Source organism: Vespula vulgaris, chromosome 6, assembly GCF_905475345.1.
Source record: "Vespula vulgaris chromosome 6, iyVesVulg1.1, whole genome shotgun sequence".
Taxonomy (NCBI): Eukaryota; Metazoa; Arthropoda; class Insecta; order Hymenoptera; family Vespidae; genus Vespula; species Vespula vulgaris.
This window is the reverse complement of record NC_066591.1, coordinates 6,640,330-6,712,418: the sequence shown is the minus strand read 5'-3', so window position 1 is coordinate 6,712,418 and position 72,089 is coordinate 6,640,330. Positions and strand designations below refer to the sequence as shown.

The window sequence follows — 72,089 nt, the reverse complement described above, 5'->3', positions numbered from 1 at the left end:
TACATTATTGCGATTTGAAAGGCAAGATGGACCGCCATGATTATTTTGCGAGCGTACAAATTATTCATTCATTAGTAGCTTCCTCGCTGGCGGCGGCGTAGTAATCACTTTGAAGGATGCCATATACCATATTTGCCCCTATCTAGGAAATAAAGGAAGACAGTGGAGATAATACGATTGTGAACGAAATTATTTGATTAAAAGATACCTCCAGTGACTCAAAAAGAACTGGAAGGCTAACAGAACTTATTATTTATTTAGACTAATAGACACTTTTTTAACTTTATTAACTTTAATATTATTAATATTTATTTTGTTTGGATAAATGCTTGACCATGATACTTCGTGATTATTATTTAATAAAGAGCATAAAAATAAAGAGCAATTTTCGAGTATGAAATTTCTGTCACAAATTTAACCATTCGATAAACCAAAGAAAGAAAGAAACAAATAATAAAGAAAAGATAGATATATGTACATAGATATATGCATAATTACAAGTATATTCCTTCATTTAAATATTTAATATGCAATTCGCCTAATGTATAGTACCTTTGTGAAGCGGACATCTATAACCTCTATATTATCATAAACTAAAACTCGCGTAGCCATTGTAGTGCGTCCCATGGAATGAGGTGGATGACTAGTAGTTTACATCAAAGGATACATCAGCAGGCAGCTCGTCTCGTCTAATTTCCCAGCTGGATGACGACGAGCCGCTAGAAACGATGTATATATATATATATATATATATATATATATATATATATATATATGTGAAATCGAAATTGTCCTTTGGACCTTTAAAAGAGGACCTTATCACGCTTCGTTGAACGCTTTTTCCTTCTTTTTACTCGATCGTCGTCTTTTCGTAATCGAGACATCGTAGGTAAACATGCAGGTGCAAATGGAGCTTTAAAGGCAAAAGATGGGCTTGTTCGAGGATAGTGTGAGTAGGATGGAATGTAGTGATGAGAAGGAGAACGAGAAGGTTCGAACAGGAGGAAGCGGAGATGGAGGTGGAGGTGGAGATGGAAGTAGAGGATGGGAAAGCATAGAGAAACTACCTAACTATACTCGTATATGGCGTCGTAAAAGAGGATCGACAAGAGGAGGAGCACGAGATGGGCTAGCTAGTATCCTCGAGAAGCTTTTGCAAACCGAGTCGAACTTGTCGCTTGCGTTGTGCGCGGTGCTGATGGTGGGGAAACTGGTCGGTCGATGCGCTCGGTCGCTGCTGGAGCTGCAGGGGGCTGTTTTTGCGGGTGTGGCTTAACGCACCCCCTGTCGCCCCACTGACCCTCGCTTCCTTGCCCCAGGAACTACCAACCCTTCTCTCTCTCTCTCTCTCTCTTTCTCTCCCTCTCTATCTCTCTCTTTCTCTCCCTCTCTCTCTCTCTCTCTCTCTCTCTCTCTCTCTCTCCGACTCGCTTATACCACGTCGATCTCTCCTTTTCGCTCGCACTGCGTGTTTCTCTCTTATCCCCCTTCCAACCCCTTACCTATCTTCTTCTCTTCCTAAACTACCCCCTTCTATCACCCCACCACCGCACCTTCTCACCAACAGCCTTGTATAGCCCGAGGACGAGTATGAGCACGAAACTAACGTTGCTCGATCGTGTCTACGTGATCACCGGGGAGCTTACCTCTGAAAATGCGCTCGAAATGTTGAGATTAATCTAAATATCCTCCTAGCCACGATCGGTATATCCTCCAAGACTGCCTTGCTCGCGCTTCGAGCTGCTTTCGGCCGGGGATCTCGATCCCGGCCGAACTCGAGCTACGAGTACGTTATTATGGAGATATAATATCATGAAAATTGACGAGGTATAATGAAACCATTCGAACTTAACCGCCTGTATGTTTTTCAAAAGTACGCTTGTTTCACGCTCACTCGATTCTCTTAATTTTCGGACACAAAGTTTGTTTTCGATAAAACTTCCATCATGCTTGAATCGATCTTGCAAAATATTAAATACTTATCGTTTTGTTTTATTTCGTAATTACGAATTGTTAATTTTTTAAAGACTTAAGTAGACTTGTTACGATTACAAGTCTTTATAATTTCACATATTGATTTTAACTTCTTATCTATGTTAACGATCTTCAAAATGGCAGATTTGTAAAAACCCAAAGAAATATTTATTTTTTAAACGAAACAACAGAGTATTCCAATGTTGATCAGCAAACAATGACGTACCCATTCGGTATTCCATCCATCGTACTCTTCTTAATTCGATTGGACACGGATTAACGTGACATCCTCATCCTCATCGATTGTTGTACAAGCTGTGATAAAATGTGGTTTTAACGAATTTGTGAAATTCTTTTTTTCCATTAAATAATATTATCTATGATATGAATGCTTTACTCTAGAAACAATCGGTAAACAATCCTTTAATAAGGTTCTGTGTCACGATCGTGTCGATATCAAACCAATATACTATAATCGACATTTTTTATTTGTATTTAATGTTATATTCATTTGATGTGAATGAAAAATTATAGTTAATTCCATAATAGTGGTATTGGGAAGATATTTCTTACTTTTAATGAATAACATACTGATTAATTTTTTTACTCATAGAAACTACAAATCCATTTATTTTACGATTCGTCGTTATTATAATAACGAAGAGCCTCGATACTACATCGAAAATGATTACATTTATTATAATGAAGAGCTTTGATATTATTCATAAAATAATAATTGGAGCACATGCTCTCCAAGATGTTACTACCGAATCATATATTTATGTTTTAATCAAATTCAATCTTACAGAAAAACGTGCTTAATTACATTTCTCTTTTAAAATAAAAATTATTTTGTTTAAATTAATCGAGACAAATCACATTAACCACTTATCAAATAAAATATAGTAAATATAATATTCATTGGAATGTGTACAATATTTATTACTGAAGAACAATGACATCGTTTAGAAAGGGGAAGTCATTAATCATTCATTGACGTTGTACCGAGATCGAACAGACGCTATATGAACGCGTTAATGAGGCACCTTGATAAAACTTCTTAAAAGTAATTACGTATCAAGTAATTACGTTGAATTCGATTTGCGAATAAATACCAGAGGAGAAGCTATTGAATGTGTCGTGAAATATATATATAATATGTGTATGTGTTTATGTGTGACATATTCGTGCTCTTTGTGGGAAAGAAAAAGAAAAAAAAAATACATGAAGACTAGGAAATTAATCCATGGTAATTAATGTTACATTAACAAAGAAGTAAAAATACAATGCGAGTCTTTGAAAAAAAAAAAACCAATCGTATGAGCATCTAGATTCTAATAAATCGATTCGAAATCAAGTACTTGAAGTGGGATACAATATCTGAGGCAGATGGCATACAGAACGTAGATTGTGTCCGACGTATATAGAGATACATGTACGTAGAGGTTGTTTTCCTTTCAGCTCTGTTATCGACACGTTCGATTCGGGGTCTACGGTCCGGTTTGCTTACAAAAAAGTAAAGTGAGAGCCAGCGACATTGAAACAACGTGTTTCATATGATCGCACCGCGACGGGATACGACGTGTCGCGACGGCCAGGCCACGGCCGTTGCCCGACACGCTTTCGATTGTTGTGTTGCTGCTTTCCACCCCTTCCTCCTCATCTCCCCACCTTCCTACGCGTCACACTCATCCCACTTCGCCTACTTCTTCTTCCTTTTTTCTCCACCTTCTACCATAGCGAAACAGCTGTTACTTCGCCACCACCGCAACGACGACGGGGCGCAAACGCAAATTCGAATTCGTTCTTTTTCTTTATTTCTTTCTCTCTCTCTTTCTCTCCCTCTTTCACACACTCCCTCTCCCTCTCTCTTTACCTTCTTTCTTCATCGACGGTACACGTGCACCAGTTATAACATTTATTCTAGTTCGATTTTGATATAGATCGAGTATTTTAAAGGATAACTGAATTAATAATCTTTTTCTTTGTTTATATTATCCATATCAAAATTAATTATCATTTAACAACTGTTTACAATTACAAAAGTATTTTTAGTTCGTTCTGAGATAAGATATGTAGAATGATAATTATCAGATTTTCTGCGTATTTATTTTACAAATTTCTTAATTTTGACAATTTCTTATTGATAGGATCTTGATTTCTTGATAACTGATTATGATCAGTTCTCGAAGAAATAATCTAGCATTATATATACATATATATATATATATATATATATACATATATATATACACATTCGTTTCTTCATTAACACATATTTTGGATATAGATACTTATCTAATTAATCGATTATTTTCATGTTGTTTCATGACAAATTTTTCTTTCCTTTCCTTCCAATTAATTACTAATATGTAATAATCGACATCTATACAAAGATTAGATATAAGCAAAATGTAATCTGTACGATAATGCAGCAAGTATTAAATAGATTCTATTTGAAAGGTAACTTTCTTAATGATTCTGAAATGGACATTAAGACGAGCAGCTAGTATGCCGAATGTACTCTCGAAAAGATCGATTAACCACGTGACTGATTAGGAGCAAAAAGTGAGCGTAGCAGCACTCAGATGTGCAAACATAATTAAGGGATAGTCGTCGAGAAATAAAGAAAAAGGGGTCGATTGTTTGAGGACACACGATCTGCCTTGCGCTCGCCTTTAGAGTCTACGATAACCGAGTGGTCATTGCTAATGGCGTCGGTAAAAAGTGTTTACCCGCGTTTACAAAGAGTTCCTGAGCGCGCGAGGTCAGAACATGGCAAGTTAACTTGGTAAGCCCTCCGTCTACTCGATTAGATGCCCTGCAAGGACACATAAGACCGATAAAAAGTCTGTAAAAGGAAATGAAGGATTATAAAGGAATATCTTTTTCAAATATTCCAACTTCCTTTCCTAGAATGAATTTTACAATCTATACGAGCAGCTAAAGTTCATTAAAATTTTTATCGCTGAGAATAAACTTTTCCTTAAGTTACTGCCTTACGAAGATAAAATTAGATTCATTTAAACTGAAGACTTAATTACTATCCCGTTTGCTATTAAATAAAACTTCGTAAAGCTGTCATAATTTAGACATATTCCTTTGAATAGAAAACTTAATATACAAATCCATATTAACCGCGCCACCGCATAATGTGTTAAATTTGCCGTGAACGTTTATACATCTTTCGTCTCTCTCTCTCTCTCTCTCTCTCTCTCTCTCTGTCTGTCTGTCTGTCTGTCTGTCTCTTTCTCTCTCTCTCTCTCTTTCTCTTTCTCTCTCTCTTTCGCACGTACATATATACGCACGCGCATTTCTCTCTTTCTCGTCTTCTCCTATGCTCTCTGATATGAGAAGCCGGCTTTCCAAGCGCTTACAGATCGCGTCAATGGTCGAACAATCACTGGACTATTAGCAAACTATTACAATATCGATGGCAGTCGATGGGTCGATAGATACACGAGCCATCAGCTGTTGCGCTGATCGGATATCTCCGATAGGCCAGAGTTGCCTCTGCGGATACGCGCTACGAACGATCTCCAAATTGTCCCCCAGTCGATTGCCAATCTTGACTTCCCTTCGAATCTTCCCTTTCGGTTTTCGTTCTCAAAAAGAATATAAATGTGAATTATCAATTGTACTTTTTTGTTACGAATTTCTCATCGCATTAACATTTTTTTCTTGTAATCATTTAATATGATAATAATAATTGTTATTATTATTAATATTCTTACAAAATATCATGATTTGGTTGTGAGATACAGTATACATTTTACTGACAGAAAAAAATGTTCTATCGAGCTCAACAGTGTTTCCTTTGAAAACGTAGACGAAAATTCCGCTTACGCTTACCATGGAACAAAGCCGTGCGAAGCGAACATGAAAATTACTTGGATGTGTAATACAATATTTTGATATCGTATCTAGCAGAAATATTAGCAGCTTCCAATGGTATAATGGTCCCATCCTACATATATATTCGAGTTTTCGTAGCTTTTGCGGTATGTTTAAAACCCCCCAACTTGATAGCACCCAGAAATAGCTAGATTTTAGTAAAAGCTTCGTCCTGAAAGTTTTTCATTACACATATTGTTTAGTACCTCTTTTGTTCAGGACAATTTCATCGGGGAGCCGCTGTTTCTACGTTATATTGCCCAACAGTGCGATATCATCGAGTCGTACGATTTTTATTGTTCCCGGAGTCGACGGACTGTAAACCATCAGTGTTAGAGAAAGATATAGAAAAAGAGAACTAAGAGAAGAAAAAAGAATATGCTTGCATAAATGCAATCGCAATCTACTGGCTCCCCGATCGTGAAAGTAAATTTATCCATTAATTTATCCTAAAAGGAAAATATATATCCAATTAAAAAAGTTTAAGTATATATTTCGTTTAATAATCTCAATGACAAACCTGCCATTTTATAGGTACGTCCATACATAGTTACGTTTCACGCGTGATACATATACGTTATACCAACGTACGAATTATATATCTACTGTAGAACTGATTCCGTGTCTAATTCCATGCTACCCTTTGAACAAAAATCACAAGCTAGATATTATTCTTCACTAGCTGCCATATTCAAATAATTAAGCTCTCTCTCTCTCTCTCTCTCTTTCTCTCTCTCTCTCTCTCTCCTTCTCTCTCTTCAAACAAACGCGTCGAATTTGTTGCTTCATTTCATTTTTAAAACCCCACTTTCCATTAACAGATTGATTTTATATGTACGATTAATCGCTTGAATATTCTCTCGCGTGCTATCGATAATTCCAAAAGGTATAATCTTACAATTAATGGTAGTAAAAGACAGCGTAAAAGTTTTCTGGATATTTCATCAATTTTAACAAAATACAGAGTAATGAATTTTATATGGTACACTATAGAACGTATTCGTTGATTATAAATAAATTTCTATTCCCATATACTTCGTCTTCTAATTTTCATTTTCCACTTTCTTTAACTTTCATTCATTAACCTTTTATATTACTTTATTTTATTTTAGCTTACTTATAAGATCAGTTTACTTTAATCTATCCAAAGACATCTTACATATGAGATGCAAACGAAAGAAAAAATATTTAATGTCGTCGATCGAGCTTATTGTTCGTGAGTGAATAGTAGGCGGACTGAAAAATAGCAGAGGGAGAGACAACAAAAAAAAAAGAGAGAAGAAAAAACTGTCACGGGAGTACATAAATGTAACCCCGACCTAGGGGAACGTATATGGCGGGATGGAGTGGTAACATGGTGGGGGGTCGCGCCATTCAAAATCGATTCCGCAACGCTCGCCGTTGTGTGGTGCCTTCGATGAACGGGACACGAGTGAGTGGAAATATGAATGAAAAACGGCTCTGCGCGGTTCTTCGGGAAAAGCCCCGCCTGGAAAAAAAGGAGGCGAGCCACGCTGGCCGACCATCGATCGACCACGTGCTTCGACTTCTTCTCTTCAGCTTTACCGCCTTTTCTCGGATCTACTACCACCCCCAACCCCATCGTGTACTCGTAGTTGAACGTCGAGCCGAGTTGGACTTTCCTTTTTTATTGAAACTTTGCAGCACACATATAAGTTACACATCAGAAAAGTAGTTATTATTTCAAAAGAATTTATTGTAATTATTAATTAATGATTAGGATAGAATATGATTTAATAACTCGTACACACATCACTATTTGTATCACAATATGAAAACTGTTTGTTTGAATCGAAGGTATAGACTGTCGGTTGATAATATAAAAAATTGTTCCTTCCAATAATCCAACTCGTAATAAATCGATCGAGTCCGACTCATCAGTATTGAACTTTTCATGGTATGAGGGTAAAAGATTTTCAAAAGAAAAAAGCAGAAGTAATCGGCGTACTCGCGTAACGTCAGTGCGGCTAACTCGATTCCGAGGAACTATATTCGGGTAGAGAAGGAGGGATAGCATAGTAGCAGCAGTAGTAGGGGGTAAGTTCGAGCAACTAATTATAAATTTCCGTGGACCGCAATTAATTTTCCCTCGGAACGAAATTGCCGGTAAATTGACGGCTCTCGGGCTGCGAGTGTCCGAGTAGGTTAGTCCGTAGTAGTGTCACCAGCAAGAGCAGTAGCTATAGTAAAGGTAGTAGCGTTTGCTGAATATCGTAACCGTAGAAGTCGTCCTCGTCGTCGTTGTCGTCGTCGTCGACGGAAGCAGCGACTGATGGTGCCCAGACGACGTTTAGGGATCACGTCAGTGCCTTTGTACTCCGGGGGTTACTATCGAGTAAGGGAGAAGGGATGAAGCTCGGTGAACGAGCGAGTAGACGACGAGCGAGCTAGAACGATCTAGCGAGTGAGCGAGTGAGAGCGAGAGAAAGAGAGAGAGAGAGAGAGAGAGAGAGAGAGAGAGAGAGGACAGATAGGCGGATAGATAGAGGGAGCGAAAGGGAGAGAGTGCTTTTTGGTAGGTGGGCTACAAAGGCTGGAGGGTGGCCCGCGAGGGTGGACCTAAGCGAGGATAAAGGAGAAGGAGAAAGCACAAACCGCTATGGTGTGTGCTTTCTCTTCGCCCCTTTGGGAGGTAGGTCGGTGGACGATCAATAAGGAGCAACGATGGTGGGGGGTCTTACCAGGACCTCAGGCTCTATCCCTCTACGTCGTACTGCTTAGGGTGAGGCTCCGCAAGAAAGAACCGAGAAAGTATTCTGAAAGGGGTCGCCCACTGGCCGTGCGCGCGCCTTCGCCCTGTGTTCCCTCGGTCCGTGAACTTTATCTCCCCACCCTTCTATCCATCTCTTCTCTCTCTCTCTCTCTCTCTCTCTCTCTCTCTCTCTTTCTCTCTCTCCCTCCAACTATCCAATTCGCACATACAACACTAGCACGCCTCCATTCGATCCTACTCGTACCAGAGAATTCCAAGGTTCTCTTACACACATACACTCTTTCTCTCTCTGTCTCTCTCTTCCTCTCTTTCTCTTTCTCTTTCTCTTTCTACTGCGACCCTGAGAGCTCAGAAAATTCCAACAAAAAAAGGGCCGAGAGCGGTAAAAAGTTGTACGAGCAATTACTCTCTCGACCCTTTTGTCGATAAACACGATTTCTTTCGGAGTTTTCGTGCTCTCCACTCTCGGTTAAACGCCGATGCTCTTTTCCCTTTCGTATTTTTCGATCTTTCTCATCTTTCTTCTTCTTCTTCTTGTTATTTCACTTCAAGTAGAAAACAAACAATAAAACGTATTATAAAGTACCTTTTCTGAGATCGTTTATTTTTTCTTCTCGTAGGAAACATTATCGCTGGTATCGAAATAGACGAAATAGTTACTAATATCAAAACGTATTCAATCCATTTTATAGAAAATTTGGCAGCACAACATCGAGCGTAACGTCAACCGCAACGAAGTCCGCTGGAAAGGCATATCAAGGAATCAGTGTCAATTAACGACGATGAAAGCAAAGGTTCGAGGAGAGTATAGGTGGAGAAGATCCAGCATGAATATTCATCCGATTCGGAAAATTTAATAGATAGACCGAGACGGGGCTTGTCGCAGAGCATGTATGTTAGCGTTAGTTCGCTAGTCAGTCATTCTTGAAAGTAGGAAAAAGAAAGTGAAAAGATATAACCACAAACAAAGTCGTCGACGAGGACGATGACAACAACGACAAAAGGCTCTAATGTACACGTATGTGCACATGGATATAGTAGTAAGTAGAGGTGGTAGTAAGCCCGCGGAAGCGTCTAATCCATCGGGTGGGCATTGTTGTCAGACATATTGGGGTTTGTTCTTGAGGCGGTCCTAGCAGGGAGAGGGTTCACCCCCGAGCGGACAGGTGGATAGGTCGAAGAGGTGGTCAGAGGGGGTTGACGAGGGTGGTTAGCATTATTGATCTGTAAGACTGCCAAGCTACGAACTCTCTCTCTCTCTCTCTCTCTCTCTCTCTCTCTCTCCCTCTCTCTCTTTTCGATCTCCACATTCTCCATCAGCGCCTTCTCTCTTCGTAGGAACGTGTGTGCGTGTGAATACATTTGAAATGCGAGATGGAGAGAGAGCACGCGCGCGCATATTGTCACTCTCTCACTCTTCCTACTTGCTCCTCTTCTCTTTTGCCCCTCTCTATCCTACCGTCCGGTAAGCTTCGCATAGCTACTCCGGCCACCCTTAACGCTGGCTTAGGAAGGGACAAACCCCCGACCATTTCCTCTTTCAATCCCTCCTCTTCATTCTCCTCATCCTCTCTGACCGTCTCTGATGCCTTCTCTTCCTACTACACCTCTACTACCTTCTCCTGGAGCAACTCGGTTCAGCCGGATTCACGAGCAGCTAACCAACACGCAAGTCGCTTAAACTCACGCTCCAACCGAGTCTCTCTCTCTCTCTCTCTCTCTCTTATTGTGTGTTTGTATAACGACCGAAGACCTCACCGACAATGCACGTTCGCCATAACTTTCTCGGTGGCTCACCTCGACGAAGCTTCCTTCTACCTCACTTTTCTCTTCTTCTTCGCGAAGCGAGGATACCATTAGTTTTTTCTCTTTTTTCCCCACTTGTCCGCTCTTCTTTCCTGCGGCGTGAATGGAAGACGAGAGCCTGCTAGAGGATGAGTGCCGGAACCTCAAAAAGTTTCCCTTTTGTTCACCAGACAACAGAGGATGACTTGACTCTTACACCCCTCCGACAATTTTATATAATCTCATTATGTTATTTTCTCTTAATATAACGAGCATTGCTTTCTCCTTTGTTCGTCGGACCTTCCTAATCTATCAAGAAATGGATTAATTAACTTTCAATCGAATTTAATGCGTGTGTGTTTTTGTCCAAATTTGTTTATATCGTCGATCATTAAGCATCATCTCATGATTTGTAATTGATTGATTGAAATGAAAAAAAAAAAAGTAATCAATCACAATGTATTTGGAATTTTCAGAAACAGACTGCTTTCCATTCGTTTTACTTACTTTGTAGAACTTTGTTATACACCGTTAGATATAAAGCCACAAAGAAACCGAAAAAAAGAACGAAAGCTTAATTAACGAGTTCCCTTTTAATCTCCAATCTAGACTTTCACATTTCCTTAAAACCTTCTATTTGAGACGACGAAAGTTACGACGAAGGGGATGTAGAGCATTTCTATACCCTTTTCCCCTACCATCAGTTTCGATCTCCCCTCGGATGTAACACCATCCCTCTACTCCGTCTCTCTCTCTTTCGTCTTGCCCCCTTCTCTCCCGCATTTTTCTTACATTCCCCTTTCCCCATCTACGTCCTTTCCTCCATTCTCGTTCTCTCGACCTTCCACCCTTCCCTGGAGGGTAGAACATGCGTTGCTCGCACCACCCACGCAGAGAGAGAGAGTACGAACAAAGGCGTCCTAGCCGTACACACACCGTGAAACATAGTGCCTCATGTATGACGTGAGATTAAATTCTAACGGGCTACCTCCCTCTAAGGGTAGAGGCATTTTTCTTAGCTCGTCGGGGAAAGGACTGCGTACCTAAATTAATACTCCATCCCTCTCGTATCCTTGACTTCGTCGTAAAGAACGTTGGAAGGCACATATACGCACATAGATGTAGGTATACGCTAAAGGGCACACGTAATCGTGTATATACATGTGAATATGTATGCGTACCTTCGCCATAGTAGTCCGTACAGCCGTTTCAACCCCCACGGCGAATTTCTAACGGCCATTATTTAGCGCGCTTAGAACTAGCTGCCGTTGGGGTAATGGCGCCCTTCCGTCCGCCAACGTAACGTACATACGTTACGTTACGTAGCTCTGTATAAGCGAAGCATAAACCGGACGAATCGTCTAGCTCGGAAGGACGAGAACAGGATGACGAAGAAGGAGAACCTAACCGAATCCTCGGGTTGCTCGCTCGCGATGCCCGAACTCCCAGCAATCTGGGAATTCCTGTTAGTTCTTTGCCCGTAATGAGTCCCTCATCTCCCCTCCTCCATCGTTCTCTCCCTTTCGCGGCGAAATTACGGAAAAAGGACCTTCTGGACGGCGTGCCTGAAAAGCGAACTCGTCCGTTCTCCGACTTCCGCCATCGAACAAAGTTTCTCGCTCGAAGGACATAGTCAGACTATAGTTCCACGAGGGAATGCTCTTCGAATTAATAAGGGAATAGTTTCTACCTTTTCTAGTTTTCTTTCTTTCTATCTAAAATAGAATCATCTTTGAACATTATAACGAGCTTTTGTTCGAATGATATAATCGCTGTTGTCTCTACGTTCTAACGGATAACAAATAATATATATATATCATATATAATATATATCAGGGATAGTTAAAAATGATAAAATAGTGCGATGGAGGATATCGTTATTAGAGTTTGCCATTTAAACAGTACTTTAAGCGAATACACGCTTATTCGTCTTTACGTATACATCGATTCGTGTATAAGTTGAATATAAATAAACGAATGGACGAGTCATAGCGAAAATAGATAATATCGAATAATGCAGGAATAGTGCTTTCTAGAACGAGTGTACCGCCCCGGCGGACTTAGATTTAGGGGCTGCTAGTTGGAGGCAGTTCGCTGGGGAGAGGGGTGGCAAAGGAGGCAGAGGTGGAGGAGGAGTTGGTATGGTAGAGCTCGGTGGAGTTCAAGAGAGAGAGCCAGGGTGGTTAGGGTGGTTAGGAAAAGGGTGGAGATGGCGAGCTCGCGACGAAGAGGGAGAGTCGGTTGGTTCGCATTTACATAGCGGACCCAGCAGGACTAGATGACTAGGCGGTGGGGTATTAAGAGGGAGAAAAGGGGTGTTGGGTGGGTGGTGGCAATTCTGGCAACATGGCCGCGACCGAGCCGCGCGACGACGTACATACACGCACACGTTGAGAGGATAGGAAACGAGAGAGAAAGGGTTACCGCGAGTAAAGCGAGTAGATATATATATATATATACATACATACATACATACACCACACATACACACGCACACACGCACATATATATATAGAAAGACAGAGAGAAAGAGAGACAGAGAGAGAGGAATAGCTGGATTTCCTCGGGCACACTACCACCCTCTTGCCACCCTCCGAGCGTCGACCATATCCCCCGGAACCACCCTACCGGTCTGCTTAGACGCGATTCTCCGTGCAGGCTTTATTCGATTATTAAGGACCACTATTGGATTAAGCGCGATTCCGCGCACCTCCGCGACTGATTTCAAACTCCACCTACGCTCGACTTTACCACCCTCTCGGCCATCCTCGATTTCCCTCGATTTTCACCCCCTCCTACTTTGCCCTTATAAGCTTTCGAATATATGTCTTCGTCCGTGATGGTCTCACGAAAATCATCCCCTTCTCTTTGTGAACCGACCGTGATCGGTCTCGATATCCGCGCGTATAACTTTTCTCGACGGAAAACATTAAAAGGGGAGAAAAAGTAAGAAAGAGAGAGAAAAAGAGAAAGAGGCTTTGGAAAGGCAATTAGGTCCGTGATTAGCGGTGAAACGCGTGAAATCGGGCGTACGTAACGCTCCCTTTCTCCTTTCGTAGATTTCTCGCTTGAGAACTCGGATTAACGTAGAAAGGAAAAACGCCGCGGGAAATGCATACATGTGTTCGTGTGTGAGAGTTCTTTCTTTACCACGTGTGCGATGGTGCGAAGGAAAAGTGCTGGCTTATTTTTCCTCGCCTTTTCTCAGCTCGGCGAGGTTTTCAAGGAAATAGAAAAATCGTCTTTTTTCTGACAACAATGATGTTATTCTTTCGGATTGTTATCATAAATTATAATCCACGTGTTAAATTAATAAAATATATTGAAAGATACAATTCATTTTATAATTATTATCGAAGAACGGCTCTCTATTCATTTAAGACACTTCACTTTTTTATTGTTTTTCTTAGCTATAGAATAGCTGTTTCGTTAGCTGTAGAATTAGAACTTAAAAAGAAGAAATTACGTCGCACATATATATATAGCATATATGCACACCAAAAAACATAAAGATGTGGGGAATATTTCGTTATAATAAAATGTCACAGCTATTTCAATTATTTAGAGAAACTACGATATTCGTGCGTTTATCCGAATATTGAAGAAGACATGCCACAAAAAATAAATACGGTTTATATTGTCTAGTAATTTTTTAATAAAAGGCATCGATTGATCATCGCATGTTTTATCGCGGTTTTAAATGTTTTTCTTATTTCGCTTTCTTTTTTCCTTTATCTCATATCACGATTAAATCCCTAAAAATATTTTATAAAATTTAATGCATGGATATCTCTCTATCTTTCTCTCTCTACATAGACTGTTTACACATGTCTTTAACATGTTGTAATGTATGTGTTTATATTTAATAAAGTCGTAAAATATCTTGACTTTGAATATAATAATACAGCATGTACCAATTATTTACTCTTCTACAACTTCGACCTTCATGGGACAGAAAAAATTAAGTTGATTTCCTAGAAATACGTATTACTCAGAGATAACGATTCTCGCTTTCACTGGAACAAATGTACTGTTTATAAACACAGGAGAGCTACATAGGAGTTCTCATCGAAGTCTTTCAAAGTCGTTTCAACCTCTGATCGGATAAGATCGTGCGTTAATTCTCGTCGACGTAACTTTTAACAGCAGTAACTCATCCGATCAAAACCGTGAAACTTGGAGGCACGAAGCTTAGTCCTAATTTAAGGGTGGAAGTGAAAACCACCCCTGCCTGCGCTAATTTAAGGCCGGCACAGGCCGCTCATTTGTTTTAACCGCTCTCCCGCGGGAAAGTGAGAGGGAGTGAGAGTAAAGGTAAGAGAAAGAGAGAGAGAGAGAGAGAGAGTGTGAGAGAGAGAGGGTGTGAGAGAGAGAGAGAGAATGTATACGTGTTTCAAGCGTCAAGGGGGTGAGTCTAAGCGGGGAGGAAGAGGGTGGTCAAGCACGGAAGTGGATGGGATAGATGAAACGCGGTTTAGTTTAGTTGCAATTCGCACCAAAAGCACGAGCGAGAACTAGTGAGCAAACGGGTTTGCTCTACGTTTCAAAAACGCACCGAGGATGCACCGACGTCTCATCCATTTGATCACACCGCGGACGTTCTAGATTCCGCACAATTTTTTTGTTGTTGCGGTTTTCGTTACGCTAGTTAGCTACTCCGCTTGGGCAAAAAAAGTCCTGATTAATCGTCACCAACTCTTCGCATCACGACTCTCTACACTTTTTTATCGTAATAATGTTTCTCGATCTTTTTCGTAAACACGAAATTGGATATTTCGTCGTAAATTGATAACTTAGAGATTTGAAAATATGATCGATATCCTATTAATATATTTTCTAATGTATCAAATTAATGTACGAAGAAATAAAAGAGAGAGAGAGAGAGAGAGAAAGCGACATTTTCGAAAAATCTTGTATCTTCTTAACTCTCGTTTTTTTTATAGTCCGAGAACAATGTATCGCACTCTCCCACATCGGTTAAGAAAAAACTCACGGCGTAAAGAGAAAACCACGAGAATTGTGGGGAGGATGAGAGAGAAGAAAAGAGCGTCTCCATTCCGAATTTAAGCCTGACAGGTGGTTTCGAGGTTTATCGAATTCTTCGATTTCACCCCCACTTTTTATTTCAATTTTATTTTGTTCCCGCGTACCCAGCCGCCTTCGTTTTTCCGCTCATCGCGATCGCTTTTAAAGCTGCTTTCACCGTCGCACAACAGTGACGCTTTCCTCTTTTTCCGAGCTCCTTTTCCTTTTTCCTTTTCGCATCGGAGATACGTGGTAGTGTGCGCCTTTCTCACCTCATCCTCTTCATCCTCTCTTTCTTTTCTTTCTTTTTTATTCCTGCGAATCGCATGGACACTCTCACTCACGACGTAATAGAATTAACTTGCGATTTACCGATTATTAGCGGGATGCTGCCCGTCCATCGTCCTCTAAGAGCTTGTCATCATTCTTTTTTCTATTTTCTTTTTTTTTCATTTTATAGACACCAATACTGACGGCCGACCTTTATCGATTCGCCCTGAAGGTAACCTTCGTTATATGTGATCGTATATATAACGTTTAACGTCGTAGACAAAATTTCACGGATAATCGGATTCGTAGGTTGACGAGATTAGCAAGCAGACCAACTACACGTTGTTATGGAGTTTACATTACGGAACATATTTTCGATCGTAGTGAACAGAAGAAATACTAATTCTTTGAAAGCATAATTATTTTACAAATTTAGTGGCTCTTTGATATAATATAATATTAAACCTGATCATAACGCGATATCAATTTCAAAATATAAGACAAACAAATACATCGATAATATACCTATAATTTTAATAATAAATTAAATAAAAAAATCACAAAAATGATCTCAATCGACTTATCTTTTATTTTGTGCGTTCCAGGATGCGTATCAGTATGACGTAGCTGTAGTCTGGATGGTCAAAGGAAACGAGTAAATCTCGTGCTTTTCGCACGCTTTTATCAGAGAAGTCGTATCGTTTTGTCTGTTTAGCTCGCGGCACGACGAAGCGGACGCGAAAACGACCGCGACGGAACTGACGTTTCAAAAAATATATCAAAGCCGATGCCACTAGAAGATCCTTGCGATCTCATGAAACACGAACGAATCTGAATATCAAAGAGACCCAAACGGTAACGGATGGAAACTTGAATGACGGCTGGGGGTCTTTCGGTCCAGGTGGGGTCTACACCGGTCCTTCTGGTTCATCTTTTAGTTCCTTCCGAAAAACTGGACCACCACGATCATTCCCCTCTCTCTCTCTCTCTCTCTCTCTCTCTCTCTCTCTCTCTCTCCTCTCTTCTTTCTGTGGGCATTATCATGCATCAACGCGAAACACAGCATCCCTCCTGGTGGTCCAACGTTACTTCTTCACGCGAGAAACCCGTTTGCTTATATCGAAACGAGTCTTACCCCCCTCGTGGTGGTCCATCAAGAAACTTGTTTTGTCAAAAACATCCGTTCGAAAAATAATTCCGGTATCTTCTCTGCGGATTCGTTATAAAACCGTCTATTCAAACGAGTTCTCGCTTTGAGATCGTTAAATTCTGCATATTCGTTACGCATAGAAAATAAAACACGATACGAAGAAAAAGATTTTATTGTTATTTTTGATACATAGTTATTTATTGTCTTTTGATACATATTTTTAGCAAAATAAGAATATAAAAATTTCTGACAAATTCGATCTATCGTTCGTTTGTCTTAATTATTTTCTAAGGGAAGAAAATTATCGCATTACAGATATTTTTCGCAAACCGATATGTAAAAACACCAGGCGTGTTTGTTGTAAAACGCTAAAAAAGATACGATAGACGAGCCACAAGCTTATTGGATAGCGCGAGCTCGGCCACCGCAACTGGTTAATAAAGCTCGAGGAGAGCGTGCATCAACCATAAGACACAGAGAGAAAGAGAGCGAAAGAGAGAGGAAGAGGAATAGTGAGGAACGCTTAAGGGGAGGAACGTTAATGATGCCCGCATTCCCACGCATTTTAAGAGGGTCGAATATAAATGGTTCAAGTCTCTCGGCCTCCCTTTTTCACAAAATTCCTCTTTTCCGCCATTTCTCGAGCTCTTTCTATACGTGTATCTAACACAAGCAAAAGGCATATGTTACATCATGACACGTGTCGTTTTCGGTTCACAAAATGTTGGTCGAAGAAATAATAACGAATATAATAATAAGAAAGAAAAAGAAAGATGAATAAAATAACATTAATTTGATCTACTTCGTATTTTTACAGCATATTAAAGAATATTAGATATTGCTTCTCATTAAACTAAAGTCACAAAGAATAAGTATATTTAGATAAAATAACAATGAAACGCAAAGAAAAACATACAAGCAACCTTTTCTCGTATATAGTATACAAAGCTACAAAATTTGTTTCGCCAATATATATAAAAAAGAAGAAAACTTATATAATCAAAATAAACTTGCGATCGATACGCAGAGTCGTTCTCTTTCCTGCTATTCAATATGCTTCACACACGTCTAAGCCTTAAATATAATCTATATCTCGTAACAAGCAAGATCTTTCGCGTTCTCTGCGTCAATCTGAATTCGATGAGTATAACAGTGCAATGTTTCATCGGTTTCATTAGCACTCATGCGCGTGTGCTCTCGCGCACTCGAATACCTCGCGTTAACGCACGGTTCCATTCGCGATAATTATAAAAACGCAATTCGTACGCGTCTGAAAAACATGATGAATATTGTAAAGGATAATAACATTCTTTATGCAATAAAATCAGTGGTCGACGTACCCGATCCATTATTTTGTCGATTATTTTATGGACACACGCATGGTGACATGCAATCGTGAGTTTTTTGTTAGGTGCTAACAGTAAAGAGAAAATACATGTGCGAAACGCAAAACGCGACGCTATCCTTACTGATCGGTCGAAATTATCACCGAAACGAGGAAGCTTTATCCAACTCGCAAAATTTCGATATTAAAGGGAACGTAGACTATTATATTTTCATTACTGTCTATGCATTTTCGCTTATTAATTTCTTTTTATACATCCCTCTCTGTTCTTCTTTATATCTATAAGTATATATTATATATATATATATTTCTTTTGAATCTTTCATATATTATCTCGAAATACATTCATTCGATTTTAAAAGTCTCTTAGATATACATATTTGGAATTTGCATAGAATAATTGAAGACTGCACCGGATATTATAATGTATTGTAATTATATTGAAATGTGTGTAATCATACATATTTCATTCTTGCTTAGGGCTATTACCAAATGCGAATACATAATGTAAAGAGAGATTTCTTTGTAAAATATTTACGATAGTTCGTAGTTTTTTTACATCTTCGCAAGATCGTGAACATCGTCGATACTTCGATTTTAATCCTTTTTTTGTAATGATCATTTTTCTAAACGATTCTTCAAAAATAAAATCTCTATGTCACGAGACACGTGAACAAGAACACGACCAAAAAGAGTCCCACGCGTCTCAAACTTTTACCAACGAAAGTAATGATTTTAATTAAGGACTTCCATGATTATCTATCTACATCTTTATTACGGCGTATAATGAAATACGGACTGTTTCATAAATTTCTCTAGGATTAAAAATTACCGCGGTGGAACGAGAAAGCATGAAGAAGAACCGAGATATATTTACCGCAGCACGGCACGCCGGATTTCCTCTATTAATATCAAACTTTACCTGTTTAAGACTTTTTCTCTCTTGTTACATAGTATCACAAGATACATTTTCATTATTTTTTACATCTTGTATTTAACGTATGTATCCTTTTCCTTATTCTACAGCTTAAGATAATTTTCTATTACATAATTGAAGTATCGTAATAATAACACACGATAATGAAATTTACAAGAAAGAATACCTTCCTCAAAGTCCATTTTTATGAAAGATCCGAAACAAACGTAGCATAATTCTACATTCGGTGAAACAAGTTCGTCGTTTTAACGCAGCCCTGAACATGCGGCCCTCGCTCTGTCCTTCTCTTACACGCCTTTATGCCCCGGCCGGTAGTACGTCAGCCGGTTGTAACATTGTGTAAAACAACGCGGGGCACACGACATGTATCCCGGGCCACGTCGTTACGTCGCACAGTATGTAACGTGCACCTCTATATGACGAACGATGAATAATAAACGGTCGAGCCAATGAACAACAAAACGGCGAGAAGTGCATGGAGAATAATAATTGCTAACCCTTTGGCAATGTTCGTGGTTTACATAAAAGGAGAAACGATACGAAAAGTTTTTGGAAAAGATCAGTCGAGATAGTGCTAACTGTATTTTATCGGTTAACAATTTTTTTCATTCTCTCATTACATTCACCGTTCTGAAATAATAAATAGCCATTCACCGTTTTTTTTTTTTTAATCTTTCGAATATAGGATATCTATATATTTTCATCTCTCTTTATATGTTTTTGTTGTTTTTATTTAAAGAGACATAATTTCCATAACATGTTAACGTTCTCTAAGAAAAATTCAACTAAACCCGTCACATGGTACGAAATCTAACAGGCCTAACAAACTCGCTATCCTGTTGTTGTCGCTTTATCGTTTCTCTTCGTAAGCAGACGATCGAGATATAGTGATTTAACAGCTGATACTATATTCATTAGATTCTAAATGTCTATAAAGTATCTGAGAAAAGTCGATAGAATTCGAAAGAAATAGAAAAATCAGCTGATAAAAAAGCCATCGTGAAGAACGAAAGCAAATAGCCAAAAGGACTCGCGCGAGTTATCTGAAATGAGAAAAGGGAGACGGAAGTGAGAGGAACGAGGCAGGAACGACGTAGGAAAGGTAGAAAGGCCAGGCATACCCGGTGAACCAATCGCACGCTGCTTCTGACAACCAGCCGACTACTATACTGCACCATTGCGACCATTTGAGTTTCCTACTACCGACGAGTTTCTACCTCTCATTCTCCCGCGCACGCTCCACTATCGCGCCTCTATCCATCTATATTCTGTCCACCCTCTCTCTCTCTCTCTCTCTTTATCTCTCTCTTTCTCTCTCTTGCTCTCTCTCCCTCTCTACCTCTCTTTCTCTCTTACAGATTCACGCTCGTTCGCTATCCGTCCATCCTATTCCAACAGCGGCCACTACCCTCTCGGTCTACCGTTCCTATTCCCTTTAGCTCTCTCTCTATTTTCATCTCTTTCTCTCTCTTGCTCGATCCATCCACCTCTTCTATATTCCCCTCTTTCTCCTTCGCCATCTCTATCTCTTTCTCTTTCTATCTCGCTCTCAGCCAGGCGCTCACGAAGCGACGGAGCACCGGCCGATTTTGCATTTAAATTTGGTAAATTTGCCGGAGTTGGCAAATGAGCTGTGGGCATGGTGTCTAATACTCGCGCACGAGCACGGCCGCCGATACACTGCGTCTAATGCCTCTGGAGAGGGTACACCGGATACACGGATACAGTCCTTCGCAAAAGTCCCTTAGAGACAGAGATTTCTTTTTCTTGTGTAAAAGTTTTATCTTTGATCGACTCTTTTTTATATAAGGTCAAAGAAAGAATAATTAGAGTCGCGATGCCCAGGAGGTAAAAATTTCTCAATAGGCTGACCGCGAAACGTCTTCGGGGTTGAAAAACATTGAACGATATATTTAGTCCTGTTCCTTGCAAAGGTCATTTTGAATCGATCAATTAATCTTTCCTTCTTTGATATTTCTTCTCATAATTGACGATGCTCGTTGATATAAATGTTTCGTATGTGCAAATAAATACATCTTGCACGTCATCGATCTAATCTAAGTAGATAAGTAAATACTAAGACGAAAATAGTGATAGACTACAAAATGAGTTCATATACGATAAATAAACGTGGGGAGGGGGATATACCGCGTAAACTTTCAATTTCGGTTACAGCGGACCTATAGAGGAGAATCGGACGATAATGGAAGATCGATTTTGAAAAGCGCCAGGAGCGCGTAGAACAAAACGAAAATATTTGGGCGAGCGTAGAAAGCCGAAAGCATTTTTTTCCTCCCTCTCTATCAGCCATCTCTTACCCACCCTATCGTTTTTTCTCTTTCTCTCACTCTCTCGCCACTCAACCACGCGGTCCAGTCTTCCTTTTTTTTTTGTTTCATATTCCGGCACGGTAAACTGATAGAAATATTGCATCAGCGAGTCCGTGAATCCGCAACGTGTGTATCTCGTTTGCGGTGAGGTATCCAGCTTTCGTACTGGACTGTACGCACCCACACGTGGGAAATAGTGCATAGGAAATGCAAACGTGTAGCGGAGAACTTCGGACAGCACCCTCTAATTTTAGCCCGCAGAGGGCAGCACCCTGTCACGCCTGTACGTGTCTGTCCATGTTGTAAAGTTGCGTTCCATTTTCATCGTAGTCCTCTTTCCAAATTCGACCGTAGCAACTCTTGGAAACCCGACTAACACCGATCGCTGCGGTTTTCTACCGGCCAACCTGTCGAACTTTTTACATAGTTTCCAGTCGTACACTCCTTCCTTGAGTCTGAAAATAGTCAGCATAAATGCGGCTTATTAGAGATATCTTTTCTCTCGTTAATTGTTCTTTTGAGAATACGAATGGTAGGTCCATTGTTATATAGAGCGCATTGATATGGATCACGTTTCCGTTTATAAATAATTAACTTTCTATATGATACGGGATCACGATGAATACTTGCTTGTCTTCGTTAAAATCACGATACATCGTACGCTTTTCCGTGCGTATAACTATATAGATAAAATTTCGATAATCAATAGTGTATTTAATCTGATTACGACAAATATATTTCTCCATAAAGCGAGAAAGAAAGAGTAAATACTGTTCGTTTTGGACATTTATGTGAGACGAGCAAAGCAAAGTAACCGTACAACTGAAAGAGATCGATAGAATACTACCGTTTTTGCAATATCAAAGAACTAAATCGGAATTGAACCACGAGAGGATGGGGTAATGAAATAATTAAGAACAAAGAGAGCTAGATAAAAATATTACAGTCCTGCGCCCGCCTGCCAATGAGATTTATATGAAGTTATCTGAACTCCATAGAGACAAGACTTTATCATTCATCGTGGAATTCTTCATTGGCCGATTTTCTCTTGGGTATCTAATGAAAACTCGTTTCTTCCGAATCCATTCATAAGATAAAAAACGGTAAATGTGAAAACCAATGAAAATATACTTACCGATATTTGGTCGAATCTTTAAATAACATCTTCGATCTATAAATGTGAATTTTATAAACATATTAAAGTTCGTCCGTCTCGTGACGAAGGAAAAGTCCACTCCGAATTCCAGCAATCTGAAAAATATCAAAGAAAAACTCGGAGAATCGAGAAGCTTATTGGTCCCGCGAGATGCAAAGTAAAAAAGATGTTGGACGATAAGATGACTTTCTCGCGTACATCTCATTCTAATTTGCGACCTCGCCTGTAAACAAAATAGATATCAAAGTTTTCGCATAAAGAGAAAACATACAGAAGACAGTGAATTAAAGAGAAAGAGGGACAGAGCGATAGAGAGTTGGTACGAACGAAACGAAACAAACCGGAGTCAACGCACGTTTTTATCGCAACGAGCCAAAAGAAAATCAGATTTTCCGCGAGCTGGTACGCCGCTTTTACATGGACGTTCGCATTCGCATGGTGATTCAAACTCGTTCGTTGCAGTCGTCATCATCGTCGTCGTCGTCGTCGTCGTCACCGTCGTCGTCGTCGTCGCCGCTGCCGTCGCCGTTGTCGTTGTCGTTGTCGTCATCCTCAGGCAAAACGCATTTCTCTCTTTTGCGGAAGCATCAAAAACGAAAGGACGATAGGATCGAAGAGGGTCGGAGGCTGACTCTCGACGTTTGCTCTCTCTCTCTCTCTTTCTCTTTTTCTCTCTCATATACATTCGCAAAAGAGAGTGAGAGAGAAAGAGAAAGAAAGAGAGACAGGAAACGCGAATAGCTCGCTCACACCGAAAAGCGACATAGCGACGTAACGTAATACGGAGGAATAATGGGTTGATGAGCGAGATAAAAGAGTTGAGAGAGAAGAAGAGAGAAAGAGAGAGAGAGAAAGAGAAAGAGATAGAGAACGAGAGAAGAGTCGTCAACGAGAAAGAGAGCCAAAGGGGTTGACGAGAGAGACGAAGAAGAGGAAAAAAAGGAACGGAGAAGTGAGAGAGAGAGAAAAAGAGAGGCAACGCGTCCTGTTCATTATGCAACGACGCGACTGCACCCCTCAAACCCTCTCTCTTTCTCTGTCACGAATGAACGCGCGCGCACACGCTGCTGCGACGACCGGGCGTCGGTTCACCACTGCTGCTGCAACGGAGAACCGACGCAAAGTACAATCGGGAGGCCCCGTGGTTAATGAGTCGGCCGAACAAAGCGAAAAACCGTCCATTAAATAATGCGCGATGCAACGTCGGCGCAGCCGACAGACTGCAACGCTCCTGCCATTTCTCTTTTTCTCTCTCTTTCTCTTTCTCTCTTTCTCTCTTTCTTTCTGTCTGTTTCTGTCGGCTAGTTCGGAAGAGAAAAATTTTTTTCACTCCAAAAAATTCGATACTCCGGATCTGATTGTGAAAGGCACAAAAATCTCGAACTATTCTTCAAAAGATATTCTCGCAAGAGTGATAATCTATATTTATTGGCACAAATTTGCTATATCGAATTCGGCGATACGATTTTGATCTCTTCGACGTTCACCGATTTCAGCCAGGAAAATTTTCCTCGTACGATTCACTTCCCGTTAATATACGATTCTTCTCTGGTACTAATAATTCTACGATTATACGAATTAATTCACGCTACCGCCGATATTGTACGTGCATTATAGGTAAAATACAATTAAATTTATTAGATTGATTATGCGCGTGTAATATTACGTGATTATTAAATGATACATTATCATTTAATCCGAACGCGTTCGTATTATATGGATGATGTTTTCTGAGTTAATGACTAATAAATTCAACGAAAGAGAAATAATCAATATGATAGATGTTAGAAAATAATCTTTTTTTTTTTTTCATTAACGATAAAATGATTTTCTAAGACTACGTTTCGTTCTGATGCAAGAGTGCTTCCAACGTTGGTTGACGCACCCTGGATTTTATCTAAACTTTCATCTAACCTCCCTCCAGCATCTAATCGCGCTACCCCACCACTGTATTCTATGAAAGAGCTAGGGAAGGATCTAGAGTGGGGAATACGGAGTATGGTGGGGATGAACGCACACATGTACACACACGACCATAAGCGCGCCAACCTACAAGCATGTGTGGATCGACATGGGGGAAGGAGGATAAGAAGCCTTAATAAATGCGCACTCGATGGGGGACGCAGCAGCTCGTGAAAGAATATTAAGAAAGATCATTTTGAAGACTTTTTGAGACGTTGAGCGTAGCTACATAAATTATGAGTTATTAAATTTTAAAAGAGAATTCTACCGTTTTATACTTAATATTATTCGATAAATAATTTTTCTCTGGTGTTACACGATTATCAATTTCGGAATAAAATATTATTTTTAAATCTTGTAACGTTTAATTTGATTATCGATTATAATTTTTTCAATATAATACACGCGCACACGCGACAAAGGATTATCAATTATTCATTATTTAAAGTGTTTCAAGATACTCTTGAAAGAAAAAGAAAAGATAATTGTGTAATCTTATTTTATATAATCGTTTCGAAAACCGGTCGGTGTAGATGGAAGATTTGCATTCTGTAACGTCTAGGGAAGCATTTTTGCATCATAAGAAATAAAAAACCACGATCTCTTGGCATGAAAGAAAACGTCGGAGGCAAGAAAAAAAATAATCGTAGGCACAGAGACTTAAGGCGTCTCTGGAAAGGACGGAATTTTTTGCTTTCTTTTTTTCTTTTCCTCTTTTCCGTCCTTTTTCCTGGCAAAACGGTTAAAATGTAAATTAAGTCAACGTGCTTAAGAATGTGAGATTATTAAGAGAGACCGCTGGCTTGCCACCCCCGCGGGTACTACACGCTTGCGAAAACATTTCCTCAGTTTTTATTCCTTTTTCTCAGGCGCGCATTATAAAGCACATATTACTCTCTTGCCTTCCGAGCTGCATTCCTCAATTTTTTCTTAGAAAACCGAGCTTGCTCTTTTCTAACTTCGCTTCAGTCTCGCAAAATATTATCTTTCGTATGATCTCTTTTTTAATATAATTAATATTTTAGTGAAAATAACGTGGAAACAAGTAGAAAATAATTTATCATTAATTTTCTTTTTCAATTAGATCCCACGATCAATCAATAACAAAGGGAATCGTGAACGAAAGGAATATAAAATCAAACGTCTACTACGTTTAATCGATTTATTAAGAGAACCTGTACTGTCGCTCAAAAAAAGAGGGCGCCACGTTACTATGGACACTAGGAAAGCCAGAAGTTGCTACCCCAGGCAATGTCGGCTCTCCCTTAAGACAAATATTCTCCCTTCTTTGTTTAAGAAAGGATAATCGATTTGGAAGAAACGTCTGTACAACCTCGAAGAAACGTCGAAAATAGGTAAAATAATAAAGAAAACAAACAGGATAAATGATGTAGATACCTCAAGGGAATAATTAGACGTAGGAACAATCATCGTTATTAATTACTCGAAGACATAATCGAACGGGTAAACGAGATTTATTTTTTCGTTCGTTTAAAAACGCGTTAGAAAGCAAAAAAAGCCGACGCTCGGAACGATCGACGTAGCGGTAGAGATCGGCTGCAGGGTGGAGAAAACGGTGGCAGCAGGAAGAAGAGGAGGAAGAGGAAGAGAAAGAGAGGAAGAGGAAGAGGAGAGTCGGCGATCACGAGAACGACGAGGGAGGCCGATGGCGAAGGGGCACATCATAGCTTGGCTGTTCGACGCTGTGGTGGGGCTAGCCGAACGATGGTGGGAAGACGACAGGGGGTGGAATGGAGAGGGTTAAAATGCAAAAAGGCGCCGGCGGCCTCGCTCAATACCGAAGCGGCGGCGCAAGCGCCTTCATTTTGTTTTTCCTACGTCGCTGCGACGCTTTTGTTTTTCCAAGATGGCCGTATCTAGGCATCCGCCGGACGACGTCGGTAACAGTTCTCTTAAGAGAAAACGCTTGTCGCGCTCTACCCTACCGGCTGAGACCGGAAAATCCCCGAATAAGGCCACCGTCGCGCGGCGCTTCGTTCGCCCTTTTCAACCCCTTTTGAACGCGATTAACCGGGAGATTTCGATATTGCCGTCAGAATTTTTCTTTTTCTTTCTTTTCTTTTTCTTTCTTTTCTTTTTTTCTTTTCTTTTTTCTTTTCTTTTTCTTTTTTCTTTTTCTTTTTCTTTTTTCTTTTTCTTTTTTTCTTTTTCTTTTTCTTTCTTTTCTTTTTTTTTTTATTCTTTCTCATTCTTTTTCTTTCTTTGTTTCCGATACTTTTGAATTTATTTTATTTTGTACAATGAAATACTTCGAGGAAACATTTGAAGCTCTTGCTTTTTGAATTTTGTTCTGATAACACGCGTGATGCAAATAAACAAGCGTTTCAAACATTCATTTTCTATGTAACACAAATCATTTGTCCTACTCTAATATTTAATTTTTTTCTGTAAAAATCTCTATACGATCTTAAAATATGATTTCAAAGATAGGCAGAATTTTCGGTATGAAAAAAATAATGGGCAAATGCTGTAAACCAAAATTGTCTTATTCACGTAAAATCGCACAGGAGTGCGATAAACGGCAAAACTTTACAATCTACCAAAGATGTTACTGTCGTTGAATATCTACCATATATACATATGTTTCGTACTCGTACAATCGCGAGAATCACGCTTCATAGCTGATAACCGACATAATTCGGACGTTTATCGTACCACAGCCGCTCGTAATCCTACGTTCATCGCATCTCGCTTTCTATCTCTTTCTTTCACGCTAGGTTCTCACGATGGCGACGATGGCGTTTCGACTACCATCGTGCTCGTTTACGCGAGAACCAGAAGAGCCTCCCGGCAGGGATATAAAAGAAAATCGATTCCACAGAAAACAGAATCCGGAAAAGGAAAAGAGAAGAAAAGTGAGCAAGAGAGTCGTCCTACAAGGTAGGGGAGGAGAAGGGTGTGGAGGCTTGAAAGGTTGCTAGGGAGGAGGAAATGTAGAGAAAAAGACTCAGACTACCGCCGCGGACATTAAGAACGTTTCGTGCGGCAATTTAACAACCGTCGAGGGACGTCAGGGACACCGTAGGCGGCGTCACCAAGCGGACGAAAGTACGGAACGAAGAGACGCCGAGGGCTTTGGAGGGTGTAGTGGGAGTACGAAAAGAGAAAGGGAGAGAGAGAGAGAGAGAGAAAGAGAGAATGAGGGCGAGAAACGCGGGGTTGGAAACAGCAGAGTTTTTACGATTTCTACAGCGCGTGCGCCGGCACACCTGGAGATTAGGTTTAACAGCCTTAATTTTAAAAAATTGCCGCCTCTCCCCTGTCGTTTCGACTACCCTTGTCTCTTTTCCTCTTCCCCCTCTGCCCCTTCCATACACCGTCCGAAACGAAATTGCGTCGCTTTGCACTGTCCAGGGGATAAAATTTCTGGATAGTCCACCCTCTCCTCCCACGCGAACGTTTCTCCTCTTTCCTACCGTGAATGCCGTAGCAGACAAGAATATTTAGCCCGTTTTCACCCTCATCCAAGCGCGTTAGCGATCAGACATCGAGGAAACTCTCTGTGACCGATTGATCGATCCTTTACCAGAATCATAAGATTCGAAGTATTTGAACGACCTTTTAGAATTTTTCATCAATCTTATTCAAAATCATTATAATTTCGTTAATCAGACAAGGGAACGAAAGCTTATGTTTGTTAGAAAAAGAAACGAAATTTCGTTGAAACAAAACGATGCAAACATAAAATATGGAAACACAGAGGAATGTAATCTCCAGTTACGAACTATTTTCATAATTTTGATAAAATCCCGTTTGTATGTGGATTTCGCGTGATCCGATTGTTACACGGAATAGTACGATATCGTGGTGGGGTAAATCACAAAAAAAAAACAACGAACGCATTAAAGATTTTTCTGTAACTCCACGCGTAATACATACGAAAATTTTATAAACGTAAATAACTAATAATATAATCCTTTGAATTTTTTATAATAGAAATAAACAGGGAGGAAAGTACGTTTAAAGAAAGAATCGAATAGAATAATTAACAACAGAAACGAGATAAAAGGGGAAAGGACAATAGATTATTCGTTAATTCTTCGAGAGGCCAAACGGTGGATAGTATGCTTTCCTCCTGTAATGTTAGATCAAACGCGAGAACGAAGGGCTATCTCTCAGAGGGTTCTCTTTCAGAATAGACTCTGATTCAAGGCAACGCGTTCCGAATCATTCAATTCCGAATGTATGCGAACTAACATAGCCTACCCTTATTCAAAATTTTATCTAGCTTAATTAACGAGCATTTTCCCATAGACCATCTATACGTCTATTCCCCGTTTACTCGCCGATCTCTTTCGGCAATTCCGTGAAATTTTTGCGTTTTCAGCCCTCGGGACGGCCGCAATAAAACCCACGTTGAGCCTGCTTCCAGACTCGCGTGAAATATCGTTGCGAATTATCATACCATCTGAAATTAAAGGGCTGAAATTTCGGCTGGTACCGCGAGGCGCTGCAGTGTTACCCGTTGGAAAATAATTTTGATGCTTGCTCTTCCTCTCTCCCTCTCTCTCTCTCCCTCTCTCCCTTTCTCTCATCCACGCACATGGCTTTCTCTCATTTTCTCTTGCGCACGTATAAGTGCTCGCACGTACACGTTCCTCGTCATCCTAGCAATGTGAAAGAGGAAGGGGAAAAGAGAAAGAGAGAAAGAGAGAGAGAGAGAGAGAGAGAGAGAGAGAGAGATAGAAACCATCGAGCCAGTGGTGGTTACCGTGACGGCGAGGCAGCTCGGGGTACGAAGAGGTAGAAAAGGGAGAATGGAGGGAAGCAAGAAGAGAGAAAGAGAGATAGAGAGGAAGAGAGAGAGAGAGAGAGAGAGATAGAGAGAGGAGGATAAAGCCTCGTCCCGAAAAGTGCGCGCTCTGTCGAGCGAAAAGGCGCCCTCTTTGACCGCTCGTGCGCATTTTCCTCCCTCTTTCGTTTCTCTCTTAGCCAGGCACCCTCTCTCACCACCTACCCGAGCGTCCAGACCACCCTCTCCGATTTTTTCGTAGCGTCGAGAGCATCGGACGGCGCGACGCGCGCCGCGCTGCTTTTCATCCCGCGAGCGAGGATTTTTCTTTTCAAGCGTCTGCGCAGCCACGCCCTCTCAGCGCAATGGCCGCGTTCGAAATCCGTCGCGAGGGCGTCGCCCTTTTCTCTCTATCCATCTATCTCTTTCTTTCTCTTTCTCTTTCTATCTCTCTCACTCACTCGTGGATCTTTTCCCTCCCTTCTACGTAGGAATTTTTTTTCTCTTATATACCTTCCACTAACTTTCTCTCTCTCTCTCTCTTCCTCTTTCTCTTTCTCTCTCTCTCTCTCTCTCTCTCTCTCTCTTTCTCTCATCTCGATCCCAGGGGTGTATTTTAAGAGGTCCCTCAGCCATATCCTACGTCCACAACGCGATCTATCTATGCCAAAATATATGTCCTTGGATCGCATCTACCTAACCGATAGCACGCACGCGTCTTGTTTGAGCTTTCGTCTGATCCTCCTACTAGCAGCCGATCAGCTATTCGTGAATCGTTGCTGACCTTGTCATCGATCACAATATTTTATTTTTTGCTAGCCACTCGACCAATCGTTACTTCGTTTCTTTTTTCCTTTTATTTCTTTTTTTTTTTATATAGAACAACATGACATCTACGTGTGTACATTAAAGTTGCGCGTGTAACGAAGTGTTTATTCTTGGTTAACGAAATATAGAAACGATAGATCTACAGATTCTTCTTTTGCCTAACATGACTTTAATTTAACCGAACAAAATTTAATCGATCGTTTCGTTATTCATTAAGAGGTATTCCTTCACGGACTGTAATATTAACACGATTTTTTCTTTTTTTAAGTATACCATACTTGTCTCGATAATGGATTAATCGTTCCTCCTTTGACGCCTGTAGGTATTCCCGCGCGTGGAGAATATCGGAGATTAGCGGCGCTATAGGTAATCCAATACAGTCGATAGCTCGTTGAAATATTTATGCCTTTGCGATAATAATGAACGACAAGACACTCGTGCTCATCATTGAAGAATCGATTAACTCGTATTACACGAAGTAACGATCAATTTTTCACGTTTCCTATTTACTCGTTTATCAGTCAAATATGTCAATCAAAATACAATTAGAATTTTAATATTTTCCTTTTACCGCTTTTTCTATTCTTTTTTTTTCTAAGTAGTCGTCATAATAATATGTATCAAAAAAATTGAAAGATTACGATTGACATGCTCATGCTCTTTTTTAATCGCTGAACGAATTAAAAGTATCATAATGAATGAGGTACCGTTTCGAAGAACGCTAAGGATAACATCAAAACTCGCAATATCGAAGATTACACTTTAATTATGTTTATTAGCGAGCAGACCAATTTGAGCCGCTTCGTACAAACGTCCATAACTTCCTGTATTACGGACACACGTAAGCTCGTATTATTTCTCTCTTCCTCTCGCCTGTTTACGTACGATTCGATCAAATTTAAAGGGCTAATCCGCGATGCTCGATAATTATGAGAACGCATGCACGTAATTATGCTCGATGTTCTCTGTTCGCAATGAGTAGATGTTAGCTACATACAAAACGTTAAGAAAACAAGGATCGGCTGAATTATCAAAATGTTAGAAGTGGCTAAAGTGTTTCCTCAAAACCATAGAATAGCTTGCTTTTCGTTCTGTACTATTTTCCTTGATTGTTTGTTAATTTTCAAAATTTAGTCGGACTCTGTAATGTTCCTAAATGTATGATTTTTGTTCGAGTTCAAACATAATTCAATCAATATTGTCCAAAAAACAGTTTTATAGGTGTACGAATATGTACATGTTTTTTCAACGTTACAAAAATTCAATATTACTCTCCTAGACTTATATAAACATCATCACGAAAAATCGAACAAAGTAATATGCAGTAGTAGAGTAGTACTAAACGATATGTGCTATCAATAAATTTCTCGATTGATAATGAAATATAAATTCCTAAATAATTGAAAACAATCGAGTTGATCGAGTTTAAATTGCTTAACCCCATTTTCTTAAAATAGACAAATCTAAAACGAGAAATGTTTAATGATAAAAAAAAGAAAGAAAAAAAGGGATGAACGCTTTCTCCATGAACGGTAAGCAAGGTATCCGCCTTTTGTATCGGCTCATGCTTCCACGGTTTCGGTAATTAGGAGGAAACCTTGGAAACTGATCGGTATATGTATATACCTATGTATATACGTAGCAAGCTCGTGTGTGAATGATGTCGCGTCGGCTTTGCTGCGTAGCTCCAAGAAAAAACGCGAGAAGCAACTTTTGGTGGGGATTCAACGAGGTTTGCGCAGGATACGAGGACACCAGGCGTCGGTGGTGGACAGTGGTGGGGTGATTTCCAGTCGTGGAGACGGTTGCTGAGCTCCCGAGAGAAGTAGGGAGAGAGCTCGAGTTTGCTGTTGGTACCGCTTGTAGTAGCGGCTGCAGCTAGGAGAGAGTGGGAAAAAATGAAAAGGATAGGCAGATAGAAAGAGAAAGAGAGAAAGAAAGAGAGAAGAGCAGATCGACGAATATTGGGGGAAGGAAGAGCCAAACAACGCAAGTCAATCGTGCGTCTCTTAATAGAAAAGTGGGGTCGATTTATGGGTTATAGGTAAACTGCACTCTCGTCCTTTTCTCCTATTCCCTCTCTCTTACTTTTTCCCTCTCCTTCTATCTTCACCAGTGGGTGTGCAACACGATTGTCCAACAGATATCATCGCTCTTTCGTTTTCCATCGCACCTATCCCCCTTTGTCGAACGACAACACCCGACTTCACAGCCCTGACCGACTGCCACGTGTGAATTTCTTCCACGTGACCATCACCTCAGACTATTTCCAATCGATCGCCACAATCGCTTTCATATGTCTTCGTAAATAGAGACTTTATTAAAACATCTATCCGATCGTTTAGAGATTACTACTGATTTTCTAATATTCTAACAATCCTTTACTGTTCTTTTTACATGTAACGTTTATTGTTTTAAATCTCTTTCTAATTATTGATTAAAATGGATTATAAAAATAGCACTTCTAAACCGATTATTCTTTGAAAAGAACGTTTTCATTTTTCATTATCAAAGGAATCTTTGAAAATAAGATATCGAAATAACCGGAAAAACATTTTTTTCAAAAAAGTTCTTTCGCGTATGCCACAATACGGGGAGTGACCGAAACGTCAATTTGGGGGAAGCTACCGATCATGGTTTTCGTGCATAGGCAATACGTCTGAACTGTAAAGGGTAACATCGATGTGGGGAGAGAGTGTATCATTCATGGGTTCGATGCAATAGCAATACCTCCTAACCCACATTTTTGCGGCACGCCATATATTATCATGACGGATTAAAATATTTTGTTACAATACAGCATTAATCATTCCATTAAACGAATCCCTGGTAAATTCGATATCCTTAATTTACTGATATTTCTCGCGGTTTATACCAAATACATCATTAAACATTTTGTTCAAAAAATCACGTAAAAAGATTAAATTATTTTTTCCTCAGCAATTTCTTCACGTTTTGATCGATATAATACGCATGTATCAGATTAATCTTTTCCAAGTAAGTTATCATTTTTTTCATCGGAGATCAATTTATTTTATATACCAATTATCGTTTCTACCTCCTTCATCGAGATATAAACAAATCAACGAAAACAAAGAGAGACGGAAAGAAAGAACCCTTTTGTCTCATCAATGAATTTATTAAAAAAGTAAGAAAAAAAGGAAGTTTTAACAAATCCTTTCATTCTTTAGATTGTTATCATTTGAATCAGCCGATTCGTTGACTGATAACCTGATTTCCTGAAAAAAATTTTGTCGTACATCGTCCCTTTTTTTCCTAGGAAATAACCAGTTTAATCAGGGACGGCTTCCTTCCCGTGCTATTTGCACGAAATTTCGGAGTTTCGAGCCCGCACGATACATGTGGGCAGGCACAGCTGCGCCAAACGCCGACTAAAATTAGGATATGCTTGCGTGTGTGCTCGCGCGCTCGCGCGCGCACTCGTTTTGCGTCTCCCTCTCTCTCTTTCACTCTCCTCTTTCTCTCTTTCTCTCTCTCTCTCTCTCTCTCTCTCTCTCTTTCTCTCTTTTACAAATTCTCTGTAGAGAGCTCACGCGCACCCGCTCGACTGGGTACGTGCTTTTTTTCCTCTGTGTGCGCACGAAGGTCGGTCGGTGGCTAGGAAAGAGAAGGAGGAGTGGAAAACGAGAAAGAGAGAGAGAGAGAGAAAGAGAGAGAGAGAAAAAGAGGAAAAGAGAGAGAGAGAGAGAGAGAGAGAGAGAGAGTAGAAGCCGAGAGGGTCGATAGGTGGGCACAGACCACTCCAAAAGTCCGCGCACTACCTCTCTTTTCCCTTCTCCATTTCTACCTCTTCACCTCCTCCACCACCTCCTCTTCCTCCCTCCGCCTTCTCCAACCAACCCGTTGCAAAGGGTCGACGGGGAAAAGGACGATGTGGCGGCGGCGGGGGTGGCAAACCAGGGAGGGTGCCCGTCCGACGCTTTGCCGGAGAACGTTAAACAGTTCGCTAGTTAGTAATGAAAAAAGGAATAACGTTTGATATCAGTTCCTGCGAGTATGAATTGTTGCTCCTCGTTGAGTATTTTTAATGCACGGAATTATCGAGACAATGTTAACTTTTTCCGACATAAATCCGATCGAGATTTCGTCCAGAGAATACGACATTTCGAAATTTTTTCTTGATTGAAAAGGATAGAAGGAATATGAAATGGAAAAATTCGATGAAATTAATAAAATTAAATAGCCGAACATTCTTATCGAATTCGTCCGATTAGAGTAGAACAACAGTCGAACGATTACTTTCGATTCTTTTCGTTTTTCCATCATCTTGAAACAATTTTATTAAAAGAGCCTTGTCAAACGCAACGACTTTAATTATGAACCTGCAAGTAAAGTTTTGTAATATGAAATAAATGCACGGTTATGTGTACGTCCGTTTTCAAATAAACAGAGACCGTCGTGTTCATTTCATTATTTAACCACCGAAGATGTGTGCGCGCGCGTGCGTACGTGAATTTACTAACATTGTTGCACGCATACCGTGCACGGTGCGAAGTCGCGAGCTGGTATTTCAGATATGTAGGAACGTCTGCGCGCTATGACCGCGAACGAGAAATATGTAAACCTTGCGAACCCTTTCAAAAATCTACGAGATAACATTAACATAAGACCAGAATTCTTTCGTTTATCGGCAAGAACAAGTTTTTTTTGTCTATTTCCAAACTTCTTCGCAAATAACTTTTTAACGTAATGAAAAAGTTATATAACAAAGTCCGTCATACATTTGGAATCCGTATTCTTCTTTTCAGCAAAGAGAAATTACAAAATTTGATACTTTTCGTAAAAAACAAAAAAAAAACTTCAAACTGCTGGCGTATAAAGAAAAAGAAAAGGGAATTTTTCCCAAAAGGGGTTGGCAAACTTTAATTACAATTTTTATAAGAAGTATCTAACACCTTAGTTACTCTAAATAAATTGCTTAATACCTTCGAGAGAAACTTAGTTATTTAAAAATGCTAAAAAATTTCTCTTTGCAAGTTAAAATATAACGAAAAAATTTGTGAGATTCTCTATCTTTATTTACTATCTTTATTTCTGATACACCGTACTTCTTTCAAGGAAAAATGTGAAAGGTAAGACGTGCTCGTCTATCTGAGAGTGTTCAGTTTCACGTATAAAAGCGAAAGACGAAGTAGATACTTGACAGGAAACGTCTCGGTCTCTTTCGAGACGGCGTAGAACGGTGGCTTGACGTCTGAGATTTAGAAGCCGCAAAATAACAAAAGCTTAAACAATTTCCGAGCACAAAAGCATAGCCATTCTCGTGGGCGACGTCACGCCATTGTTTGGCTCTGCGGGGGCTCCAGCAAGGACAGCCAGTCCGCGAGGGCAAGAGACGCGCGCGCGAACGACCGAGAGAGGAAGAGGGTGGAAACGCAAAACGGTGGGGTGGACTTGGGCCGTGGCTAAGGGCGAAGGGGTAAAGGGGTTTGGCAACGTACCGCGTTAATATCCCGCGGACGTAATATCGCTTTAACAGCCACGTTGTGTTTCTATAAGGAAGTTGCTGAAAAGACGAGAAAGAAAGTTGGCATACTTTTTTACGGATTCCTCAACTTTCGCAAAGGAAAAAAATGACAACTGAAAAAAAAAAGAAAGAAAAATAAAGAAAGATAGTATCCGAGCATTTTTAAAGTGCGATAGATAACTCTAAATCCATTCGTTCGTTCATTACATTTTTATTTATCTCTTTCTAAATTTAAAAGAATATATATGTTGGTTGTACTAATAATCTTGACTATACTAATTTTTTTGGTCTTATATCAGTTTGTATAGAATCGACGCTATCGTCGATATAAAATTAGCCGAAAAGTAAATCTGATACGATCATGATTTAACGAAACGAAACGAAAACAAAAGAAAAAACAAGAGAAAAAGAGAAAAAGATGGAAAGAGAGAGAGAAAAAGAGAGAGGGAGAATCATCGGCCGTTATCACAGTCTCGCTAACAAAGAAATGCAACCGCGTTTCGCGTAGCTAGCGAGCAGTGAGGACCTTCATCATTGATTTTTCATTAAACCGACGTGCTACTGCACGCAACTTTATTGAAAATATCGATGAACCGTTCCGCGTGCCTAGATACGAACTTCGATTTGGAATCGCTATCTCCCGCGCTATGTTCGTAATAAAAAATATTTCACGAAAGAGAGAAAAGAAAAGAAATCTTTCCATCGTAATACGAATTTTTCGAAGAAATAATTTTTCTAAAACAATGACGACATTGTCGAGAAGTCCATGGACGATGAAATATCAAAAAGAGGGTGGTAAGTGGGTGGTTGGGCGGTGGCTAACGGTGGTTCGGACGACGGTTATCAAAATTGCGCGTGCCATTATAATTTTAAAGCCGGCTTTCCTCGCAGTACCACCGCCGCTTGCTCGTTGGTCCGCAGAAGGCGACGTGAGGGGCAAGGCGAAATGGAGAGAGAGAGAGAGAAAGCGAGAAAGAGAGAGAGAGAGAGAGAGAACGAGCGAGAGAGGGAAAAAGAGAGAGAAAGAGAAAAGGATAGCTCGATGGGTTGCCGTCGACGGAGGAGGACCACGGAGGAGGATGGTGGCGGCGACGGTAGAAGAGGAAGAGGACGGATTCGTGCACACTGGGGATTGAAGTTCGGGACGCTCGGGGGTGGCTGAGGTAAAGAGAGGGAGAGAGAGAGAGAGAGAGAGAAAGAGAGAGAAGGGCCAGAGAGGGTGGGTCATTTATTTCCCTCCTGCACGGCATAATTTATCGCGAGGATTTTCGCGAGAGCACGCAGAGAGCGCCGCGATAGAGAAAGAGCGAGAGGTGGATATATATGTATGTATGTATATATACATATATACACACTTTGAAAGAAAGAGAGAGAGAGAGAAAAAGAGAGGGCGTCGGAAAAGGGATACCAAGTAAAGAGAAAAAGAGAGATAGAAACAGAGGGTTGAAAATAGATGCCGCTTCTGTAGCCGCTCTTGCCTCGGGCCATCAAGAAACCGAAGTAAATGACGGTAAAGTATACGATGTTCTATGAACCGCCTTTTCCGTTGTTCTCGCCATTCGCCCTCAGACTATGCTGAGGGTCAACCGACTCGAAAGCGATAAAATACTCCAGATAAGTTTCTTTTTTAGTCGGGTATGGGTGGTAGGAGGTAAGGGAGGAGGAGAGGCAACCACGAAAAACGTCGACGCTATATTTTATATACAGGGTGACTTGGCTAAGTTATTACCAATCGGTATCTTTCTTTTTAATAAAAGCGAAAGGAAAAATATTGTCTTTAATAACGATAACATATTAGAAAACTTAATTGGAATAATCTTTTTCGGAATCGTTGGAGTATTTATAGTGAGAATTTCATTTTCGAAAACTTCTTAACAATCAATGTAACAATATTTTTATAATAAGTAATACGATTCGATCAGTTTTAAATATAGATCGGGCATCGATATTTTTGAAGAACGAAAAAGTAGTAAACTATTTTTATCATTTTTCTTTATCAAAGATTTTTGTAAGTCGCGATGAACACGAGGATAAATACGAATATCAAATAGAGTTTACGGCACAATTATCGCTAGATTTAGTACGTGAGCTTCGATAAAACAGATATCTACGTATGCTCACTGGTGGAGAGCCCCCATGGTATTTAATATAAACATCGTTTGTAATGTTTGTAATAGCTTTACAATATTTGCGATATCATGCAAGAAACAAAAGCTTCGAGAGGCCACTGATAATTAGTTATTATTTATGAGAGTTTTGTTAACACTTTTAAGATTTATTTGTCGTAATCAGTATCCAAAAAATTTTATGGTACCAGGCAATAGTTCTTTAATATTTTTCATATCTATACACTTCTCCCCCTAATTTGTATATCTAAATGGTTTTTGATGATATATTATTATATTATATCGAATGTCCCTTTGTTGGTATCATTAGTGTAATCAATTTCGTAGTATTATTTTACTATGAAAGTATTTTATTATTTAAGTTATTAAAATATTCGCTTTCGCCAGATGTAATATATAGATTTATTAATTATATGAATTATAATTCGATATGAAGGTCGTAGTGCATTACATAAACAAATGTGATAAAAATATTATAAAATCTTTATATCAATCGTTTAATCGATATCAAAGGACGTATCAATTTATGTTCGATATTATCGATTATCACTTCGGTGTTTTTAATAATTAACTAAAACTGTTTCTTTCTAATTATTAAATCTATAATATATCTTATTCTCAAATATTATCAATACGACTTAGAATCTATTAAATCTCACTTCGAATAATACGTGAATCTACGCACAGTGCTCGATAGAAAAGTAATTAATCCAAGCAATTTACCGACGAAAGGGCTACGCGATGATATTCTGATCTTGACTTTTCAATTAACTGCTCGACCACTTTCCTCGATCGCGCATATCCTTGCTGAAGGACACGTAGTACCAGAAAGAGAGAGTGTATATGGTAAAAGGAGTGGTAGGAAAAAATGCAATAAGAAGAATATAAAAGAAAGAAAGAAAGAAAGAAAGAAAAAAAAAGGAAGACGACGAAGAGAGACGAATGAAAGAAAAACGGTAGGCGAGAAGCAGGTTCTCATGAGAGGTCGAGGTGGGAAGGGGTTGGTCAGGCAAGAAGAAAGGGGTTGAAAGAGACGGAATTCGAATCGATTTGGGGAGCCTCGAAAGTCTAAGGGATGTTATTTCGAAATTGATCTCGAGCTCGACGCCATCGGCCGCGTAAAAGTTGCGTACTGCGCACACCCCTGGCCCGATACCCCTTCCACTCACCTTTACCACCCCTTCTACGAGCATTACGACGACGACTACGAAGCAGAAGAAGAGACGTGGTAGAGGAGAGGGTGCCGGATGAAAAGGCAGGCTCGCGACCTCAGAGGGGAAAATACAGATATATGTATATAATATATGTATGTGTCTGTATATATATAATATACATATACTTTCATATATATATACATATATATATATATGTATATACATTTAGATTGCGCGAGAGTCGCCAACTAGGTGGCGCTGGAATCACGAGACGCATTGGTAGCATAGCTACCACTCTTCCTGCTACCGCTTGCCCGGCTAGTGGTGGAAAGGTGGGCAAAAACTACCCCGAGTCCCGATTGGATCGTTGCGACCGGGTAGGGCACCTTTTCGACCCCTCTCTCTTTCTCTCTCTATCTTTCTCTACTACCGAAAACCATTCGTTCCTTTCCACTCTCACAGCCACATTCGTGAAAATCCACCTTCCCACTCTTCCACTCTTTCCATCCCTCATCTACATCCTCTCCTTCTCTCTCTCTCTCTCTCTCTCTCTCTCTTTCTCTCTCACACACACATCTTTCCCAAAGCTTCGTCTTTCCGACCGAAAATATTTTCTACCATGTCGGGACGCGGGCACGCGTCCTACGCCGTTTCCTTTTCGTGAAATTCTTCAAACGATGCTAATGTCTTTTACGCACATTCAATGCCTATAGAAACGATGATAATCATGGAAATAATTTAGATATGTGTATAAAGTATTAACTTATTCGAAATGAAGCAGTTATAGAGGGTTTATAAATTCTGAATCGAAAATTCATGGCAGCTAAAATCATTAAGTATTTTAACGGCGTTACATTTTTTCCAAAAGCATAATTTATATAATATATATCTGAATATATCACAAACGTGTGTTGCTATGTCTATCAAGTGGCAATAGTTCTATGAACACGTATAAGTAGAGACGCGCACGCGCTCCAATCTATATAACATTACGTAAATTAATGCTACGTTTTAATGCGCATTACATACGCATTGATACCTTCGAACACTCACGAACGGCGAAGATACTGACGGTATTTCATTATCACTAATGTTTCCATTAGCGATCGCATAAGAGGCAAAATATAAGATTAATTTGTGCGGATTATGAGTTTTACTTTTTCGTCTGCTTTTCTCTTTGCTTTTCTTTTTAGTTTGTTTTGGATTCATTATTTGATTTATTCGCTAGATAGTAGAACATTTTTTAAAATAATTTTCTTCGCCTATGCAGAAAGACGAAAACGCTGCAGGTTTATTCGCCGTCATCTCGTCGATCGATTTTTGCGAGAAGGCCACCGAAACAAACGGCGGACGAGCAACGGTAGGAATGAGCGAACGAACGAACGAACGAACGAACGAACGAACGAACGAACGAACGAGCGTGCGAACGGCTTCTTGTCGTCTAATGGAAATTCCTCGTTTTAACGTACAAACGGACGGACAAACGGAGTGGCGGCGGTAGTCGGCACCGAGACACTCGGAAAACGTAAAAATTGTCACTTTCAGCCAGCTTTCTTTCTCTCTTTATCTCTCTCGTTACCTCTCTCACTCTTTTGCATAATGTGCGTTACGTAGCGATCAACATTCATAGAATAATTTCGTTCTAGAGACGCGAGCGCGCGACCTATCTGCCCGTCACAGCTGACAGCTTTTCAGCGGACCCATTTTAATTATCTCATTCTGCAAATTATTCGCCTGAGGAAGTTTACCCTCTTCCTATCGACTACTTTTGCCATCTTTTTAAATGTTTCTTGTCGAAGACTTACTAATATTTCGAAATAGATCAAATAAATTTTCATCTTTAAGAATTTTCATGAAACTCGCTTAAATCGCTTAAATCATTGAAACGTTGAAAATATATTCGAATATTATAAATTTTGATATATTGTCAAAAATATGATACTGAAATGTAATACTAATGAACAAGTAACGATTGAAAAGATAGGAAGAATAAAATGAAAGAGTTTTAATTATTACTACAGTGTAGCAATCGTCCCTTAACAATGGCAGAAATAATGGCGATGACAACTCGACCTTCTCTGAATGAATACGAACATTCTAAAACACGTCTTCTCATCTGCAATTTTGCAACGAACATCAGGAACGTTCGTATTAGAGGAAAGCCAGCAAAACACGCACGATTACGATGTGTCCATACGCATCTTGCAACCAAGAGAAAGAGCTCGTAGTAATTAAAGCTCACCCTCGTCCTCTTCCACCCTTCATTCCTTCCTTCCTTCCTATCTACCTTCTAATTTATCACTCGCTAGCAGTCGGACGTATACATCTACGTTTCTCAAAAATTATGCACAACCGGATGCCTTTTCATAATCCTCGCTTTCGAACTTTGATACGACGAAAATGTGTTAGAGGCAGGAGGAAAATGTTAAACAGAGGGGACGAAAATAAAAGAGAAATGTAGAGAAATACAAAAGAAAGGAAGCTCCATTTTGGCGAACTGTAATTAATCAATCTAAGAAAAGCTCATATACGTGGAACATCAAACGTATCAACGACAGGAAGGGTAGGAATGGTAGGAAGGGTTTAAAGTAGATCAAGAGGATCGACAGAAGGGCAAAGAGAAAAAGAAAAAAAAAGAAGAGACGTTGATCGAGTTGAAAGGTGGCAGCAGCTTGTAGGTAGGAAATTTGGCGGGAAAAACGAATCGAAATACAAACGTTGTGTAGTGTTCGGGGGTGGTGGGACAATGCAAGGAACACGGCGGGGGACACGCGTGGCAATACATCACGCAGGTTTCTCTCCGTCGGTAGAGGGAGCGACAAAAAAAACGAATGAAGAAGAGAAAAAGAGGAAGGGGCAAAAAAAAAAGAGGAAGAAAAGTACTACCTAGTCCTTTGGGGTACCCTTTCCCTTCCTTCATACTCTATCTCTTTCTTTTTTCTACTTTTCCTCCCTCTTCCTCTCTCTCCCTCTCTCCCTCTCTCTCTCTCTTTCCAAACATCCCCCACTACCCCTCTTTTCGAACGACTTTTTCAATAGTGGGGGAAGAATTGTAGCACCACCCCCGTTCATTCGCCCTCTCCACCTGCCCCACTCTTTTTTTCCTCTATCTCTCTCTTTCTCGTTTAAACGAAGCGAGAAGAATGAAGGCGAGGACGAAGGGTAATTTTTAAAACGCCGCTTGTGGGAAAATAAAAATTAGCGGGAGACGGAGCCACCATCGGTCTTCTCGAAAAGAGAGAAGTGAAGAAGCAGTGGAAGGAAGATGGGGAAAATGTGGCAGGAGAGGAGCGGGGATAAAGGCTCATTTTTTCGAAGGAGAGGCAGATAGGAGAGGGAATACGGCGTGATCCGAAATCGTTCGTGGTGGGGTTGTCGGGGTGTGATAGAGACAAGAACAGAGGTATATCTGCGTATACATATACATATACATATATATATATATATATATATATATATATACACATAATGGATGAGAAAGAGAGGGTGAGAGAGTATCGGGAGAACGACACTGCTGTACGTTCTCATTCCTCCTATCCCCTTTTCCTGAGGGAGGATCGGAGATATTTACAGGCTGTTCCAGAAGATATCGCTTGGTTCGTGTTTATTGGCACACACGATCCGTCACAGTGAAAGCGGTTTGTAGCTGGCCATGCGATCGTTTTGGCGGGAACCGATCGACCTCCACATAAAAAGAAAAAAAAATTTGATCTCCAAACGCAGGTAAAAGAGTACAATAATAGCATTTCCGATACCGCTCGTTTGTAAACGATCGCATTGTAATAATTTTTATTTGCTTCTCTCCTTATCTTTTTAGATCGTGAGAGATACGAGAGAAACTTGCTATTATTATCGACCACGTAGGTATATAATACTCAATAAGGAACTCGTGTATACCATAAATTATCGTAGATTAAGAATCTTATCCCGGCTGAATGTTTAAAGTTCAGTTTTAATCGCAAAAGTTGATGAGAGTTCGTGTAGGTCTGACACATTGATTTTTTAAATTTAATACTTTGCAAATGATCGCTAACTTTTATATTATTTTATCGATTTTATTTACAAATGTCCGCCAATTTTTTTTCACGATTACGATTAGATAACGATCATCGATGATAAAGAAGGTAAACCTTTAGAAACAAAATAATAAGAATCTTTGAAAACAACGGCAACGCATTTTATAAATCGTTTATCTAATTTCTATCGAGGATTTGCATAGAACATACGTACTCGTCAGGATAACGACATCGATACGATGAGTTATAAATCATCTTGTGAAGGATCGAATTATCGTGGGACGAAATAAATTCTCGTATTACGCGCGCGCACGAACACGCGCTTACTGCTCGCTTGTACTCGTATTCTATAGTCTACAGTCTGTTACGCGGTATAAGCCGCATACGTTGGAAACGTTCAGCTCGTTCCTAATTAAATTACTCTTCCTCTTCGTTCTAACACGAATGAAGCGTTCGTAGAATGGAGCACTGCTCGGCGGACATTAGTAATTCGTAGCAGCCGGACGCTTAGTCCTACTAAATTGCGTTCGCAAATTTAGTTAAGGCATCGTTCCTGTTGTTCGCGCTACAACTTGCCGTTTCTACACTAGCCGTTTCTATTAGCCGTTTCGTCGTGAAAGGAGAAAAATAAAATCCGTATTGTCTTCCCCCACACTCAGCAAATCTCGATTTTCCTCAAACCAAGTACGAAGTTGTACGTGAATATTCGAAATTAGATCGTCAAGTTATTCGCGGTTCGAAACATTTACCGCCTATATTGTGATAGTATCGACGAGTAGACATCGATATACCGAACATCGGCTTTAAAAAGGTCTATGAACGAAGCCGATCGTCAAAATCACGATATGAATTTTTTAAGGCTGGACGATGGAAACTTTTTCAAAGGAAAATATTCCGACGAATACCTGAAATGATTAACGCGTAATAATATATGCTTCCGTGCATTCATGTAAATACTCATTTACTCGCAATTACATGCTCATAAAAGCTAGTTCATAAAGCTAGAGAATGCGTAAAACGAGTATAGCGTGTATCTACGCGATTCGAGCGAACATTAATGAAGGTAAGCGGCCATCTTTCTTTTTCTCTTTGTTGCACACGGAAGCTACGAACAGGAAAGCGAGCTTCGTTTTCATGAAGAATTTTATAATTGTACGAACAAAACGGGACACCATCGAACGCGAATAACGTATGTCGAACGTAATTTTTCCAATTCTTCTCATTTAACAATAAGCAGAAAATAAAGCGAACGAATTCCATGTTACTACATCGTTGTCATACAAAAATTCCGAAAGGAACGCGGATAAAATGAGATGCCGTGTTTCCCTGACTACTCCAAAATACGTCCGATGAATTGTGCGTACTGATTACCTACAAAATGGTATATATGACATGAATTTATGTAAATCTGAAAGCACGGAATCCGTCTTAAGCCGCGTTCTCGCCGTCGGCTACGATACCACACCCACCCTTCTTAACTCCCCCTATATTTTATTAACTCCCACTCTCTCTTTTTTTCACGAAACGGACGTTTAACACTCTAATTAATGTAATTTGGTTTCTATGCCCGGATAACTCCCACTCTCTATCTCTTTCTCCCTCTCTCTCTTTCTCTCTTTCTGTCCAAGCTCGTTCCTCGTCAACCCCCGAAGCCAGCACCCCTTTCGCAGGCCACCGAACGACCCGACGGTCATCTAAACTTTTCCCGTAATTAGTTATAAATTTCATTCGCGTTCTATGTAACAATATTCCTATGCGGCCTTCCTGGAACATCATGTAGCGGTGATGGAGGTGGAAGAAAAGAGTGGGAGAAAGAGAGTAAGAGAGAGAGAGATAGAGAGAGAAAGAGAGGGGGTAGAAAAAGAGTGGCCGGAAGAGGGTGAAAGAGAGCAAGAGGGGAAGTCGAAGATAGATACGGAGGGTGGCTTCTGCTTGTGTCGAGGGTGTTGGGAGAGTGGGGGTAGCCGATAGGGACTCTCGCGAGTGGTTGGAGTGGGGGTTACTAGAAACACATGGTGGGGAGGCTAGTAGTGGGTGAGACTCCGGAAGGGATAAACCTCGTGTGTGAGAAAGAGAAAGAGAAAGAGAGAGAGAGATGCACTAACGAACGAACGAACGAACGAACGAACGAACGAACGAACGAACGAACGAATGGGGTATAAAGAGAGCAGGATGGAGAAAATTCGAGTCCTCTATGCGTTCGGTCCAACCGGCAGGCACATCGGATGCTGATGGTGGTGGGGGTGGCGGCCATTTTGCGAGTCACGCGAAAAACAGCCCTCGGCCGAGATGGTGGTGCCGTGAAGGGAGATTCCTCCACCCTCTCTCTCTCTCTTTCCCTCTTTCTCCCTCTTTTTCTCTCTCTTCATCCCTTTCTCTCTCTCCCTCTCGTTCTCCCTCTCTGCACCCTTCTACCCCCTCTCGTTCGTCGACCCTTCGCACGAACTCGTCGCTCTTATTCTCCGCATTTTTCGCGCAAGCCCTCTATTAAAGTACAGAATGTGAGCGAACCTTCGAGCCGGAGCTAACGCACGTACGCGTATTCTAGAGTCACCTTGTTGTTACTAATAACAGAGAGAGCGAGAGAAAGGTAAAAAAAGAAAGAGAAAGAAAACGGAGTCCGGCGGTGGAGCTTCATGAATTTGCCGAATCGAAGCTATTTACGCTCGGCCTCTCTTTTACTCCAGACGGAGCCCTCTTTTCTGCGCTAATGTCCGATTAAAATACACGATTCTCTTTCGAAGATATAAGTCGTTTAAAAATGAGAATATTTCGCGAATCTCTTTTGATAAAAATTTTCTCAAGTTGAACGCATGAAAATTGCTTTCGAGGTCAATTTTTCGATTTTCGAACAGCAAGGAAATCCTTCGCAAAAAGGCTTATCTTCATCCCTGATAGTCCTTTGTCCGCGGTTCGAGACCTTCGACTTGATTGGAGGAATTAAACTAGGCTTTAGTAGGAAATCCTTACGCTTTATTAGCCATCTCTTCTTGGATTAACTCTCATTTAATCGCAGATGCAAATCGCAAGAGTTTGTTACGGCTGACGTCGAGCGTCCTAGGGATTTGGAGAAAAAGATATGAGATTAAGAAGTGGCTCGTTACAAGTAGACTCTTCAGGAGTGCGGTGGTAGTATAGTCGTGTTACCTTAAACCGGTCCTTACTTCCTCTTTATCCGCGTTAGAAGGGAAGACAAAAGAGACAATTCTAGCTTATCGCTTAATCGCGCCAGTCTTTTACATGAAGGAACAAAGAAAAAAGAAGAAACGTGGACGTAAAATCAATAGTTTTGTTAATGAGAAGACCTCTTGTTTCCTTTCTATTACAATAACGCAACTAAAACGTGCTAATTATGCATCTCTTTACAACCAAGCGATTCGCTAATAATCACAAAAAATATATAACCGTTGCAGCTTTTGATATTTACCTCTTTGTATAATTCTCATCATAACCCCGATCGTTTTGGAAAATTAAAAGGCTGATATTCTCGCATCGGCTGTAGTATGTTTTTAATCCTGATAATGATATTTAAGTATCGTCACAAAAATTGAAAAAATTTGTTAAGGTCGAATCCAATCACCTTCTTGCGTTAATTTATTTTTCTACCTGACGATCGTTTGCTCGTGCAAAGGCAATTGCGATACTCCTTACGAAATAAATAAAATTATTATTATTTGCCGCTTTATCAGATAAATGCATATATACGGTATGTGTATGTAATGCCCCGTCGATGCAGTTTAAATACCGTGAAATCCATATTTTACAGAAATTCAATTTATTACCATTCGCGGAATCACCTGTTACTAGTACTCGATTCATAATGACTCGTAAAACGTAGAGGTCATGCGATTTCATGGCATCACGCATCATCATTTAAGTACAAATATATTTAACATAAAGTGTAGAATAAATTTAAAAGGATTGAAAGGTTTGCGTTGTTAAATAAATTATAGAAATACAGTGCGACGGAAAACTGATTCTAGTCGTTGACTCTTACGCGTAATTACGTATCAATTATTTTGAGAGCACGAAGAAATAGAATAAAGAAAAAAAAATCCCTTTAAAACACATACTCCTGACCGACGAACAATGCGCTACTTTACGATGTTACGTATCCACCACCCCTTCGACTCTTCTCTATCCTTTTTTTCCTCTTTTTCTTCTCGACTCATGAATATTACATGGTCCATACCTTCTTTATTAACTCCGTCCCGACTACATTAAATTCACTCATCTTTCCTCGAGAAAACGCATAAACAGAGTCTCGTTATATATTCAACGTATTATAATTATTATTCTTTTCCGAACGTGTTCGTCCGTGCAAAACGTCGTCGAAAATGAATGTTAAACGCTTTGAACGGCGATAGTCATCTGTGTGTTAGCATGTGTCACCTTTGATCAGTGCGAAGCACCCTTTTTCAATAACCTTTTTTAATAAATAAAAGCAATGGGGATAATACCTTTAGATCAAATTTATTAGAAAGCAAATATAATTAATTTTTCTATAATTTATTTAATTAATCCTACGTTCATTTACCGGAATGAAATGAATAATAATCGATAGACCAAAGGAACGAAATTTGTTAAACAAAACCTCGATTTTTTATATTTATATAATTTGTTTAAAGAAAACCTATAAACGGAATGGAAGGTCGACGAAGAATAAAAAGATAATCGAAAGTCGGACATGGAAAAAATGGAAAGAATAGCGGATTCGCGCAGGCCATCGACCGCGTTGCGAGCGACACGCTTTCACAATATCACTCGGCGTACCGACACATCACCCTTAAGCCACGGAGCACCGATCGGAGGATGTCGAACAGGTCCTCCCAACGACCAGATTTGGGGGTGGTTCGAAAGCCGCAGGTGCAACGAGCGAAAAATTGAAGCTGTCCCGCAAGCGCTTAGGGACTTTATTTGAAGAGGTTTCGCGCTCTGTGTTTTTCTCATAGAGGAAAAGAGAAAGAGAAAGATAGAAAGAGGGGATCACCTTCCTCCGGAGACCACGAGTGCCTGGGAGGGTTGTCCCTGGCTGCGTAGAAAATAGGGTCCAGAAATGTTCCCAACTCAGACGAAGAGGATGAGAATGAGAGAGGACAGACCTGAGGACAATCGAATTCGCAACGTCGTCGTCCCTTGGTAGGGACCAGTCCCTTATTTCAACGTACTTTCTTCCACCTCTACTATTTTCTCCATTTTTCCTTTCCTCCTTTTATTCCCCCTTTTCTCTCTCTCTCTCCCGCTCTCTCTCTCTCTCTCTCTCTCCTTCTCTCTCTCTCTTTCTCTCCATCTCACTCATTCTCTATCGTCTATCCCTCTGTCTCTCTTTTTTCATTCCCCTTTTTCTCTTTTTCTCTCTCAAGCAAACATTCACATAGTCGTTAGTAACGAAAGCATTACGTCCAATTACAAGAAGCTTTCAGCAAATCAAATTCGGTTTAGCGGAGTTTTGATCACGACCCAGAAGAGCGGCTCGGATCAATTAGAACAAAGCTGAACGTTCCTCCATGTGTCGCTTTAAATTCGTTTCGCGATTCCTCCTCTCGCACCTTCCTTTCCCTTTCTCATCGGAATCGCCGAAGCGAGCTCTCGCAGTCGACTTCCTTTCAAACGGCCTTCATTTCGATTCACGATCAGAATAGACCAAGAAAGGAAAGTGTCGATAAATGAATCGAATGCGAGAGAAGGTACAAGTGAAGGAATTATTTGGGAAGGTCAAGAATCAATCTATAGGTATCCTGGTATGATCGATTATTTGGTCAAAAGCACATGTAATTTCGGATGATGATAATGAATTTAGATGATGACACTTAATCGAAATAGTCTATAACTTAAAAACTCTACTACATATAGGACCAGCAGACTATAGATGGATTATAAAATAATTTTGACAGATGGACAATAAATAAAAAAAGAAGTATCTTTTATCTTTTGTAAAAATTCGTAGATGGAACAAAAGTCATAACGAATACGAAGTATTCTTAGTCAATGGCGTACATTATCTACGGTGATCTAGAGATACCTGTTCGATCGTTGGGCAACGAAAGGACGTGTGGCGATCCAAGTAAAAGCTTAACTACCGTAGAAAAATAAATGCGCCGTCTGCGCAAGAGTATAAAATATATAAATCGCGCGTTTCGGGAGGAGAATGGCGCGAGAAGCAACCGCGCACCGGCTGCTGTTACCGTGGCAAATTAACGCGGATGCGGCTAAGAAAAAAATCAAAACTTGTGCAAGTTTAAACCGCTAGAAGTGCCACCAAGGCTGATTCGAAAATTAGACCTCGTCGGGGCGAATGAACCATCTCGCGGTTCGCGAAACTTCTAGTAAAATTTTCACCGGGAATGAGTCACTCGTGTTTCTTAAAAAATTACTTTAATGACGTAAACGAGCAAGAAGAAAGACTACGAAATCAAATGTCACTAATTTTAGCCGCTTTTTTTAGCTTCTATCTCTTCCCTTACTATCCCCCTGTAATAAAACAAAATATTTCTTTTTCCATTTACTTTGGATCGAAGAAGTTTACTGTTATTTTATTAGATTCGTTCGGGAAGATATAAATAAACGTCAACGATTTTTGTTTATTTTAATCAAGCGTGTCGCTAATTCTTATCTATCGGTCAATCTATCGTGACAAACGAGCTCGTTACAAAAAGTTGGATCGCTCTAGAACTAATCAAACTTGAATCGATTGGGAAACTCTGTGTAGGAACGAGGAAGAGAGATAGAAAGAGAGAGAGAGAGAGAGAGAGACATGGAGCAATACTGATTCGCAATGAAATACCTACGAGACATTCGTAGCTTAACACGTATCGAACAGCCCCTTCGAACGAGCCAGAGTTTAATGGAAATCGACTATGGTGGACTTGGAAATTTGCAAACATTCCATGGTCCTCACGCGCACTAATTTTGCGTACCGCGCGTGTACGTGGAAACGACACGTCGCAGCGGGAGGTTCCGCGTTGCTCGACCCTCCTCCGTATCCTCTTTGTCCTCATCCTTCTCATCTCACAAACTGCATAGCGTCTCGGCTTCGTTCACGAACGATCGAGCAATTACAGGTCGGCCGTGATGACAGCTCTTCTGAGCTTCGAACACGTTCGTCGGAAATCCCTTGTTGTTCTTACGTTACTGGCTGTGACTACGCGTTTCTCCCCTCCTTCTCGGCTCACCGGCGACACGCCAATAAACAATGAATGCATGAATATGAAAATTTCCATGAGAATTCGCGAGAGCGCTTGCACAACATCGACGTTCTGTCATTTTATCTTATTTTCATGTGTTTTCCATGTGTTTTGAATTTTCATTTCGGTTGCTCGAGATATTGTATTATCATCCTCATCGACATTTTTAGATGAGAAAGTTCAATAAAATTCTTTTGAAAACGTTCAAACTACGATTTTTTTCTAATTTTCGGAAAAAGAAAATCAAAAGAAAACCAAAGATAAAATTCGTTTTCAAAAGAATCAGTGAAAATCGAAACTCGAGCAGTACCGTTCCGCACTCGAATCTAGGAAAAAGAAAAATCGAAAGAATAAAAATGCAAGAAGCGCCAGTGGTCCTCTCGGCTTTTGGTTGCCGCGAGGATGGCACGTCGAAACATCAGAGCGTGGTAGTAGGCAAGCAAACTGGTTGAGCCTTCTCTCTCTCTCTCTCTCTCTCTCTCTCTCTCTCTCCTTCTCTCTCTCTCTCGTAATAAGAGATGTAAATTACGTGCGTACACGTGTGCACCTTTTCGAGACCGTAACTGTGCGCTCATGTACGCGCGCGCACGAGCGAGCGAGCGCACTCGGCCTGCCCGCGGGTCGAGAATATTTGCAAGCCAAATTTTAATACCGGAATTAATTTGACCCGAAGAGACGACCGACGGAGTCGGAGGTAGTTAGGTATACCTCTCCGCAGACCACCTCTACTTCCACCCCCTCATCGTCCTCATTCTCCTCTTCTCCACTGAGGAATACGTTTTCCCTAGCTCTTCCTCCTATTATGTAAAAAGTCTAAGCTAATTTATCGACGTCGCGCGTCCGACTACCACCACTACCACTACCATCGCCATCACCACCACCATCACCATCAGCCGAAAACTTTGTTGTACTTTGGCGTTATATCGTGAATTATTATAGCAAGCCTCTCCTCCCGATTTTCCCTTTCTCTCTCTCTCTCTCTCTCTCTCTCTCTCTCTCTCTCTCTCTTACCCTATCTATCCATCTATCTATCTCTCTTTCTCTTCCCCCTTTCTAGAACGGTAAAATCCACCCTGATTCTTCCACCTCTTCTATCCCCTCTCTTTTCCCATCCTCTACATCTCCTTCTCCCTTTTCCTCCACTCTCCTTCCATTCTCGTTCTCCGACCGCAGCACACCCTCTCCCTCTCCCTCCTTTCTTCTTTCACCCACCGTCTCGTCCCTCCGTCTAGCCCGACCGTTCTTTCTCTTCTCTTCTCTTCTCCTCGTCCTCCAAAACCCCTCTTTCACTTCACCTCTCTTGGACTCCGCTCTCTTCTCGATACAAATGGCCAAAGTAAACTTAGCCATTACGAAGTACCTAGCACGAAAGTCACCTCTCGCCGGCGAAGCCACCATTTTGCCTACGCCGACATCACCATCGCTTACCAGAGCGATCCCCTTAGGAGTTTTGGGCTATAAAGAGCGAAAGGGAGAGAGAAAGAAACTGCCAACCCTATGTTCGCATACGCCTAAAGCCTTCTGCTTTTATAACAAAGAAGCCATTTTTGTCATCTTCGTGATAAGCATTTTATGTCCTTGACAGGAATTTTGTCCCATCTCGTCCGATAAGCAATCAAGTTTCTTCGAAAGAAAAAGAAAAAAAGAGATTGGACAGTTTTAGCAGTCTGGTTCATATCTGGTTCTTACACGAAACGTATGGATTACATTATCGAAATCCAAGCTTTTAATACACTCGAGGCACTTAATCGAAGCCGGTAATTAAATTTTTTAATTGTCGGTTTGGTCAAGAAAAAATAAAAGGGAAGAAGGAGTATGGGCTCGTTCGACGATTTTAATTAAAATTATTTAGATACGGCGCAGGAAAGATAATTAATTAAGAGTAAGGATACGCCGGTAATTAAAATCCTGCAAAGATGAGCTCGATCGTGCCCTCCTAGGGACGTTCGTCGGACTTTCGTGCAAAAAAGGGTGGCAAGGGGCTAGTGAACGTAAGCGAAAGAGAATAGAATAAAGGAGAGGGAACGACGACGAATGGGAATAAAGTAGTATATTCAAAGAAAAATATCTCTGAAAGGGACTATTTTTCGTGATTCAGAAAATTCGTAGGAATAAAGTAGTATATTCGAAGAAAAATGTCTCTGAAAGGGACTATTTCTAGAAAATTCAGAAAATTCATAGATACGTTTATCCTGATTCGATGATTTCAACGGTCGAAACCCACTCTTGCTCGTTGTATCTCGCAGGAGCATTAATTCAATATCTAATTAACTCGATCCTCGAGTCTGAGTTCTCGTCTAGGTCTCGAGGGCGTGCTGCTTCTATTTTACGAGCTGTCGTGAAAAGCTGCAGCAGCCTACCCAAGCAACACACTCCGTGTTCTACGACTACTCTACCAACGCTCTCCTCGAGGGAAAACGAGAGAATATCGTACATAAACTCCGAGAAAAATTCAGTTAAGACAATCGTAGACTTTAATAATGCAGCATGTTCTTCTGCGGGTTAGAAAGAAATAGAAGAAAAGCAAGAAAGATATTATGCAATGAACGTGACGAAGGCTATATGTCTATTTTTACTTTGTTAGAAAATCGAAATTAATTCAGATACAAATCAATTACAAGATCGAACGTCTCTCTTTAAGAGGCCTTTTTGAAACGATGAGAGAGAATTTTATATTCACGAAATATTTCAAAGCAATCCTTTAACAAAGCTTTTCGTCGTTCAAACGTTCTTTGTCAATTCTCAAACGCGACGATGCTTTCACGCGTTAAAAAGAAATTTCGGAAAAAATTTATAAGTAAATATAAAATATGTTTTTTGTACGATTAAAAAATCTTTAGTTAATTCATTCCTGATGGTAATAACCAAGAAAAAGAGAATAATTGTTGCTGTAGCCTTTAAGCGAGAATAAAAAGATCGTGGAAAATCGCATATGGTCTTACGCCAAGAATTAAAAAGAGAAGAATAACGTTTCCAAACAAAGAGAAATGACCTTCGGCGACAGCGTATTCGCTTTAAAATCTATTGCGCGTAGCGTATTACATTATGATTAATGGTTCCGATGCAAAGCGAAGTTCAATAAATTATAAAAATCAATCGACGCGATGCGAGCTACACACTGGCGGTCACGATTTTGTGAAAATTTTTTTGCAACACATTAGATATTAATTATCGTATACATTATCGATCATATTAAATTTTCATTTGGTTATCCAATATTAGCGTCTAATCAATAGCCTCATTAGGTTAACAATGAAATAGAGTTTTTATATTCTGCAAAAAAGTTCTTTCTATCTCGCGAAAACAGAAGAAACAATCGTGAATACGTAAGTGACGATTGATGGGATACCTGACCTTCGAAAATATACGATACATCGTATTCCACTGATTGAAGACAAATGAATTTTGCGAAGCTGAGCGATACATAATAAACGTGTACGCGCATATGCACGCCACAGGAATTTATTTTTCCGACTAAAGAGAGAAAAACAAAGAAAGATAGAAAAAAAAAACTGGGCCGTCTGGAAAGCGGAGAGATAGCACAACCGATACTCTTTGATTTTCACTCTCAGCATCCTTGACCCACAGACCACGTTCGATTCCAGCGTTGGCTTCAATTTTTTCGCAGACTTCTTTTTTCCTTCGATACTCACCTTTCTCCCTTCTGCGGCACGTTGCTCTCTCCTCGTCGTTCTGTCTCTCTTTCTCTTTCTCTTTTCCCTCTGTCTATCTCTCTTTTCCTCCCTCTCACGCCGTCCACCCCCTTGAAAACCACCCCTTCTACACTCGCAGCCTCCTCTTCTTTCTAGTCGTTCCGTCCTTCCCTACCGTCGCCATTTTGTGCTCTTCATCGATCCTGCGCCCACGCACTCACCGGCTTTTCCCGCCATTTTTCTTCACCACTACCACCCCCACCATCACCAAGAGCAGTAGCAGCGCGACCACAGTCACCACTACCACCCTCTCCGTTCCGTCAATCTTTCGTTTTCTGCTCCGAAAATCGTTCGCGTACGACGTACGATTCGCATGCCTCTTCTCCGTTCAGCTCGAAACTTAAAACTGATGGCCCTTCCTCGCGTTACTTCGGTAGTCATCGATGCAAAAACCCGCTTTCGAGTCGATTTGCATAGAGCTCTGCAGAATCAGAGCCAGTTGGTGTTCGAAGGAGAGGAAAAGAGAGGGGTTGAGTCCGAGGAAGCATCTTTTATGATGGAGCCAGAATTCATTGTTGGACCCCCAGTAAAGCTTCAGCTCGACCCCCTCCACGTACTCTTGAGCTGCAGACAGCTCTGCAAAATCCTGCAGAAGCCTACCGAACCTATTGGATTCTTTCTGAGCTAGCTAGCTTTAAGAATGGATGAATACGAATAGTCTTGTCTTTGAAACGAACGTGAACCTGTTTTCAATCCCTTTGCATAGTAACCGTAAGATTTGTACAGTTTTAAATACGAAAATGATCGACAATAAACTGATCTTATTTATTTCATTATCGTATATCGTACATATAAATTATTTTCGATTTTACTTAAAAGACGTATTAAACGTATTACGAACACTTATTGTTCGTTCGTTGGAAAAATATTTGCCTTATCACGTACTGTTCTAGAAAGTCTCTCATGTTACGTTCGAGAAACTTGTCAGGTTCGTAATACCAATATCGTTGGGTGACTCACAATACGATCAACTTGCACGAAGTTTCCTTTTATCAGTCGAACTTGCGTTTACAGTCAGACCTACAATTGGATCGCCCAGTTCACTGCATCCAACTCTTGCAATGACCATTATGCATGATACTTTTATCTATTTGAACGAGTTTCGAAGAAAAGACAGAATATGGGGTAGCGTTCAACAAAAGGAAATGATCGATCCGTGCGTTATTTCGAAAGGATCTAATTCCAAATCTCATTCCACTAGAAGATTTCTAAAGCTGAACAGTGGAGAAATCAATAATCATTAACAATACGCTACAATAGATACAATAGACAAAATCATTACATATCCTATTTATAATGGACATCTATTATACTAATAATAATGAAAGCACATTTAATTATGATTACGAAAATCATAACTCACATACTCTGCTATGCGTTGAAATTATGAAGGTAGTATAACTATAAACTCACGTACTATATTACATCGGTATTGAAACGTGTACAACAACTTGTTTCATTCATTTCCTACGATCAACAGCCTCCATGCCGCGTTCAATAATCGTACCGTCGTTCGATGACAAATAGCAGAAGTCAGCGTCGCTTTTACAAACATAATTGAACAAAGGCTAAAAGCTGGCATCGAGGCATCGATCCGTATAAATTCTCTCCAGTTCATTGAAAATACCGGGTCTGTACAATAAGTCTACAAGGAAGTCATTCAACTTATTTTACCAATCAGGATTTCGACGATATTACTTTACTGACGAAATACAGCTCGCTAAAATTAATATAATATGTTTTGTTTGCGAGAAAACGAATATTGTTGAAATATGTACCTTTTATAAAAGGATTCGGAAAATCCCTCATTATTCTAATACATCTGTTAATTCCGTAATGTATACGATGTGTATATGCTACTGATATGATACGGATCCAGCGTAGACTACGTTAACGCTCCAACTGTCCAAACTCTCACGTTTTTACAATTTCAGCTTGATAACATATTTTCTTCGAAGTTTCATCAGTCAGCATTATACAATGCATAAAGCTATTCTTTATTTACAGATATTACTCGTCTACGAGATATCCCACAATTACGTATGCAAGAACCCTCAGCTTTTGCAACAGCTTTGATCAATCCTCTACGTCAAATTCTCTTTCATCTTCTCACAAGAATCTAATCCTTGCCTTATATAAAATCCTTTATTTTCCATGGAGTCTTACGATCTCACGTTTACCGAGCACAAAGGGAGAACTGTGAATTTTTATTTCGAGCTAGCTCATGTCCTAAAAAATTGTCTCGTTCTCACGATGAACGTCTTTCTAATGAATAAAGCTAAATTTCTTGATCTCCAGCGTTACCCATCGAGCATTGAAAATCGTGCAAAATTCGCTGGACCACCCAACTACAAGACGACAAGAGGACCTCCAGCAAGAAACCGGTTATTGCAGAGTCTGCAAATCATCCCATTGCTCCCCTGAACTACGTCGTTTGGGGTTAAGAGACACGAGACATATTTAAGTAGGGTGTCACGCGAGAAACAGGATTGGCAGGTTGTCGTGAAAGACTCAGCGGAGTCCTAGGATTTTGACCTAGAGTTTACCACCTCTGACCTATCACAGGTATATTCCCTGTATTATTGCCCTTACAAGACACCAGCTTTCATGAGTTTACTGCTCATTTTCTTTTTACCAAATATTACACTGAAAATAGTGACGAAAATCTTGATGATCACACCTTGATGATCATAATTGTTTTCTTTATCTCTCTCTCTCTCTCCTTCTCTCTTTTTTCGGGTGAATTTACTAAATCAGTTACTTTTATATTTTTCTGAGAAAGCAAGTTGACCTGGTTACAGCAGCTTTATTGACCAGCAGGCAATCACGATCTATAACTTATAGATATCCAACGTAATCGGGGTATAGGAGATAGTGTGTATATATCGTAGGCATGGTGGACACATAGTCTATGCGTGATCTCTGCACGCTCGGTCCTAGTACTGGCATATCATAGAACGCAGAAATGCACGGAGGAACGCGGGCAACGCGCGTGCCACGACACGGCGCGAAACACATGTCGATACGGCCACATAATGGGAACATAACCGCTATGTAGGTATCACAGCGGAGTATTTAGGTGTCATGGTGTCACAGGTTAATTGCACATGATTGGTTATTGTCCGTCTGCTGAGTCCCCAGCCAGTATGTGTGGGTGCATGTATATGTATATATGTATATGTTTGTGTGTCATGTGTATATATATATACATATATGTATACAATATATATACAAATATGTACAATGTATATATATATATATATATATATATATATGTACACACATCTATATATGTATCCAGTCGCGTCATCTACTTTCGTTTTCGATCGACACTACAGCACACTGGCCATTACGCAATCACCGTTGTCTCGTTCGCTTTTCGATCGATCCCCGCAGCTGACACTGGAAAAAATCGAGCTAAACGACGTGAAAAAACTGTGTCCACCGCGGTGGTATACACCCCTCCTCGAGCCAAGGCACGTACTATCGCCGTAGATACATACATATACATACAACGACCCCTCCCAACGTCCAGCGAACGCTTTGACCGATTTATTGCAACGCTCCTCGTCCAACCGACGCTCTCAATTCTTTCTATTCTTCGCTTTTTCGTCGCAATTCTTTCATGCGCACTCACATCCCTCTCTCACTTCTCGCTTATACTGTGAACCACGACCTTCGGACAAAGGCACGAAGTACCACGTGGATTTGGATGTCCGCTTTTGCTCTCGTATACTAGGCCAAGGTCGTTTCTCTCTCTCTCGCGCTCTCTTTCTCTTTCTATCTTCTCCTTTCTCGTTCTTAAAGAAAGTAAATATTCTAAGATTTTGTGCAATATTTTAACATTGTAAATTTTATTATTTTTGGCGATCTTGGCTTACCCCTTCATATGTATGCACGAATGAATTATGTCAGATCTTCGATTTTATGGGGACAAACGAGTATGTATACTTTCTCAAAGAAATTTCCTAAACATTAAGATAAGATTAAAAGATATAATTAAACACAATGGGTACTTGAATCGTGAAACTTGGGCCCATACGCTGACTGAGTTCTACATAGACTCGGCACTATAAATCTCAGCCTGTTGAATCTATTGGCACGTATATAACTGAGCGTATAGTTAAGTAACGAGACAATGAACGTGCTGGACAATGAAAGCTCATCGATGTACTTCCCTAACGGGACATTATTAGTGAGGTTAACTTACACACGATTACACTTGGCAATCGATTCGACAGTAACTGTATCATATCGTAGGCCACTATCTCATCATCGTCTTATCGGTCTTTGTAATATCGCCCTAATACAGAAACACATATACTTAGAGTTATACAACCACGAGATATGTCCAATAATCGATGATAATGCGATGACGCGCGAGAGAGGTTTGACCTTGACACTGAACCAATTAACGCTCGGCGTATCCCCCCTCACTTTCTCCAACAAACCTGTGGTTCATTGTTACCGTGCGTACGTGTGCCACGTTAACGACTATATACATGCGACCGAACTATATACTGGGTGATACTTGCTATCCGGTATGCAATTCTCCGTATTACGTTTGTATAAGCCTAATAGATCCGATCGTTGCCTTCGAATATCAAACGAGTCGCTTTCTATTAAAATTGAATTATAAATACGCATGCATAGATACATCTATAGACAAGTAGATTGAAATTTTAGAATGAAGACTTGATAGTGCACGTTATCGAACAGTAACATTTTATATTATAAATGGAATCGGTTAAGTTAAGATACACTAATCCTGTCCAGTTACAAATTAATATACGAATAACGTGTTTATATTTAATAACTTGTTAAATATTTAATATTCATAATACAAGTCATTTAACGAGAACAAAATGATACATAGAGAGACAACATTTGTAAGCAATTCTAGTTTATTTCTCAGTCCATAATCAACGAATCTAACGGCAAATCAACCTTAGTGTCACCCAGTATGTTCGTGACCATGAACGCACATTCTCCGGAACATTGCGGAACACTATCGCTGTCAATGACCGATATTACGCACGGCCGTGCGCTACTACGAATCCCTATGGTAACACAGCATAACCCATTTCGAAGCTCATGCACCTGTGAAATTGGCAATACGCTCAACATTCATGCTTTACGTTCACCTAACGGATAATCTCAATTGACTCCTCGTCTGGGCTAAAATCTAACGAGTATAAGATTACCTGTTCAATTTAACAAGTGAAATCAAAAATAATTCAAAGCTGATCAAATTATTTATTCGATAAAGTATTCATTGATTTAGACCTAATAAGATGAATCACGTGAGATTGACGAATTAAGAGAAAAGAATCGTTCGTAGTTTGTTTGTTGATCAGAGAACTCCAAATACGCGGACCCGAGTAACACATGCATTCAAAAAGAAGAAGATAAATGAAAGAGATAGATGGATAGAGAAAGAGAGAGAAGCGGACAGACGGAGAGAAAGCAAAATAAAGATAGCAAGAGATGGTAGCTGTCGATGGTGACTGTAGAGAAAGAAAGGACCAACAGAGGAAAGGGGTACTTTTTCGCGCATGCTATATTGTTTCTCTGTCCTGTCGAAGAAGAACAAAGAGGGGTAACCAAAGAGTAGATATAAGAGAATAGACAAGGTGAAAGAGAAAAAGAAAGATAGAGAGAAGGGACTATATCAGTTATTGGAAACCTGTATTTTTGTAGGGCACAACTCATACCAACGTTTAAGTCCAGGTCCCTGGATGAATACTGGGTATATCACAGCAACCAATCGGGTCACCTCGATCGTCTCCATCGAAAACGAACGAAACTCGACGGTGGTTATGCTCGTCGGAATGGTTTCAATCTCTCGACCGATGAAACCAGCCGAGAATCGCTCAGGGCGATTCCAATCTAACGTACAATGCCGACGTATTAAGGGTTCCATTTGTGGCCACTTCCTACTGATATATATATATTCTCTGTGTCTCCGGAATTACGATACGTTCTCTTCCGATTTTCCTATCGTATCCTGATCCTTTTGTCTTTTCAACATTGCAGTTACCTAGCTTACATAACAAAGATATCCCATATCACTTATATATTTGATGAAGACTACTAGCATAGAGATCATCATTAACTGGCACAAAACTTTTTTAAACCTTTATTATCCGAAATTAACAATAGATGAATATCATAATAATAATTACCAACATTTCGATCGATGTCCCCAATTTTTTATCACCTAGATTCCGCAACTCCAACGGTGATTTACTTATACGTGGATAAACATCATTATAAATGTCTATTAAAAAATAGATGTAAGTACGATCGCCAACTCTTTCTCTTTTTTCTTGCTCCGTAATGAGAGATAGATTGTGAGTCGATTGGCAAAGAGAAAGAGAGAGAAAAAGAAAGATGAAAGATTGATGGATGTGGGAAACGCGAAAATTATCACTTCTTTCCTCGACCTGCTAATTATCTATTTATTCCATCGTTCGCTTGTTCAACGTTGCCCGCGTAATATTCAGCTGTCCACCGAAAAGCAGCGCTTAGATATGAACCTACTAGAGGTGACGAATAGTCCAACGACGAAATTGACTTCAAAGTTAATGAATGCCGCATAAACAGAGAAAAACTTTGACGTCTGACGTTGAACTCTTTTACACTTAAACTACACTCTTTTTACACTTCACTTTTCGCATTTAGCAAGTGTTTACACGTATTGAACCACAAGACCAAAGTCACGACGATATATACATATTGAATCTTAATTTACTAACAAATATAAGTCGAAGTAATTGGTTGGTCGTTAACGTTAATTAACCTGTTAACTTTGTAGGTCTATTTTTTAAATGTGTAACTACGTTGCGTAACAAAAATTAAGAAATGACGAATATATACGTCAAATACAAAATATATTGAACTACTGTAAAATTGAATAAAATTACAACGAAATGGTAGTTGTATCTATTTTCAAGAATTAATTTATATTGTTGACAAAATTTAATTTATTAATTGTACTTTATTCCTCATGAAGAAATAATAATGTTTTATATAATGAATAAGAATGAAAGTGATCAAATTACTGGACGAGACAAAACAAGACAGGACAGTTCTTCCTAACAGAATACGTTACAGGAATTAGTCAGAATAAAAACTTTTACGATAATGACTGTTAACTGTCTAATTATCTTTTCATTTCGTTGTCTCAAAATATTTTAAAACGTCTTTAATTTACAAATATGTTTTTAGTTTACACTAAAGTCATAATTTAAATAACATAAATAACAAAAAATAATTTCTTTTTTCGCATGACAAATATACTCGTCAAACATAGTTAACAGGTTAATACTAATGCCACATCATGGTTCTTTAACTAGCTTGCTAATATTTACTGATTTTATTTGAAACGTTTATAATGTCTTTATTAATAGACGATTATAAATAATTCAGAGTCCTAATTTAAAAAATATAATAAATACGTATTCTGTATACCTATTTAAAAAATGATTTTTATAGAAGAAAAAGAGAAAGAAAGAGAGAGAGGAAGTGTGAGAACGAAAGCGTCTCTCATCAAAGAGAAACGACATTTCGTGCAACGGATAATCGTATCAGATCAGGATAACGCGTGCAATCGAAAGCTCAAACGTCCTTATGGCTCGGTGGAGACAAATCTTCGTGTTGGCGATGTCACGAGAAATCTCGACACTTTGAAGGTTGGTACACAGCCACGTAGGAGTAGGTGATACGCGTTCTCCGGCGTGACGATCGTACTACTCACCCTTTTCCACCCTCTAACGCCACCTCCTGAAGGGCTAACTGCGTTGCATCGTCGACCGAACGAACGACGCGCTGCTCAAAGAGGTCCAATTTTGCATGGCGTTAATCGCGTTACCTTGCACGGCGCTACCCGGTTTCCGATCGAAAACTCAAACGCCGTCTCCTCCTCCACCAGTAACTCCTCCTCTCACCTCCCGACGCCACTCGTTACGTACATACACCTCCGTGAACCACGTCAAACTTTCTCGAGTGAAATGCTTTCAATATGATTTCGCTTTTCAATTTGCATCGACCACCTAGCCGCACCGTACGGAAATTGTTCGAATCAATTGCCACGACAACCGATAGATGATAAACTTTCTTCTCGCTCTTAAATCAGAAATGGTTACAATTTGATTTCAAAGAAAAAAAGAAAAAAAAAGAAAAAAAAACAACGTGAATAACTGGTTTTCATCGTGCATATAACGAAATATTTGATCTCTTCGATAGCTACTCATAAATGTTGATGTAAACGATTGCACGCTTACGTTCTTCTTCCGATAATGAAGTAAATCGATAGAAGCACGGATGGTTTCCCTAAACCAGATTAAGAAGACGATTTTATAGGATTGATGAAGTTTTTTTTTTTCTTTCCTTTCAAGCGGATAATAACCACGTGATACGTTCCGAAAGTATAACGCGATAGATAATAGCTAATTAGCATCTCCAACTGTGATTTGGAGAAACGAGATAATTAGACGCTGTCGTTCATACAAGCATACCATATATGTAGAATATTCGTTAATTTATATAGACGGGGAATAAGTATTGAAATCAGATGAATATATCGCATTATTAAACCGATATCTGATAATAATCGCGGGGGAGGGAATGCTAAATTCGTGATTTCATTAAATCGCCAGGTAATTAGGTATGTCTCGATGTAAATCAAAGCGATCGATACGGCACCGATCGCTAACTAAAAAGTCATAATAAGATACCTTAAATCGCCTATAAAAATTATATCAACGGGTAATAAATTTTGGATTTTATTAGGGTTTACCAATTATATTAAAATTTTTTTTTATTCAGTCGTAATTGCGAAATACGTTATTACGTATATTTACACATGTACAAGTTCATTTCTATCAAGTACGTATGATATTTTCATTCGACACACGTACACGCTCATTTGTATGAAGTAGATACATATAATAACTTCTGCTAAATAACGCGATGTATATTCTCAGCATATGCTTAGGAAAATTTTTATCCTTCTTAAGTCGTCGGTTCTCGCACAGAGCTACGTCTTACTAATAAAAACGAATCCAGCTTTACGTGGTTAAGCTCGTTGGAAAAGTGTGTCGCGGTAAATGGTACTCGATAAATTTACGATGAATTTGCCGATAAAAATGGAGAAAAAGGAGAAATGAAGGACGAAAAGAGGAGAAAAGAGAGAAAGAGAGAGAAAGAGAGAGAGTGAGAGACCGTAAATCCGAGCGTCGTGAAACGAACTAGCAGAGTTCGCCGAACGATCGACGACCATTCAAAAGCCGCCGTCTGAAAAGTTTTTCCACGACCGGTTCCAGTAAACACCGCCACGGTTTTTCTTCAACTTTCCACTCCGTTCCGTTCACCCTTCCTCCCTTATACCCCCTCTTCTATCAACCGACGACCGATCGTTTCCTTTTTTTTCATACTCTCTGTCTCTTTCTCTCTCTCTCTCTCTCTCTTTCTCCGGCTGAGCTGACACACATCACAAACGAGCATCGGGCAATTCCGCGGAATTTATACGACCGTTACTAGCGCTACGCGTCGCTTTCCACCATTTTCAGTTGCGTGCCGTTAAAAGTCTCGACGAAGCTAGAACATCGGAGTAACTTGTTTGACTCGTTGTAAAACAAGGAAATAATAAAAAGATACCGGCGTAGTTGCTTTTCTGTCTTTTGAAAGAGAAAGAGGAAGAGTGATTAAATTACGTCGGCGAGGCTGTTTTTCTTTCCGCCATTTTTGTCAGCTCGAGGAAAAGGAAATTCCTTTAGGAGACGCAGCACTCATTTAGTTAAGAGAAATTCTATATAATCTCTCAAATTTTTTTCACATTAATACATAAAAAGTTAGAATATTTCCGCATAAAATTAACGAGTGAATGATAAAGCTGGGGACTTGATCGTACAAATAAAATAGGATGCATAATAAATAAGACGAAGAAGATAGAAAAGGGTCTTGCTGACTCGGCCAGATGTTTCTTCACAAGAGAAACGTGTTATACCGTCCATTCGAGAGGTTCTCATACCTAGCTGGCGTCTCGAACAGCATTATCCAATCGTTGGCATAATGGTTCAAGTTCCAATTTCAGTGAAATCGATCGAAATTCCACGAGCATATCGTGTAAAACCGAAAATCCCGCATCAAACGCATTCGCCTTGGGCATTTCCGTTGTATATAAATGCCAGAACTCTCCTCGTGTCTGGCATATCGTTAGATATTTGTATGCATGAGCTTTTGTTTTTCGAAGAAATAAAAATAAAAACAGAATATGGAACGTACATGCGTTTTACAGAGAGAAGAAATTTCATTCGCAGTAGTTTCAATCTATTTCATAAAATTACCTAGTTACACAAGCCTTGATTCTCTCAAAATTGTGTTGAATTACCTGAAGTATGTTAAATACTTATGCTAATTATTTATACTAAGATCATATACCAAGATTAATAACTATAATACTTTGCGGAAAATTCTAAAAAATAAAATTCTTTGCAGAAATGTAAAATATTCTATAGCATAGAAAATATATTTAAAAAAAAAGTACATATCTATAAAAATATATATTTATAGGTATTATTTAGATATATATTTTAATGTATAAGTAAAAAATTATCGTTATTGGCATTAGGATCATTACTATAACTACCTTAATTTCTCCTCATTAACGTTTTTATCTCTTAATTGCTATCGATCAACGTGTCGTTTACTAGTACATAGATAGAAATGTGATATTCGCCAATCTGTTTCTCGATGATAAAACCATGCGCTCGCATTAACGATTAATAGCGCAATTCGTCGATCTACCAAAACTGTGTCTTGATTACGAATTGCTCATAACGAAAATCATTGTGCGGAAAGCATGGTGACCATGCGCTCGTTGAACGTTCTTTTACCATTCCAATATTAAAACGGAAGGAAGAAAGGTCAGCAACGAACTTTTCGCCTCCGGCTCACCTATTGCGTTTTCATACACTCACATCAGAAGATATTACGTTTTATTAATATTTGCTTTACATGCACGACAAATATTCCGAAATCTGTATTGCATCTTTTTGCTCCCACTCCCACTACCTCTTCACTCAATAGGGATTATACGAATACGATGAATCACAGAATATTTTTTTTAACAAATACAAGAAAATTTTCTTTACCTTCTTCATAACATTCTTTTTATAATTTCTCTCAAAATTCATGGTCAAAGAACTATTATTCGTGCTATATCAACTATATTAACTGGTTCACATTTCAAAAAAAAAGAACGAAGTGTAAAAAAGAAAAAAAGAATCATTATAAGTTCAAAATGAATCTCTGATTTGTAACGAGCTGAGTTCTAAAAATAATCTATACATGTACAAGTTTCGCCTAGCTATGTGATCATGTATGCGAGTAGTATGTGTAGTGTATAGTAGTCCGTTTTATAGGTAGAGGTGCTCCAGCATATCCCCCACGAAGAGGAGACGAACTCGTTCTAGCCACTGTTCGCGATTGGCCGGCCCACAGGAGAATATTCTCACGGTCCCACGAAACTTGGGACTCACATGACATACTTCTCAGTCCAAAATATTCGTCGATCTCGGTGGATCGTACGTTCTCTTCCTGTCTATTAAAAATATTCTATCAAGTTATTAACCAACCGATCATCATTTCCGCGATGGTTCAATATTCTTTCGTTAAAGTGATAGATCAGTGTTACAACAGTGCTATTTCAATAATTTTTTTTTAATAGTTTCGTGCAGAAAAATTTTCGAAAAATTAAGCAAATGAGGATTTCATGGTAATAAAACACTTTTGCACATCAAATTGCTATAACTTCGTAAGATTCGAATCAATTATAATTCAATTCCATCAAGATAAATTTTATTCTGCATATTTTTCTTCTTCTTTTTATCTGAATTTCAACATTGGATTCGACTCGGAGAACAAATTATACTTCTAGATTATAAAAATAACGTCAATGACGTCGACCGTTCGATAATCGGTACGTGATAAAAATCCTGAAATTTTTTTTTTGTAAAAGTTCAAGAGTCATCGGCATTTGACAGGACTTTTATAGAGATGTCAATATCCTGTCTTTTCTCGAGAAAATAATGACTTTAACATGGACTTTATCATCACGTATATAACTCTCAGTGGTTTTGAAAAATTCAACAGGTCCCGTTCAGGCTTCGTATATCTATTTTGTACCGATATCATTTTACCAGATCGTTAAAAGGTCGAACCTTACAGATAACATCATCCTTTTATCATTCAATACGTTCTCTTAACAATCAGTTTTTTCTATTCCTATTTTACTTTCTTACAATAAGAGAAAAATATTATTCAACTTCTCCTGTATTTATAATGTTAAAATTGATCGATCGATCGATACAATTCAATATATTTATCAAAATATCTCCGACAGTATTGCTCGACGTACCCACATAGAAATATCATATGTGTATACTGTTGTTGTTTATTTCGATTAATCTGAATTTCCATCGGTACAATACGGCCCAATTAATATCACCCAGAGCGTATAAAAATCCACCGTTCACGCGGCACCGACGAAGTGTAGTCCACGTTTTCGTTTTCCCATCGATAACCGAAAGTGCGATTCCCTTTCACTTTCTGATCACGGATAAAGTGAAGAAGAGCTCTCTGCTATCTACTAGCCCGAAGGTTATACCCGCGCTTTTTTTCGATTATGGATTTCCTCTTGATTCCTCTCGATTTCCTTTTTATATCCATCCTGTTTCAAACACGATACATTATGAAGATAAATTCTTCTCAGTTATAAATGTTTGTCTTATACCTCAAATCATATACTCTTTTTCTCTCATTATCACAAGAAAATAGATCGATTGAAATGGATCGGAAAATATGGATTCTTCTTCTTTTCTTTTTTTTCACTGAACTTGATTCCTAATCTATAAACACGGAATATGTAAAAGGATCGTAATAATTTATGCTCAATTTCTGGTGATAAAAATCAACGAAATTTTGCCTGCTCAATCGCGCGACGACAATATTTTGATAAGTAGTTAGATTCAATTCAATTTTTATGGAAAAAAATATTCCTTTAACCCTTCCTTTTAACTCGTCTCTCGATGTCTTCCATTTTACATGGGAAAAAATGGAGGCGAATCGATACGCGAGAAGAAAGCTGAACTTGCGCTTGCCGTCGGTTGAAATCACCGTATTTTTATGGCGACCTTACGAGCCTCGTCCATTTTCTCCGCGTGTCCTAATTCAAATACTTTGATAACTTCTTTAAAACGCGCAAGATCGTTTCTTCGGGAAATACACACGCGTAAGATTTATTTGTCAGAATCGGCTTATTTTACTATATATAAAGAAAAAAGAAAAAAAATAAGGAAAAAGAACGATAAAAAAAACACTCACTTCGGTTTAACTGCAAAAAGCAAGTCAATTTTCTAAAATAAATGATACATTTCATTCAAAGTGACAATAAGTAATATTCCGACTATACTATAGTTTTGAAAATTAAAAAGTTAGCAAAGTGAATTGTAAAATATAAAGGGACTGTAGAATAATGCGAAAATAATTTTCTTTTAAGCTTCACTTCGGAAAGAGTATTTTTTGATTGACAGGAATATTTTCCACGATAAAAATTTTATAGAAATATGTTCTCTTTTATTTTCACGTACCTATCTACCGTCGGATACGCAATTTGCGTTGAACCATATTCTGGACTAGTTTATTATAAATTTTTTTGTTTATACATTTCGAAAAACTTATAAAGAATGAATTTGACAGATCGAACGCACTTGTTTTGATTAAAAACAAAAGTTTATTTAAAGAGCGCTATTCCTTCATAAGTTCAAATGTCCCTATATTTCAAGTCGTCAATGTAGGAAAAAAATAGAAGTATTTTGGATTTTTTCAATGACATCATCTCGTTCTATTCAAGAAAATAAGTCAGTTAACGAAACTAATGTTAATGCGGAATACTGTCAGCCTAGAATCTCGCCGGCGGCACTGAAAAATATTCTGTCACAGCCGTCGGCGAAAGTTTCTCGGAATTTGTTTCTCAAACATTCTAAAATATTTATAACGAACTTATAAATGTTTTGCGGTTTATGTATTCTCATTAAACGTTACTCGTTAACGTGATAGTTACACGTTTCTGAAACTTACTTATTCATTGACATTCACTAAACGGAATAAAACATCAAAATGGTGAAATTCCTTGTCGCTTGTAAAAAATTAATTCTTTTTTTTCTATTAAATTTAAACAATGTTTGTAAACAAGTATATTTACTCGAATTCGACTACCATCGGTCTATAATAAAACTACGATTATTCGTCAGACTAGAAAATCGATTAAAACTATCAAATGATCGCGAATATTGAGTTAGACTGTTTGATCCGAATTAAAATTTATATTACTCATCACCGATCATGTTTATTTAACGCAATGGGAAAAAATATCACTCGCGGTAACAAATATGTATAATCTACAGGAAACTACCAGTGGGCGTTTCTTGAAAAATATTATTCAATGGTTCGATCCGTGTTTATGAAATTGTATATTGTAAAGACATGCGACGCATGGATTTTATTTTTAAAGCGCATACGTGTAAAATATATCGAAGACAAGCCATAAATATGTATGCACGAGTATCGTTCAGTGAAAGTTTAGGTAAAAGCTATTGATTTTTTTTTATTTTTCATTTTTCTTTTTACTTTTTTTTAATTTGTTTATATTTTTGTCTAAAAAAGCCATCGTTTTCTATATAGCGTGGCGTGGGATATTGATTAAATCAAGTTGTATAGTCGCTAACACCAAACAAAATCTAACGAACTTGTTAATAAAAATATTGATAATATTATAATAAATCGTTGCATATGATGCTTAAGTTCATTAAACTACTTATATTAATTATCTCATGACCTGTTAAAAGCAAGCAAATTTAATAACTTGTATCACCTTTTTTCTAAATTTTTTCAAGTTTCTCTTCGACCAATATAGACTTTTTAATATAACAATAGAAAGTAATTTTCTTATGTTTCATTATCGTACGTTCGTTCACAGTCGCCTTGAAGATTCATGAATAATACGCATTAATAATTAAGCAAGTTCATATAGTTTTACCGATTTTTGCTTATTAGCCAGCTATCGTGTACCTACGACTCTCTATTATATTTTATTTTATCCACGCTAACGATTATTCCTTCTTCCAATTTTTCTACTATTTAATAACCCGTGATATTAGCGTAAATGATATACGCACATATTTGCACAATCATGTACGTATATAGTTAGTTAGGTGCACATACAGTACGTATGTACTGTATATCACACCATTCGAAAACTTTTTCATAGAAATTTTATTCAAGTAAGCTATTAAGAAATCGGATCGAATTTGTGAAAAAATTCGTTCCACGTAAAAGATAAGGGAGGCCAGATACCATAATTGTTGAGGATTATGACTGATTTTATCGATTTCTTCCACGCGAGATAGATGGGTCACTTTTCCATCCCTTTGTTCTTTTCTCATTCTCGTTTTCCTCCATTTTCATCGAACTCTTGAACCTTATCGTTGTGAGCTTATCGCTGTAAGCTTATCGCTATCTTGAAATGTATTCGTCCTTGATATTATCAGTTACCTTCAAATATTGTACATTAAAATATATTCGTGCTTTAATCGTTCGATTAAAATATGCGACTAATTGATACACATTAGTTTGACGACTTAAACGAACTAATCGAAACTCGATATTATTATACATTCGATACACCATAAATTGTATCGTGATTATTTTTTGTTCCTTTTTTCTCGGAAACGCCAGTTCATTTGTTTGGTTCTAACGATATTTATTATTCGAAGTGCAAATTGTAAATTAAAATAAATAACTAGAGATGTATCATTGAACGTAGTTACGTAGATACATATGCGTATCGGTGTTGATTCGTTGGTAGAGAGTGAAAGGGAAACTGCAAATCGATCAAGGCGAAAGGTAACCCGAGCTGGCCGCAATTTCTCATACATCGTGTGTAAATGTATGTTTGTGCTGTGTGTCACATAAATTAAGCTTTTTATAGATGGCAAATCAGACGTTTCATTGTAAAAGACTCAGCTATTTCTCTTCTTTTGTAATGAACTTCGTAATTAATTGCACACTATTCCTATCTAACAGGATCGCTCGATATTCTGTCGTTCAGTGTTTCGGTGTCAATCAAAAATTCCTTTTGAATGGATAAAATAGAATCCAACATCGTTCTGTTACTTCTGATGAAATGTGGCAATGATCTTTTCCGCTTTATATAGATGCATATGTATGTACATATGTATGAATGTAGGTATATCCTGTACATGTACACAAATTATAACCTTCATGGAAAAGTTAATGAACATATTAGCAATAAAGTACCTCCTACATTAAGCTGCACTGAATTATTATCGAATGACCGCTAATATTTCTTCTTTTTCGAATAATCGATTACCAGCTCAATATGGGCAAGCACGATATACAGGAATTTAAACGATTTTCACCGTTTATTTTCGATAAACCTATACCGTATAACCTTCGACATTAACGCTCACGTTTTATCGATATACCCATTGCGATCATAATCCTAACTAATCGTCGACTATCCTACGATTTATTTAAAATACTTCGAAGACGAGTGTATGGTCATTCTTTTTTCTTGTCGTTTACTTTCCCTCGCGACAAAACGCCATTTGATAATCTAAAACCCACATTAAATATCAGATAATAATACTTAATAATGTAATCTTAATGAATCGATAGGTATATTAAAAATAAATTCCTATGAATCCTAAAATATTATAAATAGATCTCGAGGAAATGAACTTGTGAGATTCTTAACAAATCTACAAAAAGAAAAAAGAGAGAGAGAGAAGCGGAACGAAAACATTACTAGGTAAATAAAACTTTGAAACGCAAGCGTACGACTCACACGATCGCATACAAATGCAACACAGTCGACCTATCGGCAATAACGCGTCGATAAAGGGAGAATACTGTGGCCTATACACAGTAGCACGCGTAATTCCGTAACAGTACCTGCGATTCTGATCCGGAGCGTACGATACACGACGATACACAAACACACGCGTATATGCACACACGAACGCATAAATGCAAACAAAGACAGGTAGATGTGTGTGTGTCAAGCGGAGTCACGCGAATACAAATGTCCTCGATCGCCTTCGGAAAAAACGAGCTCGTCCACTTTTTCTCGACGATTTTGTTTTTGTCCTTTTTTTGATCTATGTAATCGATCTATCTCGACGAAATTTACTGAAAGGTCGATCTACGAACGTCGGATATGAAAGAGTGCGTACCATATGGGCCTCATTTAATCGGTGTAGGTACACAAATTGATAATGGTTTAACATGGAGTGCGGTAATAAAAATTGAATGAAAAATAAAAACGCTGAAAAAGAACGAAAAAGTGAAAGAAAGTAAAAATCACAACGATTGCATGAACAGTTGCAAAGAATAATTTTTACCGCTTCGTACGTTCCAAATGGATCTCTATAAGTCCTTGTGTATATAATCGATGATCATTCGCCTTGATTAATTAAATTCAACTGATGAAACATGTATACTCAAAATACTCAAGATAAATCTTACCTTCTAACTAACATCGAGCTTCTCATTATTATCCTTGAAATTAACGACATCCATTGACATCATTATTACACGTGATATTCTCTAATACACTAAATCGTCGTATCTCAAACGTTAGAAACGTTGAAGGGTGATAAAATTTCGTTGGAATTTTCACCAAAACGTTACATAAATACGTGAACAAATCGCAACACGTTCGATCATCTCCAAGTCTTCGAAGCAACTGTGCTACCAGCTCGAACGTGTACACCAAAATAACAAACAAGACGGACAAACGATCGAACGACGATTCAGCGCTCGGGCTAGCCGCGCAACGATACGGAATATAGAACGATTCATTTCTGAAAGTGAATTTTTATAAAAACAGAGAAAAAAGAAAAAGAGAATCGTTGGGAATATAGATTGATCTCAAAGCGATAATCGCATTTATTTATTTATCGAAAACAAATCAAAAAGTTTATCGGTATTTTTCATCGCTCGATCGTTTCAGGTGTAATTCGTTTATAAAAACAAAAAATAAAGAAAAAAAAGAGAAAAAAGAAATGCTTGCTTTGACTCGAATTGGTAGATACTCGGAACGTAATCGTGAACGTGATCGATCGCGTTTAGGCGACTCAATGAAAGATTTCCGGAATACAGGATTGGATCGTTAGGTCGT

At 39.2% G+C, this 72,089-nt stretch overlaps 1 long non-coding RNA gene across 2 annotated transcripts; it reads right to left on the bottom strand.

The window, feature by feature from the left end:
- Positions 1–17,008: 17,008 nt before the first annotated feature.
- Positions 17,009–71,623, bottom strand: LOC127064693 (uncharacterized). Of its 2 annotated transcripts, none has more exons than XR_007781773.1 (3): positions 71,435–71,623; positions 22,580–22,695; positions 17,009–21,899 (listed from the first exon to the last, which is right to left on the bottom strand). It is a non-coding gene; the product is annotated as an uncharacterized LOC127064693 (long non-coding RNA). The 2 variants fall into 2 exon arrangements; XR_007781772.1 differs by lacking the exon at positions 71,435–71,623 and adding an exon at positions 53,765–54,249.
- Positions 71,624–72,089: the final 466 nt, after the last annotated feature.